This window comes from Phocoena phocoena, chromosome X, assembly GCF_963924675.1.
Source record: "Phocoena phocoena chromosome X, mPhoPho1.1, whole genome shotgun sequence".
Lineage (NCBI taxonomy): Eukaryota > Metazoa > Chordata > Mammalia > Artiodactyla > Phocoenidae > Phocoena > Phocoena phocoena.
In genome coordinates this window covers 100,243,209-100,315,297 of record NC_089240.1, presented here as the reverse complement: position 1 = coordinate 100,315,297, position 72,089 = coordinate 100,243,209, and the positions used below count along the sequence as shown (strand labels likewise).

The 72,089-nt window shown below is 42.7% G+C and overlaps 1 protein-coding gene across 1 annotated transcript; it reads left to right on the top strand.

The window, feature by feature from the left end:
• The first annotated feature begins 14,289 nt into the window (after positions 1 to 14,289).
• On the top strand, positions 14,290 to 47,538 carry KIAA1210 (KIAA1210 ortholog). The gene is made up of 11 exons (XM_065900252.1): positions 14,290 to 14,317; positions 20,162 to 20,330; positions 27,036 to 27,162; positions 27,440 to 27,565; positions 30,869 to 31,024; positions 38,086 to 38,149; positions 38,340 to 38,504; positions 40,390 to 43,011; positions 44,174 to 44,337; positions 45,792 to 45,894; positions 47,342 to 47,538. The coding sequence occupies exons 1-11, from the start codon at positions 14,290 to 14,292 to the stop codon at positions 47,536 to 47,538; spliced, it is 3,921 nt and encodes a 1,306-aa protein (XP_065756324.1).
• The last annotated feature ends 24,551 nt before the right edge of the window (positions 47,539 to 72,089 follow it).

Here is a 72,089-nt window from a genome sequence, read left to right as displayed (position 1 = left end):
GTCTGGGACTTTCTCTCCTCCCCTACCAGCTGCCATCTAGCCTGGCCCAGCTGTGGGCCCTCTTCTAGGGGCTCCCTCTTTCTTCACCCTCTTGGTGCCCTGTCTAGCCCCAGGCCCTGGGACACTCCATTTTCCAGTCCGCTGCTATCTGGTGTCCCTTGTCCTGGAATCTCCTTCCTGTGGCTTGTCAATATTTCTCCAGAAGCTTCTGGCTTCTTTTGCAGGCACTGGACCAAAGAGATATGAGAGTCAGGTGTGAGAGCAGACGTGACCTTGGGCAGAAGGGATGTAGGTGAGCCAGGTATCACCCAAGCCTCAGTGCCCCAAGCACATCATTCCGGGCGAGTCCTCAGGCTCTTCCTGGTCACTCAGGGTTTGTGGCTGTCACCTGCCCTTTCTGCCCTCATCCCCAGCTCACCTATGCTGACACTCAGTGCTTCAGGCCGCAAGCTGTCAAACTTTTCTGCCCAGCAAATGGCCCTTCTGAAAGCGGGCTTCTCCTCCCAGGCCTTTCATTGTGACTCCAGCCAACACGGAGTGGTCCCTTCCAGTCCCTTTCGCTTTAAATGGAGCCACCAACACAAGCGCCCTCCAGAACCTCCTGTGGCTGTGCTGCCTCCCATCCCCCAATCCTCCCATCTGAGGCTCCCCTTCACTCTCACCTTCCCTGTTCCTTGACCTCATTTACAGCTAGATCTCAGTGTTCTAGCCCTGCTTTGCTACACCCTTCCCAGCTCAGCTTGGTGATATGCTTTGGACACACTTCTCCGGCTTAACCTTGGCTCTCTGCCTCATTTCTGCCTCCCGGTCCCCTGTACCACACGCATGCGTGCAACACACACCCTGGCTTCCTGTGCCACGACTCTTGGGCCCTGCAGACCCCTCCTATATGGAGTCAGTACCCAAGAGTTTAGCCTTTGAGTCCTCATCTTAAAATGAATACTTGTCCTAAAATATCATAAGAGAGCACATGACAAGTTTCTCTCACCTCCTCATTTTACAAATGCAGGAACTGGACTTCCCCAGTGGTCCAGTGGTTAAGACTTCGCGCTTCCACTGCAGGGGGTGTGGGTTCGATCCCTGGTCGGGGAACTAAGATCCCACAAGCCACACAGTGTGGCCTAAAAACAACAGCAACAACAACAACAACAGAAGAACACAAATGCAGGAACTGAGGCCCAGCGAGGAGCTGTGTCTGGGGCAAGGCCACAAGGATAATATGTAGGAAGGGCACAATCAGGACCCAGGCCTTCTGATTCCCAATCAAGCACTGCTCTCAATTTTTCGTGTGTATCTTTTTCCTCGTCATCAGGGAGTGGGTTGGTTTAGCATAGCACTTAATGGGCTCTGGAGTCAAACTACCTCAGTTTAAATCCTGCCCTCACCATGTACTTGTGTGTGACCCCGGGCAGTTACTTAGCCTTTCGGTTTCCTCATCTACCAAATGGGGGAGGAGTGAAAATAAATAGTACCTACTGTACAGGATTGTTCTGAGAATTAAATGAGACGGTGTGTGCAAAACACTTCAGTATCTGCACATATTAAATGCCCAGTAAATGTTAACTGTTTTATTTTGTCATTGTCTCCATGGCCCCTAAAACAGGACTCAGTATATAGTAGGTCTGCATGAAGATTTTGGGGTGCAAAGAGAGAGGCCCTGGGAAATAATATTCTGACTTTGCTGTCTGGCTCTAATGGTGGGTTCTAACTCTAATGGTCCTAATTCTAATGGTGGGTATTTTAGGCCATGGAGAAAGGGGGAGATCTGGGGACCAGAGAACCTTTGGAAAACTCTTCCTGTAGCTCCAGATAAACAGCTGCTTCTTTGCCCTGTGGCAGGGCTGTCTGTGGGGTTAAGGGCTAAGGAAATCTGAGGATTTAAAGACCCCTAAACATGACCTTGACTGAGATTGGCCAGGGCTCTCAGATTCTTGGAGGCATGTTTATTTCCGTGGGCCTGGGCCCCTTGGCGACAGCGGCACACCCTTTCTTCTGCCCGTCCCCTCCCTGGGGTGACGCAGTTCACTCTGAGACCTCTCTCTATTTCAGCCTGGAACTGGGAGACCAAAGGCTATTCATCATAACCATGAGGTGACTGCCTCTCCAGCCCCCTCCCTCCCTGTGGGCTAAAGGACCTTAGATAAAACCCCAAAAGTACAAGCTGGCTTCACGAAAGTCACAGATAGTTCAGCTTGGGCTGGGGGCACATCCTTTTTTTTTTTTTTTTTGCATCATAAGGAATTATTATTTATTTATTTTTTACACACACACTGTACTTTATTTTTACAAGAGATAAATAGACTGACACCAAGCATTGTAAATGTATGACCACAACAAAAGCAACAATGATTGCGGTTACCAAACACGAAACACACTCATACTATGTCATAATATTGACATTCAGTCCAGGAATCCTCCACTGTAACAGCTCCTTTACTTTGCAGTGAAAATTGATGTGTATATTTTTTGCATCTGAGTCCCTGTGGGATTTTTTTTTTAATCCAAACAGAAAGGGGGACACATTCTTGTGGCTGAGTTCTCTCCCTCCTTCATCCCCCCTGCGTCTCCCGCCAGAATCTAACCAGCCACGTAGAAGTCACAGCCTGCCCCAGCACCACCAACCTCTTTTCTTCTTCTTTTGCCTTTTTTCCCTCCTTGGAGATTTTTCCCCCACCCCCAACTGATGGCTTGTTGCCTGCTGGGAGCAGTGATAACAGCAACCACAACAGATACAGGATAAAATAAAAAGCCTCAGACATACTCTGCTTGGGATGGACTTGAGAGCTGGTGGAGAGTTTGGGTCTAGAGCTCTCGGCATCCAACACGCACTTAAAGCTGTGACATCTATTCTCAGGGCCCCTCACCTCAATTCTGGCTCTTCCTTGAGTCTCTCAGGATCCCCATGCTTCTCGTGCCCCTTGCTGGTACCCCACTTCAGCCTGGCCACCCAAGGGGCCCATGCTATAGACCTATCCCCTCTTAATATTTTGTGATCTCTCATCACAATATATGTGTCCAGTGAGCCATTTTTAGCAGGACTCTCTATTGTTAAAATGACCAACAAATCTTTGGCAAAGATATTAGGGGCTGATAATGACCTGGCGAGTTATCCTACTTTCAAATCCTGTAATGGGCTAATGCATGAGATTCTTTGGGGTAGGAGTGAGTGGTCATTTAATACTTACCAGATTTTGCCAAGTAAGAAGGGAGCAGAGTGTAGTGGTCAAATCATGGGCTCTGAAATCCTCCAGAACTGGATTTGAGTCCTAGCTCGATTATTTGTATGGCCTTGTCCAGATTACCCAATTTCAGTGAGACTCGGTTTCCTCATCTGGGAAATGGGGCTGAAAATAATAAAAACGAAATAACAAAGCCTACCTCATAGGGCTCTTGCGAGATCCAATGAGATAATGCATAGAAAACCATTTTCACAGTGCCAGGCTGGCACAGAGTTAGGACTCAGCAATTTCATTCATTGTATTAATTGTATAATATGAATTGCCCTGGACTGTGAAAGAGCAGAGCTTTTAATTAGAGGCTATGTGGATTGACAAGACAGAATAGGACTCCCCATCAACAAGGCTCTGAGGCCGCTAAGGAGATGGAAGAAAGAACCTTTGAGGACAAGTTCTCTGCATTACTAACCCCCGCCCCCAGCAGAAGATCTAAGGGGTTAGGGGTGGCATGAGTTGGGCCTTTCTGTGCTTCTCCTGGTTTACTCTAGGGGTGAGGTACAGTGAGGAGGAAGGGAAGGCAGAACTGGAGGCAAAACCAGAGCCCTTTTATTTTTATTTTTTTAACATCTTTATTGGAGTATAATTGCTTTACAATGGTGTGTTAGTTTCTGCTTTATAACAAAGTGAATCAGCTATACATATACATATATCTCCATATCTCCTCCCTCTTGCGTCTCCCTCCCTCCCGCCCTCCCTATCCCACCCCTCTAGGTGGTCACAAAGCACTGAGCTGATCTCCCTGTGCTATGCGGCTGCTTCCCACCAGCTATCTATTTTATATTTGGTAGTGTATATAAGTTGATGCCACTCTGTCACTTTGTCCCAGCTTACCCTTCCCCCTCCCCGTGTCCTCAAGTCCATTCTCTACGTCTGTGTCTTTATTCCTGTCCTGCTCCCTAGGTTCTTCAGAACCATTTCTTTCTTTTTTTTTTTTTTTTACATTCCATATATATATGTTAGCATACAGTATTTTTCTCTTTCTGACTTACTTCACTCTGTATGACAGACTTTAGGTCCATCCGCCTTACTACCAGTAACTCAATTTTGTTTCTTTTTATGGCTGAGTAATATTCCATTGTATATATGGGCCACATCTTCTTTATCCATTCATCTGTCGATGGACACTTAGGTTGCTTCCATGTCCTGGCTATTGTAAATAGTGCTGCAATGAACACTGTGGTACATGACTCTTTTTGAATTATGGTTTTCTCGGGGTATATGCCCAGTAGTGGGATTGCTGGGTCATATGGTAGCTCTATTTTTAGTTTTTTAAGGAGCCTCCATACTGTTCTCCATAGTGGCTGTATTAATTTACATTACCACCAACAGTGCAGGAGGGTTCCCTTTACTCCACACCCTCTCCAGCATTTATTGTTTGTAGACTTTTTGATGATGGCCATTCTGACTGGTGTGAGGTGATACCTCATTGTGGTTTTGATTTGCATTTCTCTAATGATTAGTGATGTTGAGCATCCTTTCATGTATTTGTTGGTGATCTGTATATCTTCTTTGGAGAAATGTCGATTTAGGTCTTCTGCCCATTTTTGGATTGGGTTGTTTGTTTTTTGATAGTGAGCTGCATGAACTGCTTGTAATTTTGGAGATGAATCCTTTGTCAGTTGTTTCATTTGCAAATATTTTCTCCCATTCTGAGGCCAAAATATAGCAGAGGGAAGAACACTTCCAAACTCATTCTATGAGGCCACCATCACCCTGATACCAAAACCAGACAAAGATGTCACAAAGAAAGAAAACTACAGGCCAATATCACTGATGAACACAGATGCAAAAATCATCAACAAAATACTAGCAAACAGAATCCAACAGCACATGAAAAGGATCATACACCATGATCGAGTGGGGTTTATCCCAGGAATGCAAGGATTCTTCAATATACGTAAATCAATCAATGTGATACACCATATTAACACACTGAAGGAGAAAAACCATAGGATCATCTCAATAGATGCAGAGAAAGCTTTTGACAAAATTCAGCACTGATTTATGATAAAAACTCTTCAGAAAGGGGGCATAGAGGGAACTTTCCTCAACATAATAAAGGCCATATATGACAAACCCACAGCAAACATCGTCCTCAATGGTGAAATACTGAAACCACTTTCTCTAAGATCAGGAACAAGACAAGGTTGCCCACTCTCACCACTCTTATTCAACATAGTTTTGGAAGTTTTAGCCACAGCAATCAGAGAAGAAAAAGAAATAAAAGGAATCCAAATTGGAAGAGAAGAAGTAAAGCTGTCGCTGTTTGCAGATGACATGATACTATACATAGAGAATCCTAAAGATGCTACCAGAAAACTACTAGAGCTAATCAATGAATTTGGTAAAGTAACAGGATTCAAAATTAATGCACAGAAATCTCTTGCATTCCTATACACTAATGATGAAAAATCTGAAAGAGAAATTAAGGAAACACTCCCATTTACCACTGCAACAAAAAGAATAAAATATCTAGGAATAAACCTACTTAGGGAGACAAAAGACCTGTATGCAGAAAACTATAAGACACTGATGAAAGAAATTAAAGATGATACCAACAGATGGAGAGATATACCATGTTCTTGGATTGGAAGAATCAACATTGTGAAAATGACTACACTACCCAGATCCCTTTTAAATGGAAGCGTTGGAAGAGAAAAAGACACAGAGAAGGAAACAGAGGAAAGAAGAAGTGGAGGAGGAGGAAGTTGTTGCAGCTGCTTGTCTAAGATAAGGAGTGGATCTTTCTGGTTCCTGTCTTCTCCTAGTGGTGAGATGTTGCTCCGCAGAAATTTTGAGCAGTCTTCCAGCCAAGATGACCTCTTCTTTTGAGGCTGCCAGGACAAAGACGTGCTCCCTGGATAACAATCAGGATGCTGAAGGTACTCCTGAAATGGGCTTCCCTGTGGTGGGGCCGTGGAGGGTGGTGGGCTGTCATTTTCCTCTGGCCTCCAGGAGTGGAAGAAATGCTTGAGGGACAGTTACTCTAGAGCAGGTGTCTGAGGCAGGAATCCCCTAGAGCATGTCTGGGCATCTGCTCGATGGCTCTGGTGGCCAAATGGCCACAGGTGAGGGCGTGGAGCATAGAGGAGCGACCCTGTAGCTCTCGGACGTCTTCCTGTTGACATCCATGGGCATTTGGGGGTTGGCTTTGCAGAGGCTGCTGAAGAGGTCTTTTCAAATAATGCGCCACCAAAGCCATGCAGCAGTTTTTGCTTTGGGCAGAGACCCACCCAGGGCTCTCAGAGCCGAGATAGATGACCATCAAGCTTGTTCTCCTAAGTCCAGTATCCCGTGAGGGCACTCACCTCTGCACCCAGGGGCATGAGCAAACAGACATCCCAGAGCTAACTGGTTGGTCTCGAGCCTGCTGAGAGCTGCTGCCGCTCCTGGCCCCTGCTGTGGAAATGCCAATCATGCCAATGACCTCGGAAAGCCCTGATTTGTACATGGACGTAGTCAAAGCCTGGGTGGAAGTCGGCATCACAGCCCTACCACCCCGAGTGAATGCTGCCAGTCAGTGGGGTGACTGTCTACGTCAGAGCCATTCTGATTACTGGTGGCTTGAGGGGTGGGAGTTCTGGAGCTCATCGTGTGATCTGAGGGGCAGCCGTCTCCATCGTGGAGTCCGAGGACTGCATTTCAAGAACTGGGTGAATCTCTGGTGTCCTCCCGCCAACCCCACACAAGGAAAAGAGGAAGGGGGAGTGATCACGCTCTGCTAGAGGTTAGCTTATTTTACAACTAGTAAGGGGAAAGGGGGCCCTTTCTCATACTTTCATTTCAGGTGGAGCCCAGGTTCTTCAATGAGTTGGCATCCCCGCAAAAGACACTTCCTCTAGAAGTAACTGTGTTCTTCCCCTCCCCCTCCCTGAGTCATGCCTCGGAATGATCAGCTCCAAGGCTCTTCATCCACTGATTGGTGGATACACAGCACACACACCTGGTTGGGGGAACAGAGTATAGCCATATTTGAAAGGAGTTGGAGACATTCTCTTGAAGGTTGGGAAAGCCATGTCACACAAGGTGAGCCTTCAGGGGGTTTGTTTGTTCTAACATTTTGGCAAGGTCTATCCAACCTGTTCAGCCGATAACCCACTTGAGAGAGTGGCAACTTATGTTCTTCATAAAGAAGTGTTTGTGGCGGGATGGGTTGGGGAAGGGTTGCAAACAGTCCCCTCATGGGCCTCTTACCAAGTTCTGCGTTGCAGCTTACATAGCTCCAAACCTGCCCCACTTTTTGCTTTGTTCTCAATTAGAGCTGGGGCCCATAGGGCTTGCATTCATATTCTATTCCTATTCATTGCTGTGTAACAAATGACAAAAATTTGAGTGTCTTACCACACAAATTCACTATCTCTCAGTTTCCATGGGTCAAGGGACTAGGCATGGTTTAGCGGGTTCTCTGCACAGGACCTCACAAGGCTGCAATCAGTGGATGAGCCAGGGCTGAGGGCTCATCTGAGGTTCAGGGTTATCTTCGAAACTGACTGGTTATTAGCAGAATACAGTTTCTTTGAGGCCCCTACTTTCTTTTTTTAAATTTATTTATTTTACTTTTGGCTGCGTTGGGTCTTCGTTGCTGCGCACAGGCTTTCTCTAGTTGCGGCGAGCGGGGGCTACTCTTTGTTGCGGTGCGCCGGCTTCTCATTGCGGTGGCTTCTCTTGCTGCGGAGCATGGGCTCTAGGCGCGCGGGCTTCAGGAGTTGTGGCACGCGGGCTCAGTAGTTGTGGCTCGCGGGCTCTAGAGCGCAGTCTCAGTAGCTGTGGCGCACGGGCTTAGTTGCTCTGCGGCATGTGGGATCTTCCCGGACCAGGGCTCGAACCCGTGTCCCCTGCATTGGCAGGCGGATTCTTAACCACTGCGCCACCAGGGAAGCCCGAGGTCCCTACTTTCTTGATAGCTGTCAACCAAGGGTTGCTCTCAGCCACTGCCATTCTCTGCCACTTGGTCCTCTCCACAACATGGCACTTCGTTCCTTCAAGGCCTACAGGAGCGTGTCTGCTGCAGTTCTCAATCTCTCTGACTTCTGTATCTGACCTCTACACCCTCTTTTCAAAGAGCTCACCTGTTTAGGCCAGGCCCACCCACACTCAAGGGGAGGGGATTTACAGGGCATACAGACCAGGGAGGCAACAACCTTGGGGGCCATCTGCCTACCACAGACTCTATGAAAAACATTTCATCCTATCAGACTGTAAAAACTGAGGCCAGCTGCTTCTCAGCATTCCCCACTCTGGGAAGGCAGAAAATCCGTCAAGCAAAGTCTTCTGAATCCTTGAATCTGAACCAGGCTGTGGTTAAAACATTTCAACAACCTTGGAAGACAGGCCTTTTTCCTTGTTTTTCTCGCTTTCCCGCCCCCCCCCCCCCCCCCAGAGCCCTTGTTCAGTCCTTCAGTCAGTTTGAGAAGGAAAAGGCAGTTCTGGGGCTTAAGCCCCTGAGGTTGGCCTAGAGAGAGCAGACAAGCATTTACATAATGACTGAAAATGCAGCTTTATATCTCGGCTGGGCCAGACTTCCTGATGACCATTATTACAGGACTTTATCCTCTTTGGAAGTGGTTCTGGAGGCCCCTCATCCTTCACTGGATAAAAACGTACATTATTTCCTCTTTCCTTACACAGTTTGCCAGCTTTTTCATGGGACTTCATGCAGAGGGGTCTTTTGCTGCAAGTGTGTCTTAGGTTGTCCCTGTATGTTTAAAAAAGGGGGTCATTTCCCCACTGATGCCTATTTGTCACTGCATCCCTCCCCCAGCTCCTGCATTCATCCGTCCATAAAAACGCACAGTGAGCACCTTCCACGTGCCTGGTGTCGTGCTAGGTGCTGGGGGTCTCCAGATACGTGAAATGGGGTCCCTGTCTTCAAGGGGATATCAGCTATGACAGGGGCATGTACAAGGGGCAAGAGCGTGAGGCAAGGGTGGTAACCTTTGAGCTGGATTTTGAAGAATGTGTAGGATTTCAAGGATGTAGAGCTGAGGGAGGCGAGGTCCCGGGCTAAGTGAACAGCCTGTGCAGAGCACAGAGAATGCAAAAGAATGCGGTGTATTTAGGGAATGACTGGTGATTCTGGGAGACCAAACCATGAGGGTGGGAGTGGGGTTGGACTGCTGGAGAAGGGAGGGGGGCAGGGAGCACCCGATCGCTGAGAACTTTGTGAAGAACTTGGCTTTTGTCCTGCAGGCAGCAGGATGTCGGTGAACTAGTCTAAGTTCATGGTCAGATTGGTATTTTAGAGAGAGCGTTGTGACTTTTTTTTTGAGATACCACTGAGGTGACATTTTGCTAAATATCATAAATAAAAATAGAGACCAGCCTGGAGGCAGTGCCGAGGCCGCTATTGAAGAGCCCTGGTATAATTAAGGAACCAGTTCACTTTAAACTTATATTAGCCATGAGACACATGAAAGAAATAGGGTCTTTTGTCCTCTGTGAGGAGATACTGGGGAAGCAGAGCTCTGGTTAATAAGTCAGCCTGGGGTAAATGGAAAGAAGTTTTGCCAGTGGTGGTGTCTGTTCCTGAAACCTCCTCTAGGAGGATCTGGGCCTCGCCCAGCTGAGTGGGACTCCACACACAGGAGTCTCGTGTCCGGGACACCCGGGAGTAGGCTCTCTGTGACAAGGACAAGAGGCGCCCACCTTGCTGGGAGGGAAGGCAGGGCCTGCTAAGCTGGCAAGGAAGGAGCTTCCCCCCCACACCCCCACGACAAGTCTTCCTTTGCGTCCTGTAGCATGCCTCGACTTCTAAGAAATTTCTGACCACAAAGATGGTTCTTACGTTACTTCTCCTTCTTTCGCTGAATCTACGCATTCATTGAACAAACATTTAGCAAGTGCCTGACAGATGTACCAGGTACCATTCCAGGTGCTGGGGCATCCAGTGATGAACAAAATGGACAAGGCCCCTGCCCTAATGGAATTTACATTCTAGTAGAGGAGACAGGTAAGAGACTAACTAAATTAACATAGAATATAATTTCAGACATCGATGAGTGCTACGAAGATGTTAGTAAAGGATAATGTGATGGAGAGAGACTAGACGCTTTACTAGGATGATCATGGAGGTCCTCTCTGGGAGGGACCCTTTGAGCTGACTTGAATGCTATAAAAGAGGCAGCCATGCAGCTAGCTGGGGAAAGAGCCCTCTGGGCAGGGGGAGCAGCAAATGCAAAGACCCTGAGATTGAAAGGGGCTGGCTGTGTTGGGGATTAGCAAGAAGGCCAGTGAGGCTGGAGCACAGGGAGAAAGTGGGAGGGTAGCAGGATGGGTGGTCAGTCGGGGGGGACGCGGGCATGGGGCCAGAGCACATAAAACCCGGGAGGAGTGAGTGTGAGGGGACCCAGTCGGCCGATATGCACTGTTAGGTGGAGATGTTGGATAGACAGTTGGCTATAGGAATATGGAGTTCAGGGATGAGATCCAGTCTAGACATAGAAATTTTGGAGTTCAGTGTCTAGATAGTATTCATAAGGTGTGAATGAGATCATCTAGAATATGGTAGTCCCTAGCCCCATGTGACTACCGAGCAGTTGAAACGTGGCTAAGTCCGAATAGAAATGTGCTATACGTGAAAAATACAGACCAGATTTCAAAGACTTAGTATGATAAAAAGAACATAGAATATATCATTGATATTATTTTTATAATGATTACATGTTGAAATGATAATATTTTGGTTCTACTGATCTAAGTAAAATATATTATTAAAAGTAACTTCACCTGTTTCTTTTTGCTCTTTTGAACGTGGCTACTAGAAAATTTAAAATTACCTATGTGGCTTGCAATTGTGGTTCACGTTAACATTTCTATTTAATGGCGCTGGTCTAGGAAATGACTGTAGATAAAGAAGAGGGCCAAGGGTAGAGCCCTCGGGTGCTACAACATTTCAGAAACAGGGAAAGGAGAAAGATACAGCAAGGGAGGTTGAGAAGAAACAGCCAGTGAGGTAGGAGGAAAATGAAGGGAGTGTGATGTTCAGAAAGGCAAGTGATAACATTATTCAAAAAAGAGGGAGTGTCACATGCTGCTGGGAGGTCAAGTAACAGATGGGTGGATTGAACGAGAGCAGTTTTAGTGGAGCGGTTTGGAAGCAGTTGGATTTGGACGGCCTGTTGGAGAGAGTGCAAAAGAATAAGAAGTGAAGACATAAAGGTAGTAAGTATAGATAACCTTTCAGAGTTTGGCTTTAAAGAGAGGCAGAGAAATGGGTGGTAACAGGAAGAGGATTTCGAATCAAGGGGAGGTTTATATGTTTTGTTGTGGTTGTTGGTTTGTTTGGAAGAGGAGCTAGCTCAGCTGAGGGTTCTACTGTCCTCAGGACCTGCAGTCGGGGATACAAGGTAAGTATGCCAGAAAGAATTTGAGACAGTTTAAACTCAAAAGTTAGTTAGATCCAATGATTCTATTAGCGCTCCAGGGATGCAGATGCCGCCATGATGCCCTCTTTCTTTGTTCTCCCTTTGTCTTTCATATTTTTCTCTTTGGTTATCATTCCCCTTTCTTCTTCTGCCCCTGACAGTGGTGGGTCAGGGGCAACGTTAGCCTGCTGTGGCCTGGCATTTTGGAAAATGGGCTTCTTTTCCATGGGCTTCTCTAAAGCTCAGAGGTAGTTTATTTCCCCAGTGTCTAAGAAGCGTTTCTTAGTGGCAGGGGCTGGGGTGCTGCCATGTTTATTAAGATGGCCCAGGGACTCGCCAGTGATGTGAGTTGTTCCTGGCTCAAGGAATTCTCCTGTTCTCCCGCGGAATTTCTGAGGGCCTTCTGAATTTCCCTACCCCTTTGCTCTGTCCAGATCTCCAGATGGAACTTGTGTATGTGTGTATATATGTGTGTGTGGTAATTAGTAAGCACTGTGTGGGCCTGGGGTTGTCATCTTCAGGTAGAATTATGATATTGGCTCATAGAGTTTGAGTGACTTGAATAAAGTGTCGATACCTTTCAGCCAAAGCCCACCTGCAACACACCTGCTGTTGAACAAGCTAGGTTTATTCCTCATTGCAGCGAGAATGAACGTACACTGTGGGGAACCATAGGACTTCTCAGTGAGAGGGTCTCAAGCCATCTTGACACCAGGACCCTGTCAGCTCTCCCTGTGGTTTGGAAGCTTTTGCTTTCCAAAGGCCTCAGTCATTCTCAGTGGGTGGCGTCTCAAATTCACCTTAACCTCAGAGCCTGTGGTCACCCCTCTCTAGCTCCAGAGAAGTATCAGGGGCTTAACGGCTAGAGCGCAGCACACGATGGGCCTGGAGCCCATCCATGAAACAGCAATGGCAGCTTGACTGTTTCTGGGAGCAGGACAGATCTAGTGTAGGGAGGGGGGCTCCAGAATCTACTTAATCCAACTTGATGGTACTTGAGTCAGACACATCAAGACCCCAAGGCGAGCTATGATGAGGGCAGTCTCTGCTTGCCTCTCCGCAGCATTCTTGTTCTTTTCTCTGGGTCTGCTGATCAGATCCCCCCTCCCCTCCACCCACAAACTCCCATCAAAAATGTCAGCATTGATTTATAAAGGTTTGATTATCAACTGACATGCTTCCCTGGCTAGAAGGCTAGACTGAAAATGTACAGTAGGCTCTCAATTGATTATCTACACTAATGGAAAGGAGCCCAGGGACAGATAATTCTCCCATGATATAGAACCAGAGTCATGGGAGGATTACCCTTTTGGTCACTTTGGTTGTTTCCCACTTTGGACTGCTTAAAACAATGCTGTGATAAACATTCTTGCGTATATATTTTTGTGTACAAGTGTGAGTATAGCTACAGGGTGAAGTTCTAGCGGTGATGCTACCGGATCAAAAGGTATGTGTATTTTTAACTTTTGATACTGTGAAATTGTTCTTCAGAGAGCAATTTACACTTCATAATGTATGAGCGTGTCCTCTTTTCTCATCCTTGTCAGCATGGAATATCATCAAAATTAAAACTTTTGGACAATCTGATAGGTAAAAATGTTAACTTGATACTTTGATTTACATTTCTGTAATTATGAGTAGGACTGAGCTTTTCTTTACGTACTTCTTTTTCTATAAACTTCCTGTTGTATCCTTTGCCCCATTTTATATCCAGTTGTTTGTCATTTATTGGTTTATATGCACTCTTGACAAATTAAGAAAATTGGCACCTTTATCTATATTTGTTGTAAGTATTGCTTCCTAGTTTGTTATTCTTTTGTAAACTCTTTACTCTTTTTGGCCAAAAGTTAAAAATTTTTATGTAGTCAACTATCTCAGTTTTTTTCTTTATGGCTTATCTATACAATTTTGTCTGCCTGGGCACACCCATGAATAGTAACAGACCTCCAAATGTAATGGGCCCCAACACAAAGCAATAGATCAGGTTTTGTACATTTGCCTTTCATATTTTGGTAACAGCTTTATTGAGCTATAATTCACATATTATACAATTCACCGATTTAAAGTGTACAAGTCAATGCTTTTTAATATATTCAAAGATTTGTGCAACCATCACCACAATTAATTTTAGAACATTGTCATCACCTCAAAAAGAAACCCTGTACTCTATCATTCAAAAAAAACACCCTCGTCCCTCTAGCCCTAAGCAAGACACTTTCTGTGTCTATGTGTCTGCCTATCCTGGACATTTCATATATGTGGAATCATTGTCTTTTTTTTTTTTTTGCGGTACGTGGGCCTCTCACTGTTGTGGCCTCTCCCGTTGCGGAGCACAGGCTCCGGACACGCAGGCTCAGCGGCAATGGCTCACAGGCCCAGCCGCTCTGCGGCGTGTGGGATCTTCCCGGACCGGGGCACGAACCTGCGTCCCCTGCATCGGCAGACGGACTCCCAACCACTGCGCCACCAGGGAAGCCCCATTATCTTTTTTAAGGAAGAATAATTCTCTCTAATGGCAATTCCCTTTGTATACCTTTTCTTGCATGGTTTAAGAATCTAACTGGAGGATAAGGAGTAGGATAAAATGATTGTATTATATCCTAGATAGTAAATGATTTTTTGTTTTTTCCTCTATATTTTATTTTAGTGATTGAACTATAGCTGAATCACTAAGTGAAATTTCTGGCAGTATGGAAGTTCTGGAGGCCAGTGATGAGGGTAAGTAACCCAATAAAATCTTGGTAACTAGAACTAGATTTGTTTAATGTGTTTAACCCCTAGAAAAAGAATCAAGTCACAGAAAACAAGTTCATATCAAATTTCTAATGACACTAGACTCAGTCCATATTTAGTTTTCCATCTTCTAATCTCTTCTCTTTCATCTCAAACTCTGATAGTCAAAAGAGTTTTGTCTAGGCCCTGCAATCTTCTCTGGGGATGGTTAGCAGGTTCCATTTACTAAGACATGAGAAGAATTTCTGCTTAATCAGAAAAAAAAAAATCAGAGCAGGCCAGGATCTGAGAGATTCAACTGAGGTTTTGCTGTAGATAGGAATCCAGACTTAACCAACAGATAAATTTGTGATTTGAGGAGTCAAGGGGGGATGGTAACAAAGAAGCCACCATAGGCTTCTGTTAAATGGGAATCAATTTACAAAAATTTCTTTTGCAAAACCTATCCATTGCATAAATTACGGTGCCACCTGTGAATGATAGGAGACCATGAGTGGGGTAATAGAGAGGCAAAGGTCACTAAACAATGATACGCTTTATTGACACTGGAAAAAGGTGGGGGGAAGGGGAGGAACCATAAGACATAAGATGAGCCGTTGCATTTAAAGGCAGAACTGAATTTAACAGTTCACTGGGTTGTTCTTCAATGTTTGCTGAGTTTTCTTAGTGTGGTGCAGAAGACTTGGTCTGGAAGGACAGAGAGAGGGGAACCTTCTTGTGGCTTCCTGGAGGCTCTTCATCTCTGTGTCACCATTGTTCAGTATTGGGTCTCAGAGAGAGTGATTAGACACTCAAAAGTTTGTAGTGAATGAATGAATAAATAAATGAATGATAGGCCTCCTCACCAAGGCAACCCCAACTGCCAAATGAACTGACCTATCTTTCTGGATATGAGCTAGACAGGTGCCTAGAGAAAAAGGTGTCAATGCGCTGCATCTTGATAAAGGGTGGAGGTAAGGAAATGCCCTTTCTCTGTTCCCAAGATGTTTTTCTTACAGAGACCAAGCATTTGGGTACATGTTTAGTATTAGTCATTGCCAGCCAGAGAATAAGGTGCTGTTGGGAGGTTGAAGGGAAGAAAGGCTGCTTAGAAGAGTCTTCTTTCCAAGCAGCAACACAAGAGAACAAGGTCACCATTATGCGCGATGCATTTTGAAAGCTCAAGTGCAACCCAGAAGGGCTGCCTGTGTGTGTGGTAAATAAGCAAATATACAACCCAAAGCAATGATCTCTTCATTGGATTTAAGTGTGTTCTTGTCTGGGGGAACGGGAGAGGACTGCTTCCATGGGCTGTTTTCTGGTATGTGATGCACTGCAGGCCCTCGGTGGATGAGGATGTTGAAAGCTACTGCCTGTTTGGGGATATGTAGTCCTTGGGCTTGGACAGGGAAGTCAATGGCTTTGTTACAGAAGTCCAAACAGCTGTCAGCTCACTGACCACCACTGCTGTGCCTTGTGGTGGCATAAGATACCCAGTGTATAGGTGACCTCCATAGACATTGCTGGATACAAATGTGGGTTTTGACCCAAACCTGCTGTCTAGGTCTATCTACCCTTTACACTTTCAGCAACTTTGGAAACCAGCCCACACAGGGCTCAGCTGCTGGCAATATATTTTAAAAAATAAATTTATTTATTTATCTATCTATTTATTTTTGGCTGTGTTGGGTCTTCGTTGCTGCACGTGGTCTTTCTCTAGTTGCGGCGAGCGGGGGCTACTCTTCGTTGTGGTGCGCAGGCTTCTCATGGCGGTGGCTTCTCTTGTTGCGGAGCACGGGCTCTAGGCACGCGGGCTTCAGTAGTTGTGGCTCGTGGGCTCTAAAGCGCAGGCTCAGTAGTTGTGGCACACGGGCTTAGTTGCACGTGGGATCTTCCCGGACCAGGGATCAAACCCGTGTCCCCTGCATTGGCAGGCGGACTCTCAACCACTGCACCACCAGGGAAGCCCCAGCTGCTGGCAATTTAAAGGCACCCCTTTGCAAAAGAAAGTATGAAAGGCCAATTTACACCAGTGAATATATGGCAAGTGTCTCGGATTCCATTAGGGTTTCGAAAGTAACACAGCACGTGGACGGTTCCCAGATTTGTATCTCACTCCCAGGGTCTCCATACACGGGGTCTGATGCTGTCGGGGATGGAGCGCTCTCCTAAGCCAGAGCAGGCTGAAGACTTGGACTCTTGCAGCTGAGCTGGATGTCTGGCAATGGGTTGCTTAGTAAGGCTATGTCCAATTTTCAAGTCACGGCCCCAGATCAATGGGCAGCCCACCCCACCTCTTGGTGTCTCCCCAACTCCCTACCATCGAAGCTATACCACCACTATACCCAGAGCTACCCCCGAGGGAGGAAAGGAAACATTCTTTGCCTCCTAGTGGCCAAGGCTGAAAGAAACATGCATTGCTTAAGGTATTTTAAATCCTCGTGGGAAAATAAGTTGTTTCTGCCGAGCAAAAAACGGAAGACTGGGGAAACATTGGAATATACGCATACTTAATTTTTAACACCTTTTACAGTTCTATAGTCACTAGTCATTTGGTTAATTTAGGAACATAAAAATGTGTTAATGCATAATTTGGTTTGCTCATACAATGGCTATGTTTGGTACATTCAGTTTTACAACCTGAAAAGTTTATTAGAAGTGTTTTTATTCAGTTCTTGAGTGTTTGTAGATTGTGTCACCTACTGATTCTGTCCCCTCTGTCTTTGCTGGTTTGTGAGAAGCAGGTTTGCAACTCCAAATCGTCTAGCTTTGCCCTCCTCCCTTCCATTCTGGGATGTTCTCGTTTCAGAAGGCCAGAAGGAGATCCATCTGTCAAGAATCAATAAACGTCATTCCTTCTGTTTGAAAAATGGCAGTGCCTGCAAAGGCTCCTTCCCGTTTGTGAGGGGACACTGCCCAGTTCATCCTCACTGGGCAGGAGTTATTTAGTGGTGTGTTGGAGCTACCTTACACTGGCTTGGGAGACAGTGCACATCTCTCCCTAAATGTCATGTTAGTAGCTTGAAATTGACCGTGATGGGAGGATTTACACCACAGAGGTAGGCAGATACTACAAATAAGGGCATTTTCCCCCAGAGATCCAGTTGGTAAATACATCTCAGCAAAAAAACTGATTATAGTAATTAGCATAGTATAGTAATCAGGACTTTACATAAAAATCTCACTATTTCATGGATTTTAGAAACCCTTTGGGGGTGGGAAGATTAAGAAGGAAGGCTGGAGAGCAAAATATAGATTACTTTAGAGCCAGCCTACTCCATCCTGTACACTTTTCAGCACTTTCACGTTGAATCCTCACAGTGGTTCTATGAGGTCAAATATCATTTTAAATAATTTATTATCATAGAAATTAGTTTAATTTTGTCCTTAAAAAATTGAAGAAGGAAGCTTGGGAAAACATGTTTCCTATTGTACCTTTGGTCTTTATTCTGTCTATCTCAAGGTAGAATTGCCAAGTTTATCCTAACCATGACCCTATCTATATAGGTACATCCTAGTAGATGAGAAATTCCTCAAATCATTCAAAACTGAAGTTACTTAAGCAACGATTACCAAGCACACAGGCCTACCATCTTCTTGTATTGCCCCAAGCCGTGCTGGCTTCTGCTTCTAATCATGTATATTTTAGAGTTCTTCCCCTTATCGCTAGATAGATAGAGTAGATGGATAGAATTGATAGATCAATTCTACAGATAGAATTGAATCTGGTCTTAATAGACAATTATTGATTCCCTAATTTTATCTCACATTTATTAGCATTTACTACATGCCAGATCTTATGCCAAGCTCTTTACCACATTATTTATCATTTATATCAACCCCAATAAGGGCCAGTGTATAAATTATGGGATGCTTAAGGATGGCTCTGCTCAGTGTTTTCAGTTTAAGGGAAATGACAAGCTGTGTTGGTACTCTGCACCCCTCAATGGACTCAGTTGTCTCTCGAGTGTCACAGCGTGCTTTGCACTGTGCTAGTCGCTAAAGAGGATGCTAAAGAGGCCCCGCCTACAGCCTAGATGTGGGGGACAGTAGCTAAGACGTAGAACCGTATCTTATTCCTTTCTCACTGATACCCAAAACATAGTAAGTGCTTGACCTTAATAAACGTTCATTGAATAGATGAATGAATGAATGAATGCTCAGACTAGAGAACATTCAGATGCAAAACTTGTGGTGCCGACAGTCAAGTTTTAGGTGTACAGAGAGGAGCATGAATTGTAGTGATGGTGGGAAACTGGACTTAAGGCAGGCCTTGAAGTTTAGAAACCTTTCGAATAGGCAGGCCTAGGATTAATCAGTACACAAACTGGCCATAGCATTCAGCGCTAGGAGGAGCGCTACTTCAGCATTTCCCAAAGTGTGTTTTGCCAGACATTCTGCATACATGCGTTGGAGAGACAACACCGTTACCCCGTTTCTTGGCGTTTTACCATACACATAGGCATGCTGAAGTTTCAGAAGAGTCTTGTTGCAAAGCACACCCTTAAGCTCTGTTTAATCAGCATTTCCCAGATTGACGAGACTGCAGACCCCCTTTTCATGCAACAGACCTATGAGTATCCCTCTGAACGTACTCTGGGAGATGCTGATCAGCGCGATCCCCTCATTTTCCAGCTGAGCCCCAGAGAGGTTGAGTGACTTACCCGAGGTCACAGAGCTAATCGATAGCAGAGCCAAGCCCGGGATTCCAGAGTTTTCTGACTCTTCGGTGGTGCGTTCCGTCACACCACTAAGTCTTTCTAATGGCAGCCTTGTCGGCAATTCCCTTGGCTAGGCCCTTCACTGCCGCTGCAGCATTGCTGTGCTGACAAGAGCCCTTCCAGAGACCAGGCTGTTGGAAATTGGAATGAGACACCTGAGGTGGTAAATTATTGCATGCGAAGCGGTAAGAGTTGGTTCCTTGCCTCTGAAGAATGCAGTGCAAACTCCCCTGCCTTTTCCCCTCTTCTACTGAGCCCTGATAAAGATATATGTGTTTACTAGGAAGCTCAAGAAAGCCCAAACAAAGCCTGAGGAGCATTTAAAGCTCACATTCCTCACTGCTGCAGAGGGCGTCAGCACTGTAGATAATCTGAACCAATCAGTAATAATCGAAGAACATACACAATGCACATAATACACACACACACACACACACACACATACACACTCACATACATCCTCCCTCGCAAAACTCTTTGGTAGGTGATTTTGTCATGTCCTTTGCACAGGGAGCTTCTTTGCCCAGCAGCCCTTTCTTCCCCATTCCCAGCCCTCTCCCTTGCTCATAAATCCCTTCCTTGAGGACGTCTTCCCTGACTGCACCAACCCCACTGCACTCACTCCTTGGGTCTGCATCCTTTCAGCGCACAGGTTGGGCAGTACCAACTCCCACAGGGATTTCCAAGGGTCCTGAAGAGTTTGTCACATGTGGAAGCTTCGCTCCCCAACTGGATCACCATGACTCCAGCGACCGGGGTACCAAGTGCTTATGTTGGCTCAAGAATTGCTGCATATGAATGAACTTCTTAGGGCCAGGAAAGAGGTGTGTGTTAATAGTTGAAATTGAGTGGCAAGTGAACGCATGGTGAGTTGAGCCAGAATAGAGGCTGCCCAGAGGCCACAAGCTGGGATCTGAGCTTCTGCTTTCACCAGAAACTCAGCTACTTTGTTAGTGAGTTACTAAGAAGAGAACAAACCGGATGAATGGTGCTGTGGGCACTGGGGATGCGGGCTGAGACCTGGAGGGCCTCTGGGATCATACTCCTCATTCCTGCAACGAAGGCCGTTTCCTCTCCTGTCTTCCCTTCCACCATCAAACTCTGCCTCACTTTCAATTCTAACTTCCAGGAAAGGAGAAATCCAAATTTAAAGGCTTCAAGAGACTTTTTGGGAAGAAGAAGAAAAAAGAGCCTGAAGATGTCCAGGGAAAGAGGAGGCTCAAACCAAACTTGTCCAGTGATAGTACTAACATCTCTTCTGTGAAGCCAGTTTGGGAAGGTCGACAAACCAAGCCTAGGTAAGCTCAGGTGGGGCGGGGGGTGGGGGCGGGGCAAGGGGCAGGTAGCTAGATCCAGGTCCCCCTTTGGCAGCCAAGTCTCCAATGGGCCTTTGGTCCCAGGGACTCTTGGCCTCCCTGCCTGTGGGAGCTGGGCCTGGAGGCCTTTCCCTGTACGCGTGTGTGTGTATATATATATGTATATATATACATGTTTGCCGTCTGGGCCGCACAGCTCAGTGGGTTGCATGGAGTATGACAAATGCGTACCCCCTCCCCCAAGAGTGCTGCGTGAGAGGGTGCGGGTAGATCAGGGCAACCTGCGCAGTCACAGCTACAATGAGATGTAGCGGCCTACCATTAGTTAGGAGCCAGAGGACTCTGTTTCATAAGGTAAGGATGGCCTCCGTCGTTTAGGAAGCTTGAGCTGGTTTGCTTGCCCAGCCCTCAGACTCCAGATCTCCTAATGTGTGATTAAAGTCTTAGATAGTGAAGCCATCTAGCTGGGTTGGGGCATAAGGATGAAATCACTGTGTTAATGTAAAAACAAAAAAGCAAGTAAGCAAAGAACCCAAATTCATTTCTCCCTCCATCCCAGGAGACTGGGGTAAATGCTGTAACTGGTCACAGAAGGTATGGGGAAGACTGTTTCTCAGCCAACATTGCCACTCCTATTCAAATTTTCATCTTTGAAGCCTCAACTTCCACATCTTATTGTGGAAAATTTGGACACCCAGTACCTGCAGCTGTTCCTGGGTCAATTGGATTCCTGTCTATGGAGTTCCACTTGGGTCTGTTCCCCTGGCCTTAAATTCCAGACTTATCTGGACTCCCTACAGAGCTCACGTGTACTGCTACCCATTCCCTCAAGACTTTACTTGGAGGTAATGGGATAGTTAGCGAACATGTTATACTGCCCACTCACAGCACGTAGGTCTCCTTAAAAAGGACCTTAATGAGTGCATTGAATGTGAGGTATTTCAGATAGCTTTACTAGCAAGGGAGATGGTTTTGCAAAGGGGCTTGCCTCATACCTCACAAATCATACCATTATAGACCATTGCATTAGAGGTCTAAGGAAAACTGAGACTAGCCCTAAAAAAAACCCAGAGGGTGAGGTGGGAGAGGGAAGTTTGGGTTTATTCTGATTTGTCTCTACAAATTGGCAAGGGTTGTCTCTACTGAAGTTCTACCTTGCCCCTTTTTACTTGTGCCTCTCCCTCCAAAATGGTCCACTTAGTCTGATGTATTCTCCAGACTAAGAAGGTGTGTGCATGTGTGCCTCTGGGGCGGGGAAGGGAGGAAGGGAGAGTGAGAGGGAGTGGGTATAAGTGCACGAACTAGCTCATACGTGAGGAACGGTGTTTTTCTAAGGACCTGAGATTGGTCTTTTTTTTTTTTTTTTTGCAACGAGCGTAAATTAATTAAGAATATACCTTAGGAGGCCTGAAGTTCACCCCTGACCCGAACCTCTTGCTTAATTGCTAGGGGAGAAACCCTGGAGAATATCACTTGGGAGTTAGGGAGATCAGCTTGAAGCGATCCATTGAAGCGATCAATCATAACAAAACTTATGGCCAGCCCTCTCCTGTGCTGTACAATAGGTCCAGTATCTATTTCCAAGAGTGTTTTAAGCTGTATCTGATAGAACGGACAAATCCCATTCCTCTATTTGATTCTTTCGTGGGTGCTGGTGTACTACACTTTATTGCCTTTAATTAAGGCCAAGATTTTATTTAGATTTGGGATGTGTTTTCTTTGCCTCCAGGGAGTGGACAGGAGGTTTGGTTTCCGACAGACCTGACCACAGCTGGTGCTAATGTAATCCTTTGATCAGGGAGGGCTTGACACTAGAGAGCCAGTGCAATGGTTATACTCTGGCTGACGCACGGCATGGAAATGACAGAGTTTCTAAGCCCACTTATGGCCTAAGATTTCCTTGCAGTTTTTCTGCACAAAGCAGGGGAGGTGGAGTAGTCACAGATCCTACACTGGTCTCAAGCCTGATTTGAGCCAGCAGGTCATAGAGAAGCAGTGAACGGAAGTGTGTATGTGTGCATAATGAGCGAACGTGTAGAGATGCTCTCCCAGTGCTGCATCAGAAACAACTCCATTGTGTTCCTCTAGAGTCACGTTAATTTTCTGCTATTTTCATAAAGCAGAGAACCTTGCCTTCACTACCAGGGCCGCCTGGGTAGGAGAGTTTTAGGGAAAATGTGGGTAGGACTTTACTACAAAGTGGCAGACATCTGCCTCCTCTCCTCCCTGCTGGCCCACAAGCCACCTTAGCGTGGGTGCCATTTTAATCCCTAGAACACCGCATTGTCCTCAGAGTGTGTCACAATCAAATATCCCATGTGCTCATCCCTCAGCCAGGCAGGCTAACAATGACAAGGTGGGTGCTAGCCCTACACTGCCTGAGCTGCTACTCTAGTTACCATTTACAGATTCTTTTTAAAAATGCCAACCTACATGTATAATTTGGTAAGAAAGGTAATAAATGGAAAAAAAGTATTTGAAGTATTAAAAATTACTTTAATAACATTTTCATCCCTCCCTAAAAGAACCCCTGTACCCATTAGCAGTCAATCTCCATTCCTGCCTAACCCCAGTCCAATCATAGGTGGCCACTTATCTACTTTCTGCCTCTGTAAATTTGCTTATTCTGGATATTTCATATATATGGAATCATACAATATATGGTCTTTTGTGACTGGCTTGATTCCCTTAGCGTGTCTTCAAGAGTCATCCATGTTGTAACATGTATCAGTACTTTATTCCTTTAAAAATTGAATTGTATTCCACTGCCTGGATATATTACACTTTATGCACTCATCAATTGACATATATTGGGTTATTTCCACCTTTTGGCTATTATGAAGCATGTTGCTGTGGAGATTTGTGTCTAAGTTTTTGGATAGATATATTGTTATTTCTCTTGGGTCTATACCTAGGAGTGAGGTTGCTGGGTCACATGGTAAGTTAATGTTTAATTTTTCAAGGAACCACCAGACTGTTTTCCAAAGTGCCTGAATTCTTTTACATTCCCACCAGCAGTGTATGGGGTTTCCAATTTCTCTACAACCTTGCCAATACTTGTTATCTCAGTTTTGTTTCTAGCCATTCTAGTGGGTATGACGTGGCATTTCATTATAGTTGGAATTTGTATTTCCCTGCTGACTAATGATGTTGAGCATCTTTTCATGGGTTTGTTAGCTATTTGTATGCCTTCTTTGGAAGAATGTTTATTGAGATCCTTTGTCCATTTTTAATTAGGTTATCTGTATTTTTATTTTTTGAATGAAAGATTCTTTAAGTTCTATTGTGCTTTACAATTTTCAAAAGTTTCACACACATGATTTCATATAATCCCATAGTAATCCTTTTCCCCCCTTACCCCTATATTGCCCTTCCACCTTCCCTCTTCCCACTGGTAACCACTAGCTTGTTCTCTATATCTGTGAGTCTCCTTCTTTTTTGTTTTATTCACTAGTTTGTTGTAGTTTCTAGATTCCACATATAAGTGCTATCATACAGTACTTGTCTTTTTCTGTCTGACTTATTTCACTTAGCATAATGTCCTCCAAGTCCATTCATGTTGCTGCAAATGGCAAAATTTCATTCTTTTTTATTTTTATTATTGAATTGTAAGAGTTTCTTGTATATTCTAGATACAAGTCCCTTATCAGGTATACAGTTTTTCTCCCATTATGTGGGTTGTCTTTTGAAGTACAAAAGGTTGTAATTTTGATGAAATCTATTTATCTGTTTTTTTTCCTTTTGTTGCTTAAGTTTTTGGTGTCATGTCTAAGAATCCATTGCCAAATCCAGGTTATGAAGATATACCCCTATGATTTCTTCTAAGAGTTCTGGCTTTTATATTTCAGTCTTTGACCCATTTGGAGTTAATTTTTATATATGGTATGAAATAAGGGTCTAACTTCATTCTCTTGCATGCAGCTATCCAGTTGTCCCAGCACCATTTATTAAAAAAACTATTCTTTCCCAATTGAATGGTCTTGGCAGCCTTCTTGCAAATCAGTTAACCATAGATTAATGGGTTCATTTCTGGAATCTCCCTTCTATTTCATTGATCTGTATGTCTATCATGCCAGTACTACACTGTGTTGATTACTGTTGCTTTGTAGTAAGTTTAGAATTGGCAAGTGTGAGTCCTCCAACTTTATGCACCGTTTTCAAGATTGTTTTGGCTATTTGTGGTCCCTAACACTTCGCTTTGAATTTTAAGATCAGCTTGTCCATTACTGCAAAAAAAAATTTAAGGCAGCTGAAATTTCTAAAGAGATTGCATTAAATCTGTAGATCAATTTGTGGAGTATTGCCCTCTTGACAAGATTGTCTTCCAATTTGTGAACATAGGTTGTCTTTCCATTTATTTAGGTCTTCTTTAATTTCTTTCATCAGTGTTTTATAGTTTTCAGAGTATAAGTTTTACACAGCTTTTGTTAAATTTATTCCCATTTTATTCTTTTTTATAAAAAATTTTAAATTGAAGTATAGTTGACACACAATATTATGTTAGTTTCAGCTGTGCAACATACTGAGTCGATCAAATACATTATGAAAGGATCACCATGAGAAGTTTAGTAGCCATCTGTCACCACACAAAATTATTACAGTATTATTGACTATATTCCTTATGTTGTATAGTACATCCCCGTGACATTTATTTTATACCTGGGAGTTTGTATCTCTTAATCCCCTTCACCTATTTAGCCCAGCCCCCCACCTCCCTTCCTCTCTGGCAACCACTAGTTTGCTCTCTGTTTCTATAAGTCTGTTTCTGTTTTGTCTTGTTTTGTTTTATAGATTCCACGTATAAGTGAGATCATACGGTATTTGTCTTTCTCTGTCTGATTTATTTCACTTAGCATAATAATCTCTAGGTCCATCCATATTTTATTCTTTTTGGTGGTATTGTAAGTGGAAGTGTTTTCTAAATTTCACTTTTGGATTGTTCATTGCAAGTATATAATCAATTTTTGTATATTGGTCTTGTATTCTGCAACCTTGCTGAACTCATTGATTAGTTCTAGTAGTTTTTAATGGGTTCCTTAGGAGTTTTATACACAAGATTATGTCATCCGTGATTAGAGATAATTTCACTTCTCCCTGTCCAGTACGGATGCCTTTTATTTCATTTTCTTACCTAATTTCCCTGGCTAGAACCCAGTACAATGCAGACTAGAAGTGGTGAGAGCAGACATCCTTGTCTTGTTCTTGATCTGAGGGAGAAAGCATCCAGTCTTTCATCATTATGATATTAGCTGTGTGTTTCTCACGGATGTTCTCTGTCAAGGTTGAGTGTATTGTTCATGAAAAAATGTTGGATTCTAGAGATGCTTTTTCTGCATCTATTGAAGTGAACATGTACGTGGTTTCTTCTTTTTATTCTATTGATATTGTATATTACATTAATTGGTCTTCATATATTAAAGTAACCTTGCATTCCTTGCAAGTCCTACTTGGTCATAGTGTATAATTCTTTTTATATGTTGCTGGATTCAGATGGCTAGTATTTTATTGATGAATTTTGCATCTATATTCATAAGATATATTGGTTTGTAGTTTTCTTTTCTTGTGATGTCTTTGGTTGAAAAATTTAAAAGGTGAAATATATTCCCACATCCCCAAAGGAGTGTCTTGTGCCTTTAGCCTTTCATTTGCTTCTAACTTTCCCCTGATTTGTCCTAACGTAATTCTTATCAACCTGGTTCCATTCCCAATCAGAAGGTGTTTCCATCTGGGTTTAGCAAGCTGGAGGTGGGTAGGGTGGGTGCATAAGATGACTTTGAAAATAGGACAAATATATTGCAGAACGCTTGTGTGAAAGAGGAAAAGACCTGGTGAATGAAAGTATCCAGCATCTGGGCACATATGTGACACATATATATATATATATATATATATATATATATATATATATTTTTTTTTTTTTGCGGTACGCCGGCCTCTCACTGTTCAGGCCTCTCCCATTGCAGAGCACAGGCTCTAGATGTGCAGGCTCAGCGGCCATGGCTCACGGGCCCAGCCACTCCACGGCATGTGGGATCTTCCCGGACCGGGGCACGAACCCGTGTCCCCTGCATCGGCAGGCGGACTCTCAACAACTGCGCCACCAGGGAAGCCCACATATGTGATATTTTTCATCAAAACAAAAACACTAGAGACAAATTGGGTGTGAAAGATCTTTTATAACTCTCATCTTAATAATAGCAAGATTCAGGGTCTTCCCTCCCCTTCCTCAATGTTGCCACTACTGAACTGTATACTTTCAATGGTGAATTGTATGGTAGGTAAACTATATCTCAGTAAAAGTAAAGCTATTATATAAAAAAGATACATGTTGATCATTTAAAAAAATCAAAATTATGCAGAAGTACATAGAGTATAAAATGAAAATACCCCTCCTGTTCCTAGTGCCATTCCTCAGAGGGAACCACCACTAACAATATGGTGGATATCCTTCCAGACTTTTCTCTATGAACACAAACTACATATGTATGTAATATATGTATATGTATTAAATAGGACCCTACTATTCTTTATTTTGTTCACTCTATATCTCACGGACAACTTTCTGTGTCAGCACATATGCTTCTGAGGTGTCTATGGTAGGCCATGTTATAGACATATCGATACATGTGTCTTTGGTTCCTTTGGTTCCCTTGGCTGCTTTCATAAGACTTTTTCCTTCCTGTCCAGGGCCAAGAGCAGCATGGGGAACAAAGCCCTGTCCCACGACAGCATCTTCATGTTGAAGTCTGAGTCTGAAAGATCAGGAAGCAGAATATGCCCCTCTCCAGAGATCCAGAGAGGCAGACTGCTTCAGGTAACAGTGAACTCGAGCATCAGTGCCTAATTGGACTACTCATCTTCCATTCCCGACTCCCCTCCTGTCAAAAAACAAGGAGGGAGGAATTTGGACCTGCTTCTCAGCTGATTCTACCCCACTGTTGTAAACATTGATGAGAGAACAAATAAATACATGATGTGCTTACCTAGTGCCCGACACACAGTGTTGGCAGGTATCACCAGTATTATGACAGTGACATTCCACTGTCAATGTGCAGACATCCCAACCCCCATGTTTTTTCTTTCTTCCACAGAGATCTCATATTTTTAGAACTCTGCCTAGAGCTTCGACTGGTAGTGTGCATGGAGCTGTGTTTGGAGCTATGCCGCAATCTGTGCCCAGAAGTGGAGTCGGGGTTGCAGGCACCAGGATCACTGAGGTAATAGAAGAGAATTGTTCAAAGTCAGACAGATAGACCTACACTTGAATCCTTGCTCTGCTACTTATTGGCTCTGAGACTTTGGGCTGATTGCTTAACCTCTCTAAGCCTTCCTTTCCTCATCTACATTGGGTATAATATTAATATCTACCTCAAAGGGTTGCTCGTGAGGATTGAATAATGATTCAGAGAGATTAAGGGAATTGCTCAAGCTGACCCATATAGTTAGTGGTAGACCTGGAACTCTGACCCAGATGTGTTGACCTCCAAACCCATAGTCTTTCCCTTACACCAGTCTCTAAGATGTTGAGCTTCTCTGGCCCTGCCTCCACAGGAAGGAGGGTACATCTTTCGTCTCTGTAAAATGCAACACAAACGTAGAACAGTCTCTTACCTTCAGTTACCCCTACCCATTGCTCAGTCAGACTCTTCTCCACTAGAGAGCTGATTATTTTGCATTTGGCAAGAGGTAACTGGGGCTTATTTCTGACATGTCTGCTTAAGACCCCCTATCTCTCGTTCTGGTTTTCATACTGTGTGTGGAAGTTCTGCTGGGTACATTAGCCATGAAGGGTGGAGAAGCAAACACTGAGATGGTCACCAGTAGCGCTGATCTTATGGTTGTAAAGCAGCCCCTAGGTCAGCAGACTGTTGGCCTCTCGCACTACAGCAGGAAAAGTCACTTCCATGAACTTTCCAGTCTTCAGTTTTAAACATCAACACCAGCTTTCACTTGTCTCCACAGCTATACTCCCTTGGCATCCAGTGGCAAAAATCGGCAAAAATCCAGGTACACACGAGCAAATGTCACGGGGTTATTTCTTACATTCAGAAAGGGGAACATTGTTTCCTGGACTCCTCCCTCTCTCCCTCCTCTCAGTCCCAGAAACAAAGAGACTCTTATAGAAGAGATAGTCCATTAAAATAAAAAAAGATAAGAAAAAGATTCTAGGGGCATTTCTTCCCACAATGAAGGGGGCAGGGAAAACCACAGTAGGCCAAAAACAAGTTTTCTTAAATGTCTGGTTTGGGCCCACACCTCATTCTTTTGGTTTGCTCCCTTAGTCCCTCCCCTGGGAAACAGAGCTGAAGGTGGAGTAGGGTGTTAACAGAAGCTGAGTCATCAACAACCAGATTGATGCTTGCGTGGGAAACTTCCCTTAAGTGCCAAGGTGACATTCCTAAATGACGGGGTGGTTGATAGCATTAAGTCAAGGGTCCTGACATGCAGTGTTGCATAGAAGCTGGGGTAAATACGGACTTGGCCAACGGTTGGGTCCCTTGAAGGAGCAGGATTCTTAATGGATTAAGTGACATTCAGAGCAAGTGGGAGATTGCGGGAGAGGAAATCCAGGCATACGGTTTTGTTAGAAATACCAAGACCGAGCCAATTTTTTGTTTTGATCTGATAAATGCATGCATCCCCCACCCCCCGAGAGGGGGTGTCAGCGCCCATTGACATGTATTAGCTCTAGAATTACCACAGTTATCTAAGTAGGAGGGGAGTGAACGGCCAAAGGAACCATAAGTGATTTCGTGAGCCATTCGGAGTTTCACCGCCCCAGCTGTGTGTACTTAGACATACATGGGTTCATCTCTGACGAGCATATGCTACTGGCAGATTTTCACCTGATGTCCTATCTGAAGTGTTAGGAATGTGGGTGCCTAGATTACTCTTCAAGATGTTTCATGTTCTTTTTATTTGAGGACAAATTGACAAGAAGAGGTAATAGCAGATTATTAGCATCTTCTTATTGTTGAATCAAACTGAATTCAGTCATTTAAGAAACTGAGAGCACAAAGCAGCTTTTCTTATTGCTCGCAGACCCGACTCTCCCTCTGCAGCCCTTCTTAAGGAAGCAGGCACACCGCCTCTTCTGGCTGTTGCCTTTAAACTTCCTGAACTTGAGTATGGGACATCCCCTTCCTGGCCCTCGTAGTTAGGAGACAGGAGTGCGGATTGGTTAAGAACGTAGGCTTAAAGACAAGCAGACCTTTTCAGACGCTTGCTCTGCCACTGTGAGAGTTAGGGGCGGTCATGTAATTTCTCAGACCTGGTTTCCCCCATCGGTAATATGGAGACCACAAGAGCAAACGCTTTCAAAGAACCGTAAGGTTTGAATGAAATACATCTATGGAGAGCACTCCCTGCCTAGCAGGGAGAAAAATCTCAAATCAATAACCTAACTCTCCAGATTAAGGAACTAGAAAGGGTAAAGCAAGCTAAACCCAAATCTAGCAAGGGGAAGGAAATAATAAAGATTAAAGCAGAGTAAAGCCTTCAGTAAAAGTCAGCTGCCATTAGTATAGTGATTATTATCGCAGTTGGGCTTGGGGATGGTTAATCCCCAAGGTCTCTCCTCAAGAGCCCCCAGTGGGACCTGGTAGTAATAAGAGGGCACCTTAGACATTGGCTGGGAGTACCCCACAGGCAGAAACTCATTGTGGCCCCTTTTCTTTGGCTTTGAGGGTTTGACTGCCGTCTGTCCTGAGCAGGAGCAGAGCCCATGTTCAAGCACGTCAGCTCCATGACAACAAGGGTTTTGTTTTGTTTATTGCTGTAGACTCACTGCCTAGAATGGGTATGGTACACTGCACATGCTTAGCCAGTACTTGTTAAAGATAAAATCAGGTGTTCTGATCCACATCAAGAGGACCGTGGCAGGGACCGGTGCCTCAAATTCAAGTGTACCATGAACTTCAAGCTGGAATCAACTAAATCAGTCTGCTGAAGCTCAAGGTAAACCCAAACGATCAACTTTATCCACTTCAGAAAACTAGTAAAAACCAGTTCTAACCAGGACTCGTTCTGTAGCTTTTCTAAAAATCCCAGAAAATCAATCTTGACAGGCTTAAGACAAGCAACCAACACGGTCAAGATTTGATCCAGACAATTCCTGGACTGATAGAATGATAGAAAGCCCAGATCATAACTCAAAGACTCACCTTCACAAGATCTGGACTTCCAAAGACAGGGCCAAGGTCAAAACAAAGATCAGACTCAAACAAGATTTATAGTTGGCATCAGTAGGAGGTAACACCAGGATTCTGGTTTGGATCAAACAAGCAATTTGAAGTTTCTGTCTTTGGGGATTGGCAAAAGGGTGCAGCAACCCAGAGAGTGAACCAAGGCTATTCGTCTTTGGTTTGAGTACGTACTGGAAGGGAAGACAAGGAGGTAGGAGATTCTTTCCTTTGCTTGTTTTCACTTTGGGTTCTTAGCCCTTCAATCATTAAGCAACAAGTAATTTGGAGGAAGGCACACAAGTTTTAACTTCTTCCTTCTATCCTCCTCCTTGACAGATCCCACCATGGCGCCCACACCAACCCAGCATCAGCTCACCTCTTATTCAATCTGACACAGTCTCTAAGGATTTTGAAGAAATCTCTGTTGATGATGAGTCACTGAAGAGCCCACGGAAGAAGGGTTCATCACACACGATCTTGACATTGAAGAAGGCAAGTGTTAGCTCCATCCTAAGTCGCATGTTGTGGGGGACGCTTTTATTCCTGCTGTAGCTCAATACTAGGGGGATGTCTGGGGAAGGAGCTGCCATTCTTGCTTTCGGTTTGCCTGGTGGTTTACATTTTCCGTCCAATTCTACAAACCAAATAATCAGCACTGTAACTTATAAGCAATGGAAGACAGTATTTCTGAAAAAAAAGTTTGTGGATGTTTTCAGTTATTTCACGAAGAAAACAATAGAGATTTTTATGGAAGTAAAGCCTCTACAGATTCCAATGCCCAAATCTCAAAGGTTAGGGCGTGTAGTATTGTTTGACAGACACATATTCGTATGAAAAGCCATTTGACACGAGAGGGCAGGTATGTGTATTTCATATGTCTAGCTTTGCCAACCAAAAAATACCCATCAACAATTGGAAAATCAGCAGATTTTGCTCATATCAACACTTCCTTTCTCATACTACTGTGTGGTTAATTTGATTCGTTGTTTTTGAGCTTGAGAGGGCTTTTAGAGTGAAGTAGAGTTTAGAACAATTAACCTTGGGGACTAAAAAGTATACAGAAAGGTAATTTATGATGAAGATAATTGTCCAGTCAGCGCAAAACTCCTCTGTTTTGATGTTAAAAGATTCTATGGAGAGAAGCAGCCTTCAGTTAGACGTGGCAACAAAAAAACAATTTGGTTAGGACCAAAGTTAAAGCACAGGCTTTAACATTCCTTGTTGTCATGGAGCTGACATGCTTGCTTCTGTCATAGGCTCTGCTCAGGACAGATGGCCGTCAAACTCTCAAAGCCAAATTAGGGTGCTCACTGATTTATGAATTTAGGCTACGACAATAGCACTAAGTCAGACAAATTGGAACAGTCTGAACTGGTGGAAGGATTGAATTAGATAACATTTTTTTATCATGGTAAAATACACATAAGATTCATCATGTTGAAGTGTACAACTCAGTGGCATTAAGTACATTCACAGTGTCGTGCAACCATCACCGCTCTCCAGTTCCAGAATAGCTTTGGTTCCTGCATAAGGAAGCCCCAGGCCCACTAATCACTCATCACTCCTCCTCCCTCTCAGCCCCTGGTAACTACCAATCTGCTTTCTGTCTCTGGATCTGCCCACTCTGGAGACTTCATGTAAATGTAATCACACAATATATGGCCTTCTGTGTCTGGCTTCTTTCACTTAGCATAATGTTTTTGAGGTCCACGTCGTAGCACAGATCAGTACTTCAGTCGTTTTTATGGCTGAATAATACTCCATTGTATGGATGTCCCATGTTTAGTTCAGCTGTTCATCCATTGATGAACATTTGGGTCCTATCCACCACTGGCTATTGCTGCCGTGAACATTCATACACAAGTCTTTGTTTGAACACCTGTTTTTAATTCATTTAGGTATATACCTAGAAGTGGAACTGCTGGGTCATATGGTAATTCTATACTTAACTTTTTGAGGACCCACCAAATTGTTTCCCCCAGCAGCCACACCACTTTACATTCCCACCAACTATATATGAGGGTTCCAATATCTCTACATCCTGGCTAACACTTGTTATTTTCCTTTTTTTACATACAATGTTCCTAGTGGGTGTGAAGTATCTCACTGCGGTTTTGATTTGCATTTCCCTAGTGACTAATGACGTGAAGCATCATTTCATATGCTTATTGGCCATTTGTATTATCTTCTTAGGAGAAATGTCTATTCAAGTTCTTTGCCCATTTTTAAATTGGGTTTTTTTGTTGTTGTTGTTGAGCTGTAAAAGGTTTTCTATATATTCTGGATACTACACCTTTATCAGATATACGATTTGCAAAAAAATTCTCCCATTCTGTGAGTTGTTTTTTAACTTTATCAAGAGAACAAAATTGGATAAAATTTTTAAATTTTTGTTGAAGTCCAATTTATTGATTTTTTTCTTTTGGTACTTGTGCTTTTGGTGTCATATTTAAGAAACCATTGCCAAATCTAAGATCATGAAGATTTACCCCTATGTTTTCTTCTAAGAGTTTTAGCTCTTATATTTAGACCTTTGATCCAGTTTGAGTTTATTTTTACATATTGTGTGAGATAAGGGTCTGACTTCATTCTTTTGCATGTGGCTATCCAGTTGTCGCAGCACCATTTGTTGAAAAGACTATTCTTTTCTCCATTGAATGGTCTTGTCACCCTTCTGCAAATCACTTAACTGTAGATGAATGGGCTTATTTCTGGACTCTCAATTCTATTCCATTGATCTATATGTCTACGCTTATGCCAGTACTACACTGTCCTGATTACTGTAGCTTTGTAGTAAGGTTTGAAATCAAGAAGTGTGAGTCCTCCAATTCTATTCTTCCTTTTCAAGATCGTTTAGGCTATTCAAGATCCCTTGAAATTCTGTATGAATTTTGCAATCAGTTTTTCCATATCTTCAAAAAGACACATTGGGATTTTGATAAGGATGGCACTGAATTTGTAGATCACTTTCGGGAGTATCACCATCTTAACATTAGGTTTTCCAATCCATGAACATGAGATGTCTTTTCAATTTTTTAGTTCTTTAATTTCTTTCAGCAATATTTTGTAGTTTACAGTGTGCAAGTCTTGAACCCCTTGGTTAAATTTATTTCCAATTAGTTCATTCTTTTTGATGCTATTGTAAATGGAAGTGTTTTCTTAATTACCTTTTTTGGGTTGTTCATTCTGAGTGTATAGAGATACAACTAGATTTTGTGTGTTGATTTTGTATCTTTCAACTATGATTGATTCATTTATTAGCTCTAACAGATTTAAGGGGATTTTTCAGAATTTTCTTTTTTTTAATTTGTTAATCTTTAAATTTCTTTTCTTTGTAGTATGTCATTTATATTGACTTCTCTATACAAATTTATTTGGTATTTTCTTCTGCTTTTGTGAGTATGCAAAATCTATCTGGGAATTTTTTCCCCAGACATTGTAATTTTCATATGTTCTGGGAATTTCTATTTGGCTCCTTTAAAAAATAGTTTCCATTTCTCTTTGAAATTCCACATCTGATCATTCATTATAAGTGTAATGACTGTATCTATATACAGAATTTTCTGTACATAAGGTTATGTCATTTGTAAAGAGGGATAGTTTTACTTCCTTTCCAATTTGTAGGCATTTTCTTTCTTTTCCTTGCCTAATTGCTCTGGTTAGAACTTCCAGTAGACTGCTGAATAAAAGTGGCAAAAGCAGACATCTTTGTCTTGTTCCTCATCTTAGGGGAAAAGCTTTCACCATTAAGCCTTTCACCATTAAGTATGGTGTTAGCTATGGGTTTTTCATATATGCTTTTTATCCCTAGTTTGTTAGGTGCTTTTAGCATAAAGGGTATTGGATTTTGTAAAATGCTTTTTTTACATCAATTGTGATGATATTTTTTTTCTTTCTTTCTATTAATATGGTATATTACATTTGATTTTCATAATATATTACATAATTATTTTCATATGTTGAACCTCCTTGCAATTCTGGGATAAATCCCAGTTGCTCATAAAGTATACTTGCCCTTAATATGCTGTTGGATTTGGTTTGCTAGTATTTTGCACATGTATTCATGAGGGATGTAGGTTTATAGCATTCTTTTCTTGTGATGCCTTTATCTGGCTTTGGAATCATGGTAATGTTTGCCTCATAGAATCAGGAAGTGTTCCCTCATATTTTTTTTGAAATATTTGTGAAGGATTGGCATTATCCTTTAAAAGTTTGGTAGAATTCACCAGTAAAGCCATCTGGTCCTGGGTTTCTCTTTGTTGGGAGGTTTTGACTACTGATTCAATCTCTTCACTTGTTATAGGCATATTCAGATTTTCTATTTCTTTTTGATTCAATTCTGGTAATTTGGATGTGTCTAGGAATTTATCCATTTCATCTAGGCTATCTATACAGTTATTCACAGTACTGTCTTATAATCTTTTTTATTTCTATAAGGTCAGTAGTAATTGTTCCCTTTCATTCTTATTTTAGTAATTTGTATCTTGTCTCTTTTTTTCTTAATCAATCTAGCTAAAGATTTGTCAGTTTTGTTTTACTTTTCAAGGAACCAACTTTTGGTTTCATTGATTTTCCGTATTGTTTTTCTGTTCCCTATTTCATTACCTCTGCTTTAATCTTTGTTATTTCCTTCCTTTTGCTAGCTTTGGGTTTAGTTTTATCTTTCTAGTTCCTTAAGGTGGAGAGTTAGGTTATTGATTTGAGAACTTTCTTCTTTTTTAACAAGCATATACAGCTATAAATTTCTAAGGACTGCTTTTGCTGTATCACATAAGTTTTGTTATGTTGTGTTTTAGTATTAATTCATGTCAAAGTATTTTCTAACTTTCCTTTTGATTTCTTCCTTGACCCATTTGTTGCTTAAGGGTGTGTTGTTTAATTTCCACCTATTTGTGAATTTTCCAGTCTTCCTTCTGTTATTGATTTCTAGTTTTGTTCTGTTGTGGTCAGAGAAGAGACTTTGCATGATTTCAATCTTTTAACACTCATTAAGATTTATTTTGTGGCCTAGCATATGGTCTATACAGGAGAATGTTCCATGTGTATTTCAGAAGAATATGTATTATGCTCTCATTGAATGGAATGTTCTGTATATATCTGTTAGGCTTACTTGGTTTATAGTATTGTTTCAAGTCCTCTATTTCCTTATTGCTCTTCTGTCTAACTATTTATTCATTATTGAAAGTGGGATGCTGAAGTCTCTATTACTGTATAGCTGTCCATTTCTCCCTTCAATTCTGTCAATTTCTGCTTCATGTATTTAGGAGTGGGTCAGTTGTTTGGTGTGTATACATTTATGATTGTTCTATCTTCCTGATGGATTGACCCTTTTATCAACGTATAATGTCCATCTTTGTCTCCTATAACAATTTTGACCTGAAGTCTGTTTTGTTTGATGTTAGTGTAGCCACCTGACCTCTCTCTTGGCTACCATTTGCTTGGAAGCCCTTTAATCATCCTTTCACTTTCAACTTATTTGTGTCTTTGGATCTAAAGCGAGTCTCTTGTAGATAGCATATAAATGGATCGTGTTTTTAAAATTCATCTTGCCAATTTCTGCCTTTTAATTGGAGAGTTTAATTCATTTACATTCATAGCAATTACTGATAAGGAAGGACTTCTTCTGTTTTGCTCTTTTTTCCCTATATATCTTACATCTTTTTTGTACCTCAGTTCTTCCATTACTACCTTATTTTGGATTTAATTAATTTTTTTCAGTGTACTGTTTTCATTCCCTTCTCTATATATTTTTAAATTACTTTCTTAGTGGTTACCTTGGGGATTACAATTAAGAAAATTAACATTTTAAGACATGTAGTTTTCTCTTTCTATTAATTTGAGTAAGCTAACTATGTATTTTATAGGTTAATGAATAGAGTTAAATTATTTATAGTCAATATTTCCTAACATCAATCTAAACATTTGTCCTGCTTTAATGTCATAAACTCTCTATTAGTAAATTGAAGAATTGAGTCAGGTTGTTACAGGTTAAATCTTGGGCTTGCAGGCAGAAAGTCTAATCTTTGGTGGTGCAGTTAAACCCTTACCATCCCTAGGCATGAGAGTTTCTCAGCTATTTCTGCCATCCTCCCTCGTTTATTAATTCACTAGGGTGACTACAAGGGGGGCAGGTGGCAGCAACAGTAGCAGGGCCACACTGTATCCAGTGTAATAGGTCATGTTCATTATTCATCCAAATCATCAAGAAAAGTTGGACTATATTCCCTGATCCCTATTTAGGAAGATAGGGAAGTAATGCCTTTGGAAAAGACGTTTACTAAAAGCTAAGAATTAAAAGATGTTGGTATTTTAAAGGATGTGTCAGTTAGCTGGAAGATTCACTTTGGTGAATCTTTAGTCTCAGTAACTCTGGACTATAAGTAAAGGGCTGTAAATCAGAGCTGGAAAAGATGAAAAGATTTCATAGTTAAAAGCATTGTACAGGTAAGGACAGTAAAGCACAAATAGATGCCCAGGGTCAAACACTCTGGTAGTGGCAGAGCTAAGACTAGAACCCAGTCTTTTGACTTCCAGCCCAGTACCCTTTTCACCCCATCATGTTGCCCCTAGCTTAAACATTACAGTTTAGCTTTAAAAGGAAGACAAAGTATAAGTTGAAAGAACAGTTGGTAGGGTGGCCAGCCTAGGAGGGCGTTCTGGTGGCCCTGAGAGAATCTCCTTGGTTTGGTGTCTTCCCTGGAAGACAGGGAATGTTGGCTAAGGGAAACTTAGTGTGACTCTTCTTTCTGACTTTCTTCCTTCTGCCTAATCGAGGAAAGGCCTGGGTAGCGCTCTCTAACAAGGCCCGGACATCTACTTCTTCCTCGTGACTCTCTCCCTGACACATGGATGAATACAAAAGAGTCCAGGAACATTTATGACACAGAGGCTGCTGCCACTGGCTCCCTGCTTTGGAATCTCTTAGGTCTGCAAGTCCCACGGGAGTTTTCCCCTTATCCTTAATTTATAGATGCGGACAGAGATTTAGAAAATAATTTGCCCAAGTTCACACAGAGAGTAAATGATGGAGCAAAGATCTGAATCCAGGTCTATCTGACCTCATTCACTCAAAAGTAAATAATTTTGAGCTGTGTCTGTTTACACAGGCACTTCGAGTAGGAGCATAAAGAGTTGTATGTTTGCCTTTAGATGTATATCACAGAGGCTTACACAAAGCTAATTACAGACACTGTTCAGTGCAGTGCAACTCTGACATTTCCAAAGCTACGCTGTCATTATCTGAAAACCTTGATTATACTAAACCAATTTCAGCCCCTTCAGTGTGAGGGCCGAGCCCTTCATCTTTTTCTCTCTTCCTTCCTAACCAAACCCCAATCCTTTTTCTTCTTTTGAGCTAGAAAGATATAATTCATGCTTTCACTAAATCCCCTGAAAAGAAGCCAAACAGGACTTGAATGTGGCTCCCAGGTCTGGTGAAGCAAATTTAAGAATTCCAGTGTTGCCAAGAGTATGATTGTTGTCAGGTCCAGCAACCCCATTTTAAGATTTATGGCCTTGCAGTGTGGGCCAGTGGTTTCTGGGGTGTTTTCTAGAGTTCCCTGCAGCATATCACTCAGAGATCAGAAACCTCAAATCTAGGTGAACCACTTCTAATAGGTAAAATGATCACCAGGTTATGGACGCCATTGGAAATAATTTCCATTGTGAATTGTATTATTATGCTTCCCACAGAGCCATTTGGATAGTAAGGACTTTTTTCCTGATGCTTTTTTCTTCAGCAACCATTCAGGGTGGGTTCAGAGCACTTAAGTTTGATTCAAGCTCTTTCTTTCCCTCTTTTAGGCAAAACCAAAGCAGGCGAAGCCACGCCTTCCACTGGCTTCTGAAGAAGAGAAAAGCACAACCGAATGGAAGGAAGCTGACCAAAAGAAGCCGAAAAAAGACAGTACAGGTTGGCACATCTTCACCCTCACCCAGAAACATGTCCTCAAGCTTAATGGCATGGTGCTATGTGACAGGAACCCAGGCCTGCTGTTGTGGTCCTCAGAGAGCTTTCAGTTTAAGATGCATACGAATGTGGTCCAAGTTCATCCATCTAAACTGCCCAATTAATACAGTTGCCACTTGTGTGAGATTTAGGTAAAGGGCCATACCTGGATTCCTATTGTACCTAAATGAATTTCCAACCAGAGAGGTGTTTTATGTTTGTTTGTAAGTGTGTTTAATTCTATGTCTAATGTACGTGCTGAGTTCCTCAGTGAGCCCAGATATCTGAGGGCAGCCAGTGATTTCCCCTTCAGCATTCCCCCTCAGCAACAGAACCAGACAATAATAACATAACTGGTGAAAAAGACCCTGTTTTTTTAAAGTTGCTTTTCTCTTCCAGTAGAGAGAAAAGGTCTTGTGTTACCAGTGAGACCAGTTCCCATATCCATGGGCAAAGAGGGCTTGGGAAGCTGCAGACAGATGTCCTTGGCAGCCAACACCCATCAAATCCCCAAACAACGAATACCACTGGAGTGAAAATCTGTGTGTGTGTGTGTGTGTGTGTGTGTGTGTGTGTGTGTATGTTAGCTCCAGCTGATGGCAATCTAATTTCAAGCAATACTTGATAAACCAAAATTCCTGTTCCACAAATTAAGTCAAACAGCTCTTTCATATTTTTTCCACAAAGGATTTCACATGTGGGTTCAAAGGCAGGATATCCCTAAATACGTTTTCCCATGAAAAGTAACAAAACCACAAAACTCTTCTGCATAACAGCAACAAAACAAGAAATTAAATGAGTAATTTACTTTCTTTTTATCCTCTTTTCATATTTACTTTATTTATTTATTTATTTTTGCAGTATGCTGGCCTCTCACTGTTGTGGCCTCTCCCGTTGCAGAGCACAGGCTCCGGACGCCCAGGTTCAGCGGCCATGGCTCACGGGCCCAGCAGCTCCGCGGCACGTTCTATCTTCCCGGACTGGGGCACAAACCCGCGTCCCCTGCATCGGCAAGCGGACTCTCAACAACTGCGCCACCAGGGAAGTCCTCATATTTCTTTTTAATAGCTGTCACTTTTACACACAGAGGATAATACTTATTCAGTGTCCATGAGGGCAGATACTTTGGTTTTCCATGTCATGGGAGTGGTTTGGAGTACAGCACCCCATGCTCTACACTGTATGCTGGATGTGAAACCACTAGATGGAGCTAGGGACCAGTGGATGATGAGGGAGGGGAGGCCCCCGAGGGCCCTCCCACCTGGGGATTAAAATAAGTTCCTTAGTAAAAGTACTAGAGAGGAGAGGAGCAGTCTGTAGAACTGCTGCCTTGTGCTCGACCTGAAGCCTGTGGACCGATGCAGTTGTTAAGGCTTTCCAAGAATGGCTTTGCATGTATATTACATCAGATTATTTTAATAAAGAGAGTTGAAAGAAGAAATGGGGGGCCATAATCCTACCTTCCAGATAACCCCTGTTGACACCTTTCTAAAAAATAAAGCAATACCTGCACATTATATAAAAATTAAGTAGAAAATAGAAATACTAAGTAGGAAGTAGAATTTCCCTTCACCCTGCCCCAGTCAGTTTCCTAAAAGGTAATCGTTGTTACAAGTTCAAAAATTGCCTTTTGCTGTGTCTCACATCTAATGGTGGAACAGAGTATTGATAGAATGGTGATGTGCCAACCTTGGAATCAGTTCATAAAACCGGATTCCACTTTGATTAAAAAATTTCCCACCACAGAAGGCTAATAGTGACCAAGTTGTTCTCTGTGTTCTGAATAGCTACTTCTCCATGCTAGGGAATTCAATAGCAAATAGGTACCCATTGGGCCAGGGAAGAGTATTCTTATCTTACAGAATCAAAAGTACACATCTTTCCTTTTCCTTACTTCTATTTGGTACAGGTGCCTCAGGCTGGAAACAGAGAAACAAAACTGGGATTTATGAACAGAAGACAAGAGATCAGGCTGCAAACAGAGATGCCGCTGAGAGCCAGGGCTACCCATTTCCAGCGGCATACAGAAGACAGTGTGGAAGGAGAGGCTCAAGTACTTCGGAAACAAGTGAGCATGAATCCAAAGGAAGAAGCTTTAAAGCGTCCAGTCGAGCACTTGGCCTAGGTAATGGAGCTTGGTTCCCACCTGCCAGTAAGACTGCCAGGGATTTCCGTTCCTGGAACCTGCTCTTGGAGAAGCAAGTCATGGGGCAGCCCCCGACGGCACGAACAGAAAGCGTTACTCCTCAGGAGCTGCTTTCAGATAAAGATGACATGAGAAGGAGAAATGCCGGTATAGATTTTGAACGCAGAAAAGCACCAGCATCACAGCCCATACCTGAAGACATGGAAGAGTCCATGGTTAGTGGTCTGTCACCATCCCGTGAAGATGGGGCTTCTGGAGCCGAGAAGACAGAAGCCGGAGCCACTCTTTTACCCGTGGTGGGAAGCCCTTCTACAACCCGAGATATTTTCTCATTGGCACTGGGGGGTCAGGTGTTTATGGATCCTTCTGATAGCCAGTCAGAAGAGGAAGAAGCGTCTAGCTTTGATTTGAAAAGTGTCCAATTTAAAATGAAGTCAGCTCAAGATACCTACAAAGAAAAGTCTCCTGGAAACGTTCTCCAGGCCTTTACCGCAAGCACTTCAGATAGCTTGCTGAGAGCTTTGGTAGAGGGAGGTATTTCTGCAGAGAGGCTGCCTCCCAGAAGCCTTTCCCCGTCCTCGGGGGAGCTGAAAGCTGAAGCCATTGCCTCAGAGGGTACTTCAGAGTCTGACAGTGGTTCTGAGCAGCAGCTGGCTCTTGGATATCTTTTCCAGCCCTCCAAGAAGCACAAAGATGAACAAGAAGTCTGCCCAGAATCAGAAAGTTCAGCTGCGGAAGTGAGCGGTCCTGAGCAGCAGCAGACTCCTAGGCGGTGGGCTCCTAGATATTCTTCCCGTGCCTCGGGGAAGCCAGAAGCGGAAGGCGTCTTTCCGTGTTACGAGAGTGCTTCCAAAGAGGGGAGTGGCTTTGGGCAGCAGCGGGCTCCCAGGCACTCTCTCCAGCCTTTGAGGAAGTCCAAAGATGGCCAAGAAGTCTTTGCAGAATCCGGTTTTGCTGTGCAAATGACCGGTTCCGAGGAGCAGCTGGCTCCCAGATGCGCTTCCCAGACTTCGGGGAGGCCCAAAGACCAAAAAGAAGTCTCCTGGGCTTCAAAGAACGTACCTGGAGTGTGGGGTGCTTCTGTGCAGCAGATGCCTCCCAGGCACCCTTTCCAGTCCTGGGTGGGCCCTACATCCGAGCAACAAGCCTCTGCAGGTCCAGAGAGCGCTGCTGCGGAGTGGGGCGTTTCCATGGAGCCGCGGCCTCCCAGAGTGACTTCTCAGGCCCGGAGGACACCAGTAGTGAAACAACCAATCTCTGCAGGTCCAGAGAGTGTCGACATCGAAGGGGATGCTTCTACCAAGCTGCTGCCTTCCAAACATTCCCGGGCCACTGTGAGACCTAAACTCCAGCAAATGTCGAGTTATGAGGGTGCTGCTGTTGAGGTGGGCGTTCCTGGGAGGTCACTGCCTCCCGAATATCCTGCCCAGTGGGCTAACAAGTTTAAAGTTGAGGAAATGTCCTCACGTCTAGAGAGCATGGCAGTTGAAGAAGGCATATCTAAGGAATCGGTGCTTCCCAATCGTCTTTTCCAGTTGTTCATGAAGTTTATGGTACAGCATATCTTTTCAGAGATCCCTTCTACCGAGGAGGGAATCCATGTGGATCCTCTGTCTTCAAATCAACCTTCCAAATCCTTGTCGAGGCCTGAAGTCGAGCACCAAGTTTTCTCAGGTTACGAGGGGACCGATATTGAGGGAGGCATGTTTTTGAAGCAGCTGCCTGCGAAAAGCCCTTTACCGTGCTTGGGGAGGCCTGAAGGCCTGCAGGAAGTCTTCTCATGTTCAGAGAGCACTCCTGTAAAGTGCAGTAGTTCTAAAGAGCAGCCGCCTTGCAGACACCCTGTCCAAGCCGAAGATGAGGCCGAATTTCAGCCACAGACTTTCTCAACAGGCCCGGTGAGTGCAGCTGTGGAGTGGAGAGGCTCGGAGGAGCACCTGCCTCCCAGACACCCTTTTCAGGCTCCTGCAGCCCCTGAACACCAGCAACAGGTTTTTTCAAGTCCCATGAGAGCTGCTGCCGAGGGAAGCATGTTGGAGAGCGATCCTAGCTGCTGGTCCCTACCGAGAGACCCAGCTTCTGCAAACAAAACCAAGAAACACAGCCAAGGCTCTGAAGACCTCATTAAGAACGTCCCGATTCCTGCTACCAAAACTGTGAAGTTCACCGATGCTCCTGTCTGGCAAACATCCACTTCTTGGGGCACCTACTCTAAGGAGGAAGTTCTTGAGAGTGGTGATCAAGGTAACAGACGTTCAAATTTATCCACCAATCGGGCTGTTGTTGAAAACATTTTTGGAGTCCAACCGAGAAAAACCTCTTCCTCACAGAAGTATAAGTGTGAGAAAAGAGATTTTACCAAGCTTCCTTCTGTTTCCCAGAGGGGTCCCCTCTGGACATTTGTCCACATTCTGTAGTGGACACATAACCATCTCCCCATCCCCCTTTCCCCGTGCACCTTACATGTAGATGGGAGTTTATGCTTTTCTCAAAATACCGTTACGTGGATGGTCTCCTCAGCACCATGTAGATTTTAAAAGCCGGCTTGTTAATAGAGCACTATGTTCAGACCCTCAGCTTGAAATCTTAATTTATTGTAAATGTTTGTGCTTCCACAGCTTCTTAACTCACCTGAAATGTCTAAGAATCCAGAGCTAGGTGATTTTTTGAGCATTTATGGCTCTCAAAGCCTTTGTACCTTCAGAATCATCATCACACAGTCTTGTACGTGCCTATAACCGTATCCATTTAACCACACACTTGCATTAGAGACCATGAAGTAACAAATGCAATAAGATTTTCCTTGGAGTTAGAGAAATGACATCAGTGACCTAAGCGTCTGGCCTCCTAGGAATTTTCCCAGCCCACCTGGCAACCATTGTCCTACCCTGAAATGGGGATAGGAAGAGGGATGGACAAGGGAGGCAAAGGGACCAGTAAGAGGATGGTTTGCAAACTTTGAAGTACAGCTTCTTATCTACTCAAGGAACTCCTGCCTTGCCAAGTTGTGGGGAGGGCACAAAAGAAGGGGGCCCTTCTCTATATGTTATCTTTTTATTTTCATTTGGCAGTTAACAAGGATCCCCATTTGGGACATTATTGTGGGTAGGTCCCAGCCAGTCTCAAGACCCTGCCTGCCTCACTTTATTTATTTATTTTAAAAATAAATTTATTTATTTAATTTATTTATTTTTGGCTGCGTTGGGGGGTCCTCGTTGCGATGCGCGGGCTTATCACTGCGGTGGCTTCTCTTGTTGCGGAGCACAGGCTCTAGGCGCATGGGCTTCAGTAGCTGTGGTTCGCGGGCTCTAGAGCACAGACTTCAGTAGTTGTGGCACGTGGGCTTCAGTAGTTGTGGCTCGCGAGCTCTGGAGCACAGGCTCAGCAGTTGTGGCGCATGGGCTTAGTTGCTCCGCGGCATGTGGGATCCTCCCAGACCAGGGCTCAAACCCGTGTCCCCTGCATTGGCAGGCGGATTCTCAACCACTGCGCCACCAGGGAAGCCCCTGCCTCACTTCAGTTCTAACTTCTTTCATTCCTTTCTCAGGAAAAGCTCCTGGTCGACAGTCAGATCATGCCACCTCAGAGCCAGCTTGGATAACCATGATAGACCAGAGGCAGGGGAGTCTCCAGGCCAACATTCCTGTGAAAGAGCCAGAAACCAAGAATAGAGCTGGAGCCAAGGCTGAGACTAAGGAACCTAGATATGGGGTAGGACCTGGAACAGCCCACAAAACACTCCAAAAGGGTGCTGGAGCCAACTGATTAAGCTTACATTGGGAACTTTCCCAGACGTGCAGCTCCCCAGCTCTTTGGATGTATTAGGCAAGGGAAGGGAACTCTTTGGGGGAAAAGACTTGCTTTGTACTCATAGAAATGTGCTCCATTTTATGTTCTTAAAGCATTTGTGAAAAGTAATGAATACGAGAAGATTCTGTAAATCAAATCCTGTCCTAAATATTCTAGAGCAGGATTCCATGAAATTGGTTGAGAAATAAGTAGTTATTAAAAATCCCCAAAGGTCACCACTGGGGTGAGAGTTGAGTAACTATTCTTACAGGTATTTTAGGCCTATAAATATGTATATGTATTTAAGAAAATATAAATGGAATTAAACTATACATATTATTTTTCACTTATTTTATTTCTGGGCACCTTTCCATATCAGTACATAATGATTTAACTTCATGTAAATAAAGGTAGTGTTTGGTGTTTGGGTTTCCATATATTGATTTGGTTTGGTCTGGCATCTCCCTATAGGTTAAAAGAGGAGTTATGTGATGAACTAGGCTAATGGCACCACATGTGGATCAGGCATGCTGGGATGATGTCTTGCTTCCAATGTCCCATTTTCAATGTCTTTGGAAGTTTTAGAATGAGAACCCCTCTTGTCAAAACTACATAAAACTGACTCAAGAAAACTCAATGAAATTTACATATCGAGATGTCTAAGTTCCTATACTTTTTTAGGTGCTTACTGAATTTGTTGTGGGATCATGTGAAAATCTGTTTAACTCTTTGCTTTAAAGATCTTTTCATTTCATTATTAGTAATTTTAAGGGAGCAGGGTCATACAGGGGGCAAAGTCCACCTTGGTTAAAGCTTTGTCAGAGGGAAACACACTAGGGTATATGAACTAATTAATTTAGACCAGTTGTGGAGAGGTTAATTTGAAAAGCTTAAACTGTACAATTTTGAAAAGACCTATTGTTATATCACTTTGTAATGCAAAGAGCGCACATCAGATGTAAATAGGTTTTGTTCCATAGAAATCTACGGAACTCAAGTCAGTTAACTGATAAGATTTGTTTGTGACCACCGCATTTCTGTTAGCTTTCTGTTAAGTGCTGGTAAAGTCCTAGAGAAAACGTTGTCGTCGAGTTACATAATTCTCTTGTTAACCTGTTTACACTGTTTGTATGATTAGACAGCCTTTTCTCCCGGCTCAGAAAGGTGATAAAGTTGAGCCAGCTTAGATTTTGTGAACCTAAATTCTGAACCAAGGTGCTCTCTGTGCTGTTTCTTTCCTTATCTCTCTCTTTCCTTTTGATTAATGTTGAACTTATAATACCCAGGACAGGACTTGCACCTTGTGATCTGAATAAGTAATTTGCTGTTTTCATGTCAGGACTTACAAGCTTTCTGTTTTCATTTTTGTATTAAAGAGAACTGGCCTTGCAGATGAAAACCAACCGAGGAGGGTTTTCACTTCTGATGTCAACAGACAGGAGAAGATGGCACCGAAGCCACCGAAGTCTACCAAAGCAGGTAAAAAACACACCCCAGCCCCCCACTCCCAAAATAGCCCTGGCAGAAGTTGTGAAACTTTTGCAATTTCAGACAATACATGTCTCTTCCCCCAAGTCAGCTTATGATTCTCTCATGGTTCTTCCATTAGATACAGATATTAGCTTGTTTTAGGAAAATCCAATTATTATGACTACTATAAGTCAGTCCAATGTATAATTTTCAGAGGGTCTTCCAGTCTTTTACCCCATGGAGGAAGCTGTATCGGAACAAAATTGTGATCACTCACTAGAACTTTCCTGTGGCTGGTATTCAAGAGGAAAGAACCAAGCCACTTTCTAGTCCATAGCAAAACGGTATTTTCTCACCTTCTACATTCCCAGGGAAACTGTGGAAAGTAATCCACTATAAATGCCCAATGGTATTGAATTGTTCTTTAACTATTTAAAAGGCTTGTTTCAGCCCCTCTGTATTCTGAGCAGAGGTATGAGAGGTGGGGAAATGTTGAAAGCTGAAACAAACACTGTGCTGTGATAGAATAGAGTGGGGTCTCATCAGTAGAGTCATGTGCCAGGGGGATTTTTTTTTCAGAAGGAGCAGGGGGAGGGGAGGACAGATTTATATTGAGTCATCTTTGTTCTCTGCCTCAGTCCGCCTCATGAAGAAATTAAACTAGGAGTTAGGAACCCACCATCTGGCCATGATACAGCAGCACTTGACCTGCTTATAGCTGTGAATAGTCTCATGGGTACAGTAATCCAACTCTCACTGTGCATTAGGATCACCTGATGTACTTTTTAAAAATTACAGATGGCCCTGGATCCATTGCTAGAGATTCTAATTCAATTAGTTCAGGAAATAGCATGTGCATTTGTATTTTTAAAAAGAGCCCTAGGGAGTTCTAATGTGTGGCCAGGGTTGAGAACCACTGGTCGAGTCTAAGCCACTAAGTCAATCAACCGTAAAGCAGGATGAGGGAAGGAGTAGAACTGGGGAATAGTGAAGTAGGCTGCTAGGTAGGAGTAGTTGATATAATGTTATTTAGCATATAGACTTTTACTGGGTGTATCTACTGAGTCATCGACAATCATTTCATACAGCATAGTGGATTGGCAAAACAAAAACAATACCACCTAATATGAAATTTTAAAAACTGAACAGATACCATACAACATGTTTCCTCTCTGATCTCAATTCAAAGGTGTAAGACAATCCAATAATAACCACCCAGAGATTGGCATTTATAGCTGTAGGCATTTTCTCTCAGGCCTTCCCATGTCAGGCCCCTGTGGCTCTAGCCATATTGATGTTACCCTTTTCACATACCACCCTATGGCATTGCCCATGCACTGACTTTTAGAAGCCAGAGGAAACCTGAAAGAAGGAAAATTTTTACTGCATCCCATAAACATACTTCAGTATCTCTGGGGCTTCTTAACTGCTTGTGTGTTATTTGCTATGGTTCCAGTAGGATTCGAAGATGAGAAGATATTTCAAGTACCTTCTACGGAAAAAGAAACCAGAAGGTCTTCAACTCTCCCAGCCATGCTACAACAGCCGGCTGAGCCGGCTGAGCCGGCTGAGCCAGATGAGCCAGTCTGGTTCTCCCTGGCCAAGAAGAAAGCCAAAGCATGGAGCCGTGTAGAAAAACCATGCAATAAATAGCTCCTGGGTGGAGTATCAGCATTTTAAATGATAATTGCCAATAGCTGTATTAATGTCACGTAGTGAATTATTTACTGTAACCATTTTTATTACGCATAAGAGCCTTAAAAGGGGAATTAAAGCTAATAATTATTTGAATGAAACAGATGCCATGAATGCCTAACCTTCAGTCACTGCCAGCATCTGAAAACCCAGCTTTTCCTCTATAAAAACTATGTAAAACAGAAAGATAGATCAATGGAACAGGATAGAGAGCCCAGAGATAAACCCACGCACATATGGTCACCTTATCTTTGATAAAGGAGGCAGGAATGTACAGTGGAGAAAGGACAGCCTCTTCAATAAGTGGTGCTGGGAAAACTGGACAGGCACATGTTAAAGTATGAGATTAGATCACTCCCTAACACCATACACAAAAATAAGCTCAAAATGGATTAAAGACCTAAATGTAAGGCCAGAAACTATCAAACTCTTAGAGGAAAACGTAGGCAGAACACTCTATGACATAAATCACAGCAAGATCCTTTTCGACCCACCTCCTAGAGAAATGGAAATAAAAACAAAAAGAAACAAATGGGACCTAATGAAACTTCAAAGCTTTTGCACAGCGAAGGAAACCATAAACAAGACCAAAAGACAACCCTCAGAATGGGAGAAAATATTTGCAAATGAAGCAACTGACGAAGGATTAATCTCCAAAATTTATAAGCAGCTCATGCAGCTCAATAACAAAAAAAAACAACCCCATCCAAAAATGGGCAGAAGACCTAAATAGACATTTCTCCAAAGAAGATATACAGACTGCCAACAAACACGTGAAAGAATGCTCAACATCATTAATCATTAGAGAAATGCAAATCAAAACTACAATGAGATATCATCTCACACCAGTCAGAATGGCCATCATCAAAAAATCTAGAAACAATAAATGCTGGAGAGGGTGTGGAGAAAAGGGAACCCTCTTGCACTGTTGGTGGGAATGTAAATTGATACCGCCACTATGGAGAACAGTATGGAGGTTCCTTAAAAAAGTAAAAATAGAACTGCCATATGACCCAGCAATCCCACTACTGGGCATATACCCTGAGAAAGCCATAATTCCAAAAGAGTCATGTACCAAAATGTTCATTGCAGCTCTATTTACAATAGCCCGGAGATGGAAACAACCTAAGTGTCCATCATCGGATGAATGGATAAAGAAGATGTGGCACGTATATACAATGGAATATTACTGAACCATAAAAAGAAACAAAATTGAGCTATTTGTAATGAGGTGGATAGACCTAGAGTCTGTCATACAGAGTGAAGTAAGTCAGAAAGAGAAAGACATATACCGTATACTAACACATATGTATGGAAGTTAAGAAAAAAAAATGTCATGAAGAACCTAGGGGTAAGACAGGAATAAAGACACAGACCTACTAGAGAATGGACTTGAGGATATGGGGAGGGGGAAGGGTAAGCTGTGACAAAGCGAGAGAGGCATGGACATATATACACTGCCAAACGTAAGGTAGATAGCTCGTGGGAAGCAGCCGCATAGCACAGGGAGATCAGCTCGGTGCTTTGTGACCACCTAGCGGGGTGGGATAGGGAGGGTGGGAGGGAGGGAGACGCAAGAGGGAAGAGATATGGGAACATATGTATATGTATAACTGATTCACTTTGCTATAAAGCAGAAACTAACACATCATTGTAAAGCAATTATACTCCAATAAAGATGTAAAAAAAAAACTATGTTTGCACTGCTGTCAAACTGAGAAAACTTTAACTTTGAACAATGTGCTTTAGAAGGGAGAAAGCTAAAACATTTTGTTGTAGCAACTAAGAGGTGGTCATTTCCTTTGATCAAATAAATTCATTCTAATGGAAATATCCAGATGATTTGGTGCAACGACTGGCTTTTAGGCTTTATGAGCCTAGTTAAATGCTTCAGTTCTTTGGTTACTGCTCCAAACTTTGCAAAGCCCCCTAAGAAGAGGTGGTAGAAGTGAAAATTCTGGGTCTCCAAGAAAAATGTTGCACAGCCACTCCCCCAATCAGCCCACTGCCCTTTGAAACACCTTCTTTGTATCCCTGAGGGCTCCCAACACCTGCAACTTATACAGAGCTCTCTTTCCACGTGCCCCATGTCAACGTGTCACAAGTCGGGCAGCAGTGAGCACCTTCTTATGGGGCATAACATTCCTTGGGGGTTATCATACTTCTCTGGATCGTTAGCCCATCAGTGTTTGACCTTCTGCCCCAGTGCCACTGTGACCCTCTCTAGTTGCTCAGAAGTGTACTGCACTTCATACGTATCCTATTTTTAAAGCACTTAAGATCCTGTTGAAATTCAAAATTCTGCAGATTCCAAAAGCTGTGCTTTCAATGGGGCAGATGGGAAGCCTTCCACAAGGAAGTCTGAGGCCACTAGAGAGCTGTCTTATGCCCTGGCTCCAGCCTTAAGGTGGAAACCTCCGAGTAGCCCAGTTTCTTGTCCGTTTCCCTCAGCAGTCTCTGTTTCAGAAGATTTTAACCTAAGACAGGACTGCACCCTCAAAGCCACAGAACAACTGACTTTCTGCTAACGGGAAGCCTGAAGTGATTGAAGCAGCCTTTCCCTGCCCTCATTCCTAGAGGCACACACACCTCAACAGTCACTAGGCTGGACAGCCCCCACCTCCCCAGTGAACCACTCCCCCCCAAGTCCTTCCCCTCTATTCCAACCCCAAACACACTAAACACTAATGGAGAGCTTCCTTTGGATGCCTGGACAGTACCTAGCTCATTTTCTCAGGAAACCCAGAAGTGTCTTAGTATACCTTTCACCGTGTCTGCCTCTGTCACCTTGGGGCTACTTTGCTTAAACAGAAATGCAGACCTAGACATAACTGTGCCTTTAAATCCCAAGTAGGTTGCTGCCTCATGCAAAAAACAAATTCAGAGAGGCTGTGAGGTGCCAGAGCTAATTTAAACCCTTGGTGCTTGGTTTTCCTGATGATGGTGTAATGTGATATTGTACAATCATGCTGGTTTTGCGTTTTCTCTGTAAAACATCTATTTTTCCTCATACTATATCTTTGCCTTTTTGATAATGCTAGGTTTTTTGGGTTTTTTTTTTTTTGCGGTACACGGGCCTCTCACTGTTGTGGCCTCTCCCGTTGTGGAGCACAGGCTCCGGACGCGCAGGCTCAGCGGCCATGGCTCACGGGCCCAGCCGCTCCGTGGCATGTGGGATCCTCCCGGACCGGGGCACGAACCCGTGTCCCCTGCATCGGCAGGCGGACTCTCAACCACTGCGCCACCAGGGAAGCCCCACACGTACTTTTTAACACCGTCTGTTGTAACACATCTTAGCAGATTCCACGTCAGGTTATACTAAGTGTTTCTTCAACTTCTTCAAAAACATTTGACCCAGAGTAGTTCCATGCAGACTGTTCATAGCTACTAATTCGTCAGTCATTTTAAACTCAGCAGTCACCCGCCTCAGTCCTAGTCTGCTCAATACTGTTACTGCCAAATTCCTAGGATGACAGGTATGAAAATTTTGACACGTTTTGTTAGACAGCGCAAGTACTACCAGGAAAATCTCAGGCAGGTCTTGGAACTCAAATCTCTCCCAAAGTAAATAAAAATGCTAGTTGACTATCTGACTATACCTCTCGTATCTGTTCAAGAAGTCCCATAGCTCCGCCACTTGGCACCCCAAAGACGAGCTCATTAGGAAGCTGCCAATGAAAAACAGCTATGAAATGACCACCTAATCATTTCAGAGCTGAGTCCTAATTCACACATAAAGAACAGTAGTACCGGTATAGGATATGATGCTAAAACAGTGCTTCTGTCCATACGATGAAAGGTGATCTTTCATCTGGAGTTCAAGCTACCTTCAAGCCCCTTATTGCTCACCCCAATTTAACAAAAAGTTGCTACATAGCTTAACACCATCAGAGTCAAGTCTCTGTGACACTCAATATGAAGTAGACACGGCAGCTAAATCAAAAACGTTCAAGGAATTCAGACAAACCATTGTCAAAATACTTGGTAATAACTGTCCACTGGTAGAAAAGCATGAGGGGCATGTGGGCCTTTGTATAGTGGTTTCTACAATTTCTCTTTGTGATATTTTACTATCGATAAGTCTAGCTGGCAAAGATAAATATTTCATTCATGAATGAGCACACTGCTTCACCACTTCCAGTTCATCAGAAAGTTTCTCTACCTCTTATGATCAGAGACAAGAAGGCCGGCAATAGTTCTATGGACTTGTTAGGAAAAATCCAGTCTAATGCGGTCTGCCCTTCATAAAACTCATATATGAAGACAGTCCCAGAAAAACAATGTAAAAACAACAACTCAGCATTGACTCCTTAAATAAGCAGCGACAGCCTAGCAATATTAATACCGTCTGTTGACCCATGAAGTTGTAGGACATACACTACAGATCCTAGCCATTCAATCATTCACCAGGCAAGTACTGAGTACCCACCTATATACCCAGGGTTGTGTTAGAGAGGCCTCACTCACAGATGTCTAAGTCTCATGACTTGCTCTAGTTCATGGTCTAGAGGCAGACAGTTGGACAATGATGACACAGGTGTCAAGTGCTAAAACAGGGATGAACACAAAGTGCTATGGGAGTATGGGAGAGAGAACGATTAACCGGGACAGGGGAAGGAAGGAAGTGGGTCGGTGCCTGGGAAGGTACTCAAGGGGAGGCATTTCACCTGGACCTTGAAGGATCACTGGGAGTTTATCTAGCAATGAAGGATGGCAGGGAAAGGGTAAGGAGGTCTCTGCATGGAGAGAAAACAGCCTGCATAGTAGAAGAGATGTGTGTGTATGTGTACCTGTCCAGGGAATGAAATGGCTCCAGCATGGGCAGCGTGGCAGATGGGCCTGGAAAGCAAATTGAGGCCATAATTATTACTACGAATAATTATTACTACTAACATTATTACTAAGAAAGTCTTCTACCTCCTATATAAGCACATATTCCTGTTTGTGCCACCAATCCCTTCCTCTCTTGCCTAGCTCAGTGCCCTCCCACCCTTTTCGCCTCCTACCCAAACCTATCAGTTTTATTCATTAAATCATGCATTTACACATCTACCAAATTTATTGGGTAACTTTCAATGTACCAATGCCACTCGCCATTGGAACTGTCGTTTGTATCTATTCTTGTTTGACACGTGAAACTCAAAGATGGCAGAACTGTCCACGGTCCCCATCTTACTGTCTCCCCCACCATCATTCCTGGGCCCTTCTTGGAGGGGTTGGCTGAGACCTCTGGAAGCTGGGCCCTCCCAGCTGCACACAGTGTTGGTGTTTCGATATATTTGCCAAGATTCTATTGATATTTATACTCAATCATATCCTCTCCAGTTGTCTCTTCTACTTCTCAGCAGGGCCGAAACATAACATGATGACTGCTGTCAATCATGAAGTCTCTGGTAACAAAGTGTGCACCTAGAGCCTCTTCTTTGTGAAGGGAGGTGGGACTGGGCACTGGGCTTGCCATGGAGGAAGGTATTGTCATGGAGCAAGGTGTTGACAATGAAAAACTATAGCTATGAAATGACAGGAGTGAAGAGGACCCTGGAGGAGATGGTGCTTTTGCCGCGGCAGCAAGCTATCTCCCTAGGAGGTTGGAGTTGGGTCCAAGTCCCTGGGAGTGAGAACTAATTGGCACCAGCAAACAAAGAAGACAAGAAAATGCTGAGCGAGTGTGCCTTCGGGAAACACCTAAAGCAAAACGGAGGGAGAGTCTCCTCCCAGCTCTCATATTGGGACTCTCTTCATGGCAAGTACGTAGCCCAGAAGTCCATGGGTCAGTCTCCAGGGCCTCAGTCATCTGCCTGAGTCTGCCCAGGTGTGCAAACCCACCCAGGACGTCCCACTCCCTATCACTGGTGTTCAGTTGCTGCCTGCCGTCCGTCTCCAGCCATCCACCCATAACTTCTGATCTTCTCCAAATCAGGAAGTTGGCACAATCCAGGATTTCAAATTTCCTTAAGGAAAGGTGCTCTCTTTCCCCACCCTACCCCTTGTTAGTCAACAGAAGTGACCACGTCTTTTCCCTTTGCAGATCCATCATCAGGGTCAGGGGGGACAGGGGAGGGACCCAAGGCCACAACAGCTGGAAGAGGTTTTCACTTCCTGCCGGGCATGGCAGGGCACACTCCCTGAAGACCAGTCCAGAGCTCTCCTTTACAGCCCGGCCCCCAGCTCACCGCCTCCGGGAAGCCTTCTCTTCTGCATCTGCTGCCCCTGCTCCCCCCACAGGCTCTCCTGGTTGCACTGAGATGTGTGGACATTGTTTGGCTCCCCTAGAGAAGCACAGGCCCTTCAGGGGGACGGTCCAGATCTTCTTCAAGTTTGTGACCCCCATGGTGTCTGCACAGGTAGGTGTTTGTTGACTGAATCACGAGGGCTTTGGAATCCCTCTTCTCACCATCAGTGGCGCTTCTCTTCTACCTGCCCAGGGCCTGTCTACAGAGGGCCTTCCCATCCTCTTCCTGTCTCTTTGGCTCCTCTGCAGGGCCTCCCGGGAGGTTTCCGCTCCCACGGCCGCCTGTGATGCTTGTGGTGCTGTGATGGCGGATACAAGGAGGGACTGCGCGGCCCCACCCCCGCCCCGGTGAGGCCTCGCCCCTCCCCCCCACACACAGGGAGTGACTCGTCTTGTCCCTGGCCTCCTAGACCGCCGTGTCACAGCCAGACCGGGCTTTGGGTGCTCACCAAAGAGAAGCACCCACACAGGGGTGCCATCTGCCTACAGGAGCCAAAGCCCTGGGGTGAAGAGCACAGGGTCCTCAGGCCCAGCACCTCCTGCTGTTCGTGGAAGCCACGGGAGGGGTTAGGGGACCGGCAGGAGTGCCGAGGTCTCAGGACTTGACCTTGCTTGCACATCCCAAGGGGGTCACTGCACAGGCCTGTGACCCGGAGCCCCTGGGTGTGGTGTGGAGTATCAGGGCTCCATCCCTCCTGTTGAGGAGGAGCTGCAGCCCTGCCGGATCCTGGCCCCGGCTGAGCTGGCACCGACAAAGGCCCCTTTTCACTCACAGGCTCCCCTAGCTTGTGGGGTTTATATTTTTTCCTCAAGGCTCAGCTGTCCTCCCCAATCTGAAGCCCATTCATCATTCTTGGTGACTTTAACATCCACTTGGATCACCCATCCCACACCCTAGACTTTCACTTCCATTACTTCTTTTTTATGAGTGTGTGGTGAAGGCAAGTACAGCATTTATTGCAAGGTACCAAGAAAAGAAGAGTAAGAGTTGGCTAATGCTCAAAAGACCTGAACTCCCTGATGGCTTTCAGGGAAGGGGTTTTAAATGCAAGGTGAGGGAGAGGGTCACTGGGAATGTGATCAGCTCGTGCACAGTTCTCTGATTGGTGGGTGGTGAGGTAACAAGGTGAGGCTACAGGGGTTAACATACCAGTCTTCAGGCCCCAGCCCATCTGGGGACTGTGTGCTCACTGCTCAGCACCCTCCGTCTGGGTGGGGTCTGGTTTCTGCAAAACAACTCCGAAATGCATCAGCTGCTTCTTGGTCTCTGAGGTGCGTTCTTTAATTTGTAATTCTACAACTCTGCTGATCTTTGAGAGTGTCCTGGAGAGGCAGGAAACAACTGCAGTTCACCTTGGGAACACAGACACTGGTGACAGCCATTCCCGGGAGCTCCCTCCACTGTGTGGACACCAGTGCCAGCAAGCACCATCGTGGAATCCGCCCTCTAGCTCCTCAGCGCCAAGATCCCATGACTGCTTTTTGTTTTTATTATTGGAGTATAGTTACTTTACAATGTTGTGTTAGTTTCTACTGAACGGCGAAGTGAATCAGCCATACGTATACATATATCCCCTCTTTATTGGATTTCCTTCCCGTTTAGGTCACCACAGAGCACTGAGTAGAGTTCCCTGTGCTATACAGTAGGTTCTCATTAGTTACCTATTTTATACATAATAGTGTATGTATCTCAATCCCAATCTCCCAGTTCATCCCACCCCCGTATGGTGTCCATACGTTTGTTCTCTGCATATGTGTCTCTATTTCTGCTTTGCAAATAAGATCATCTGTACCATTTTTCTAGATTCCACACATATGCATTAATATATGACACTTGCTTTTCTCTTTCTGACTTACTTTACACTGTATGACAGTCTCTAGGTCCATCCATGTCTCTGCAAAGGACACAGTTTCATTCCTTTTTATGGCTGAGTAATATTCCACTGTATATATGTGCCACATCTTCTTTATCCATTCCTCTGTTGATGGACACTTAGGTTGCTTCCATGTCCTAGCTATTGTAAACAGTGCTGTAATGAATATTACATTGGGATACATGTGTCTTTTTGAATTACGGTTTTCTCTGGGTATATGCCCAGTAGTGGGATTGCTGGGTCATATGGTAGCCATGACTGCTTTAGCTGGTCTTTTCTACAACTTTACATCAGATACTCACCTCTGTGATATGATCCTACACGAGCCTTTTTCATCACCAGAAACTGCTCCATTTTGAAAATTTCTACTCTAGTGCTACAGTTCTTCAATCCCTTCAGATTACTTCTCCAATTCATTGATTCCACCACTTTTTTACTCTTCATCTGCCCATCGTTTTCTCCATTTGCTTCCTTACCTGGTGTAGAGTCCGTCCATTAACATTGTTATAATCACTCTGTAGTAGGGAGAATGATGATCCACCCCTCCGCCAAGGATGTCCACAACCTAATCCCTGAAATCCTGTGAATATGTTAGGTTATATGGCAAAGGGAAAATAAGGTTAAAATGGAATTAGCATTGCTAATCAGCTGACCTTAGGATAAGGAGATTATCCTGGTTTATGCCGACAAGCCCAGAGCAATCACAAGGTTCCCTAAAAGTGGAAGAGGGCATTAGAAGACAAAACTGGAGAGATGGCAGCATGAGAAAGACTCAGCCCAACGTTGCTTGCTTTTAAGATGGAGGACGGGGCTATAAGCAAACGAATGCAGGGAGCCTCTAGAAGCTAGAAAAGGTTCTCCCCCAGAGTCTCCTGAAGGAATGCAGATCTGCTGACACCTTGATTTTAGCCCTGTAAAACACATTTTGGACTTCTGACCTTCAAAAGTGTAGGATAATAAACCTGTATTGTTTTAAGCCACTAAGTTTGTGATAATTTATTACAGCAGCAATAGGAAACCAATACACACTCCCTTGTTAAAGTCAGTCCACTTCCTTTCTCCTCTTAGCTGCCTATCATATCCACTAGGCAAGACCCCAAGCCTACGTGAACCACATGGTTCTTTGTCTATATTGAAGCAGCTGAAAATATTAAAAATTGCCTGACTGGTTTGGCCACAAATTTGTGATCACAAGCACACTCAAGACTGCCTGGCAACCTCACTACGCTTCCTCTCCATCTCAAATCCTTGACAACTTCACCATTCAACACCCAAGCCTCTCTGTTCTTAGCTTCCTCATTTCCAATGATTTGTCATCTCCCAGTGCCACGCCCAGGGTCCCAGACCTTTCTTAATGAAAATCGACATTACTTCCAAAAATCTCAACTTCAAGCATCCACACTCTTATTTTTCCAGTCTGGTCCTCTTGTTCTTATTATGATCCTCAATGACCACCATACGGTCAAAGTCATGGATCACTTTTCTAATTCTTATCTTTCTTGATCCTTCAGCCACAGCTGTCCACACAATCTTGAAATAGTCGCCTTTTGGCACTTCTGTGGCACAAGTCTCCTGGGTTTTTTTTTTTTCCCACTTTGGTCACTGTCTACCTGATTCCCTCAAACTGGAGTTTCTCTGGGTTCTGTTCTGAGACTTACCTCTCTGCATTTTCTTTCCCTAAGGGATTTGATCCTTTTTCATGGCCTGAAAAATAGCCCAAATGATGTTAATTTCCAAATTGATATATCTGACCCAAATTTCTCCTCTGAGCTACAGTGTCATAACAAACTCTACTTGACATCTCCACTTGACTATCTTACACATATATCTTTAACCTGAAATGGCTAAAATGGAATTCTTTTTTAAAAATTGAGGTATAATTGACACATGACATTATATTAGTTTCAGGTGTACAACATAATGATTTGTATATATTGTGAAATGATCACCACAATAAGTCTAGTTAACATTAATCACCATACATAGTTACAGATTTTTTTTCTTGTGATGAGAACTTTTAAGATTACCTCTTAGCAACTGTCACATATGCAATACAGTATTATTAACTATAGTCGCCGTACTGTACATTACATCCCCGTGACTTATTTATTTTATAACTGGAAGTTTGCACCTTTTAACCTGTTTCACTCATTTCACCCACCTACCATTCCCCTGCCTCTGGCAACCACCAATCTCTTCTCTGTATCTATGAGCTTGTTTTATTTTAAATTTGGATTCCACATATCAGTGAGATCGTATGGTATTTGTCTTTCTCAGTCTCACTTATTTCACTTAGCATAGTGCCCTCAGGGTCCATTAATGTTGTTGCAAATGGCAAGGTTTCATTTTTTATGGTTGAGTAATATTCCATTACATGTATATACCACTCTTCTTCTTTTTTTTTTTTTTTTAATTTGGCTGCACCAGGTCTTAGTTGCGCCAGGCAGGCTCCTTAGTTGTGGCATGAGAACTCTTAGTTGTAGCATGCATGTGGGATCTAGTTCTCTGACCAGGGATTGAACCCAGGCCCTCTGCATTGGGAGCATGGAGTCTTATCCACTGCTCCACCAGGGAAGTCCCAATACCACATCTTCTTTATCTGTTCATCCATCAATGGACATTTAGGTTGTTTCCGTATCTTGGCTATTGTAACAAAATGGAATTCTTGGTTTGCTCCTTCTCCCAATTTGTTCTTCCTCCTGTCTTCTCCATCCTAGGAAACAGCACTTCTTCCCACCCAGTGGCTCTAGTCAAAATTCTGCTATCCTTCATTAAGTCCTTTACACAACTTACATCCAAAATATCTCTTAAATCTGTCCATTTCTCACCTCTTCAACTGCTACTGTCCTAATCCAAACCATCACCATCTCTGATCTGACTACTCAATAACCTCCTAATCCCTGGAACTCTATGAATATGTTAGGTTGCATGGCAAAGGGGAATTAAGGTGGCAGGTGGAATTTGGGGTGCTAATACTGGAGGGGTCTTGCCATTTTGAGTTTATTTCTGTATGTGGTGTGAAGAAATGTTCTAATTTCATTTTTTTACATGTAGCTGTCCAGTTTTCCCAGAATCACTTGTTGAAGAGACTGTTTTTTCTCCACTGTGTATTCTTGTCCCCTTTGTTGTAGATTATTGACCATAAGTGTGTGGGTTTATTTCTGGGCTCTCTATCCTGTTCCATTGATCTATGTGTCTGTTTTTGTGCCAGTACCATGCTGTTTTGATTACTGTAACTTTGTAGTATAGTCTGAAGTCAGGGAGCATGATACCTCTAGCTTTGTTCTTTTTTCTCAAGATTGCTTTGGCTATTCAGGGTATAACTGACTTCTTATTCTCCAAGTCTCAGTTCAATGTCACCTCCTCGAAAAAGTCTTCTCTCACCTCAGTCATTTTCCATCTCAACACCATGTCCATTCCCTTCATAGAACTTATCACCATCTGTAAGTACAGATTTGCTTGTCTTCCTCACTGTAAGCTCCATGAGACAGAGGCCTTGTTTGTCTTGTGCAGTGCCATATTCCCAGCGCCTAATACACAATCCCTTACTGAGAAATGGCAACTGATGAGAAAGAGTGAAACTCCTGGGGAGAGAATGTAAAAAACAAAGCGACGACCTAGGTTAGCACCTTGCCCAGGTTAGCACCTTGCTCAGGTGCTGCCTGCCATCCTGATTGGCACCAGAAAAAGTCTCTGTGTCAGGGGAAAATGCACATTTGGCCAGCCATTCTCAAATACAGCAGCACGTTAGAATCCCTTGAGGGTTAAAAGATAATAACATGGCTACTCCTCCCTGCCATGTCGAGGTACTGATGCAGTCTGGGTAGCTCTGGCAGACATTCTCAGTGCACTACCTCAAGACTGCCACCGGGTGGAGCGGTGGGACTGGGTTTTGGAGTAGAGGTTGGGCTTTGCTATAGGTAGAGAGAAGACAAATTAAAAGTTTTTGTGGGTTTTTGTTTTGGGTGTTTGTTTGTTGGCAACTCTTACCTCAGACCTTATTCCAGGAGGCTTGGCTAGGCAGTGCCTCCAGGAAAATTCTAGTCCTGGATTCTTTTCCTTGTCCTTCCAGGTTCACAATAAAAAAAAAAAAAAAAAACTACCTAAACCTTCCCTCACCTCTCCTAACCCACCTCCACAAAGCTTCACCACTATTCTCTCACTATGGCCCTCCACTTTCCTTTTTTTCCCCCAGATTTATTGAGATACAATTGACACATAACATTGCATAAATTTAAGGTGTTCAACATGATGATTTGACACATGTATATGCTGTGAAATGATTACTACAATAAAGTTAGTTAACACCTTCATCATATCACATAACTACCACTTTCTCTCAGAACATTTAAGATCTATTCTCTTAGCAACCTTCAAGTATATAATACAATATTGTTAACAATAGTCACCATGGCTTACCTTAGATAGCCAGAATTTACTCGTCTTATAATGGAAAGTTTGTAGGCTTTGACTAACATCTCCCCATTTCCCCCAGTCCCCAGTCCCTGGCAACCACCATTCTACTCTCTGTTTCTATGAGTTTGGCTGTTTTAGATTCTACATATAAGTGAGATCATACAGTATTTGTCTTTCACTATCTGACTTATTTCACTTAGCATAATGCCCTCAAGGTCCATTCATATTGTCATAAATGGAAGGATTTCCTTCTTTTTATGGCTAAATAATATTCGTGTGTGCATGTGTGTGTGTGTCACATTTTCTTTGTCCATTCATCTGTCAAGTGGCGGTTTTCATGTCTTGGTTATTTTGAATAATGCTGCAATGAACATGGGGGCGCAGAAATCTCTTCCAGATAGTGATTTCACTTTCTTCAAATATATATCCAGAGGTAGGATTGCTGAATCATATAGCAGTTATATTTTTAATTTTTTGAGGAATCTCCATACTGTCTTCCATAGTAGCTGTATCAATTTACAACCCCACCAACAGTGCAAGAGGGTTCCTTACTCCACATCCTCAAATAACACTTGTTATTTGTTGTCTTTTTGGTGATCCCATTCTAACATGTGTGAAGTGATATCTCATTGTGTTTTGGACTTGCATTTCCCTGATTATGAGTGATGTTGAGCATCTTTTCATGTACCTGTTAGCAATTTGGATGAGTTCCCTAGAAAAAAATGTCTACTCAGGTCCATTGCCCATTTTTTAATTGGATTATTTGTGTTTTTGCTATTGAGTTGTATGAGGTCCTTATATATTTTGGATATTAGCTCCTTATCAGATATATGGTTTTCAAATATTTTCTCCCATTATGTAGCCTGAAATGCCTTTTCATTTATTGTTTCTTTTGCTGCTTAGAAGCACTAAAAAGTTTGACATCGTCCTACTTGTTGATTTTGGCATTTGTTGCTTGTGCTTTTGGTGTTTTATCCAAAAAATCATTGCGAAGACCAATGTGAAGGAGATTTTGCCTTATGTTTTCTTCTTGGAGTTTTACAGTTTCAGGTCTTACATTTAAGCCTTTAATCCATTTTGAGTTAATTTTTGTGAGTTGTGTAAGATAGGGGTCTACTTTTATTCTTTTGCATGTGGATATCCAGTTTTCCCAACACCTTTTATTGAAGAAAACATCCTTTCCCCATTGAGTATTGTTGGCTCCCTTGTCAAATATTAGTTGACCGTATATGGGTTGGTTTATTTCTAGGCTCTATTTCTATTCCATTGACCTATATGTCTGTTTTATGCCAGTGCCATGTTATTTTGATTACTATAGCTTTGTAATATAGTTTGAGATCAGGATATGTGATGCCTCCTACTTGGTTCTTCTTTCTCAGGGTTGCTTTGGTTATCTGAGGTCTTCTGTGGTTCCATATGATTGAATTGTTTGTTCTATTTCTGTGAAAAATGCCACTGGAATTTTAATAGGGATTGCATTGAATCTGTAGCTCTACTTTTCTTTCTTTTCTTTTTTACCTTTGTATCTTGTCTTCCTCTTTTCTTTTTAGGAACCACTCTGTGCTGTGGTTTCCTTACCTGTAAAATGAGGATAAGGGTAGCATTGTTGTGAAAGTCTAAGGAGATACCACATGCCAAATTACATTGATCTATCTTCATAAACCCTTACAATGCTATCCTAATCCACGTAGTAGTGGTAGCTCTTCTGTTTAAGCCAACAGTTTTATTAATGTCGATTTTCAAGAACATGTATTGATATTATGTAGAGTGAGTTATACCTGAGAAGTATTTGGGGAGAAAATCTCCACACACCACTACCCTGCCTTTTGTTATCCATCATTAACCAGCCTATTAGTGAACTGGATGGAGAAGGGGCAGGGGAGGTAGCAGAAGAGCTAATAAGAGATGTTTTGTTTTCACCTGAAAAATGGAGATAATAATAGTGCTTTATAGATTTGTTGTATTAAATAAGTTAGCACATGTAAAAACTTAGAACAGAGCCTGGGACATAAAAAACATGAATTCTCTTGGGCTTCCCTGGTGGCGCAGTGGTTGGGAGTCCGCCTGCCGATGCAGGGGACGCAGGTTCGTGCCCCGGTCCGGGAGGATCCCACATGCCGCGGAGCGGCTGGGCCCGTGAACCATGGCCGCTGGGCCTGCGCGTCCGGAGCCTGTGCTCCACGGCAGGAGAGGTCGCAGTGGTGGGAGGCCCGCATACCGCAAAAACAATAACAACATAAAAAAACAAAAACCAAACATGAATTCTCAGCATATGATCCCTGCCCTCAAGTAGCTTAGGGTTCTTTTGGATTGATAGGACTCATGCAGTAGAAGGCAATTAACAGTGCATGTTACCTCTTATCACTACATACATAGATTGCATGTAGTGTTAGGCCCTAAAAGTGCCAATAAAATAGAGAAAACTATAAAAGCACCAAGATCAGAGCAGCAAGAAAGTCCTTTGGAGTGGAGTGATCAGAAATGGCTTCATGGAAGATGTAGGACTTGGGGTAGGCCCCAGAAATATGCCAGGGGATGAGTAGGTGGAGCTAGAGCAATGCAGTGGGGGCAAAAGAATGTGGGCTTAGACACAGAAATGCCTGTGGGGTGGAGGGGGAGGTCAGGCCTCTTTGAAATGCATTTAAGGAAGCCCCCTTGTACGTGGCCTACTGGTAAAGCACCAAACTAAAAAGGAAAAAGCATTTCCTAACATCCAGGAGCTAGCCTGGTACTATCGGCTAGCCTTGGTGTTGCTAGGTGCTGGCCTGGCACTAGTAACAAACCCAAACAATTTCACAGGACATCAATATCGGACAAGGAAGCTCTGCGACTATGATGGATAGTCACAGACAAAATATGAACATTGTCCAAACCACAGAAATGACCGAATATTTCTCCTTCCTGCCTAATATGAGTGACCACTGCTTCTTTACCAATTACAGTGTCAGCCTCACTCTAGTCTGCCCCCAACTCCAGATAAAATTTATTGAGATACTCATCACAGAACTGCTCTGCTTTCTGACAGCACCCGACCTACAGTGAACCACAGCTTCCTTTGACCCTCCCCCAAGTCACCCAACCAAAGCTCAAATCCTATGTTTCTTTAGCACCCTTTTCTTGAGATGCCTCACAGTTCTCCATGGTGTACATTCTCTCTCACTGCAGCAAGTGACAAACCCAGCTTGATCACTACATGTGTGTTCCTGGGAGTCTTTGGCTAGAGGACATTGATATTATCACTAAAATGACTGAGGGCTATGATTGCAGACCTGCCACTCAGTTTCATTTCAAGAATCCCCACACACAATCCAAGAAATGTCTGAAACATTCACAGTACAACACAGCACGATAAATGAAATGACAGAGGCAATCTTAGGCACTGTGGAGACAGAGGAAGACTTCTTTTAGTAACAAATCACAATCCCACAATCCAGAGTGCATCATACTTCCTTTTGTCCTGATCACGCTCCAGTTAGGGAGATGACTCAGCTCCTCTCTGCTATTGTTCCAACACCTGGACAGTGTCTTTTCACTTCCCAACAAGACTTGCAGCCATGGCTGGTTTTTCCCTGTAATCTATGTATAAAAGTCCGCGCACCACAATGAAGAGCAGCCCCCCCTCGCCGCAACTAGAGAAAGCCCGCCCGCAGCAACAAAGACCCATCGCAGCCAAAAATAAACAAATTAATTAATTAATTTAAAAAAAGATAAGTATTTGAACTACAGTTCAAAGCAAGTTAACTCTGATTACAGCTATTGAACATATCTTCTTTTAAAAAATGTTCTCTTAACATTTTGATGCATCATCTTTTTAATTAATAATATGCTGACAACATCTTTCTAAAACTGAGTATAGTATTTCCTTAGTTATGAATAAACCACAGACCTAAAATAACAAATTCAAATTAAAATTCATACTTCTGTACCAATTATCTCTGAAACTTTAAATTTAGATCCCTACTTGCACAGGAGCCACCCACTCACTGCAACAACGTGGAGAAGGTCTGTGTGCCATGATTTTGGAAACTTTTGACATATGTGAAGTATCCTTACTAAAATGTTCAATCCTATTATCTTTATCTCATTGTTGAGTCGTTAACAGAAATCCAGTTCTGAAGGACCCCAGTCTCTCGTTATTCAACCTTTTCAGTTGCCTCACATCATTTCCCATGTTTTTCCCCCATAGACTTGTCTCTTGATGAGTTTCTCTGGGTGACACAATATAGGTAGGAAAGGTGTCACCTGGCGATGTGCATCTATTCCTATTGCATTAAATCCAAACTTTCTTTCCAAACTGAAGCGTGGAGCAATAGAGATCTGATTGCCCTAGAAGTACTTGAAAGCCTGTTAAGATTACTAACACTGAAACACTCAGCAAGTGTTTCTGAATTTGCCTGGCTAAGTTCGAAATGGTAACATATACAGCATTGTATTGAAGCTAAAACTGGAAGCAACCAAGGTGTCTTTCAATAGATAAATGGATAAACAAATTGTGCTATATCCATACAATGGAATTCAATGATACAAGTAAAAAACTACTAATTCAGGCAACAATATGGATGGATGGATTTTAGATGCATTTTGCTAAGTGAAAGAAGTCAGATCAAAAATGCTACATAATGTATAATTCCATTCGTATTACATTCTGGGAAAGGCAAACTAGAGAGATGGAAAATGGGTTAATGGTTGCTAGCGGTTTGGAGAGGAGGAGAGTTTGACCAGTGGAAGCACAGGAGATGTTTTTAGCGTGATAGAAGTAATCAATATGCTACTCTAGTGGTAGACACATGACACTATGCATTTGTCAAAACTCTTAGAACTCTACAGCACAAAAAATAAACCTTAATATATGAAAAAATAATAATTTCTAACCAACCAGGAGGTTGGAGGACCCCAGTATGAGATGCAGACTAATGAATCTAGCTGTATTACAAACATATGACATAACCTCACTGAAGGGAGTGTGGAAAATGATGCTTACCTGAGTAACTTTGCAAATGGTATTTTGACTGGCTAATGTAAAGCTAAAGATAAGAGAGTACATAAACATTCTACTTGGTAAAGGTGTTTCTCATGGAGGTACAGGTGCAATTCTAAAATTGAGGTACATGTATACATTGGCCAGTTAAGTAAATGGATGGCAGATGGTGGGAACCAGATTCCGACCTGTAGTGGGAGGCTACAGATAAGCAAGGGGACGAAGCCAGAATGACACATGTGATAACCAATTAGAGATATCAGTTTGAACTCAGGTCCATCTTAGCACAGATGCAGATGAAGACATAGAGAAATAATTCTTGATATGCAAGTATACATGGGTTAGTATGTATGCATATACCTCCTAGCTCTGTCACAGAGGGGCCTAGAAGCAACAACACTCCAGTAGCAATGAGCACACCCAGTCCCCTGATATTGGTTTCTAATGCTATTCTCCGATAAAGAGAACCAGGTCTCCTTGGAGAAAACGCTGATTCCAGGACTGGAGCAGGGAATACATAAGATGAGTCTGGAGCATCTTGTAGTGACAGAGAATAAGAACGTGCTAAAAACAAAATCCCCAAATGATGAGGGTATATCAAACAGACACAGGAACCGATATGAAAGAGTTTCCAGTGAACAAAGCTGAAATAAGCTGAGTCAAAAAATACATAATGAGAATATTGGATTATAACCCAAAGTAAAAAATAAATATCCATGTGTCCATACTGATATTAAATAAATAATTAGTAAATAAATAAATGGGGGAGAAGAGACAAAGCTCCTGTGCTGAAAAATTCCAAATAATTTATGTAGATACTCTGCCTTCAAGGAGGTGGAGTGTGACCCCGTACTCTAAGTGTGGGCTGGGCATAGTGACCTCCTTCTGAAGAGTGCAGTATGTAAAGGGGGTGGGCTAGGAAGAGTAACATTACAGTGGAGAAAGCTGACAGACAGTACCTCCAGCCAGGTGACTAAACTCAACATCAATAATGACAAGTTGGGCTTCCCTACTGGCGCAGTGGTTGAGAGTCTGCCTGCCGATGCAGGGGACACGGGTTTGTGCCCTGGTCTGGGAGGATCACACATGCCGCGGAGCGGCTGGGCCCATGGGCCATGGCCGCTGAGCCTGCGCATCCGGAGCCTGTGCTATGCGGTGGGAGAGGCCACAGCAGTGAGAGTCCTGCGCACCACAAAAATAAAAAATAATAATAATGACAAGTTACATTGCTAGCATGTACCCTTGATATGATGTGATGAGAAAGGCACTTGACCTCTGTGGTTTTCCTCCCTCAAAACCCATAACCTTGTGTTAAAAGCATCAGGAGACCCCTAACACGGTAAGTCAAGCAAAATGAAAAGACAAAGAAACACACAGCAGATGAAGGACCAAGGTAAAAACCCACCAGACCTAACAAATGAAGAGGAAGTAGGCAGTCTACCTGAAAAAGAATTCAGAAAAATGATAGTAAAGATGATCCAAAATCTTGGAAATAGAATAGAGAAAATACAAGAAACAATTAACAAGGAACTAGAAGAACTAAAGAGAAAAGAAAAAATCATGAACAACACAATAAATGAGCTTAAAAATTCTCTAGAAGGGATCAATAGCAGAATAACTGAGGCAGAAGAACGGATAAGTGACCTTGAAAATAAAATAGTGGAAATAACTACTGCAGAGCAGAATAAAGAAAAAAGAATGAAAAGAATTGAGGACGGTCTCAGAGACCTCTGGGACAATATTAAACACACCAACATTCAAAGTATAGGGGTCCCAGAAGAAGAAGAGAAAAAGAAAGGCACTGAGAAAATATTTGAAGAGATTATAGTTGAAAACTTCCATAATATGGGTAAGGAAATAGTTAATCAAATGCAGGAAGCACAGAGAGTCCCATACAGGATAAATACAAGAAGAAACCTGCCAAGACACATATTAATCAAACTATCAAAAAATAAGTGCAAAGAAAAAATATTAAAAGCAGCAAGGGAAAAACAACAAATAACACACAAGGGAATCCCCATATGGTTCACAGCTGATCTTTCAGCAGAAACTCTGCAAGCCAGAAGGGAGTGGCAGGACATATTTAAAGTGATGAAAGGGAAAAAACTACAACGAAGATTACTCTATCCAGCAAGGATCTCATTCAGATTTTACAGAGAAATTAAAACCTTTACAGATAAGCAAAAGCTAAGAGAATTCAGCACCAACAAACCAGCTCTACAACAAATGCTAAAGGAACTTCTCTAGGCAGGAAACACAAGACAAGAAAAGGACTTACAATAACAAACCCAGAACAATTAAGAAAATGGTCATAGGAACATACATATTGATAATTACCTTAACTGTGAATGGATTAAATGCTCCAACGAAAAGACATAGACTGGCTGAATGGATACAAAAACAAGACCCATATATATGCTGTCTACAAGAGACCCACTTCAGACCTAGGGACACATACAGACTGAAAGTGAGGGGATGGAAAAAGATATTCCATGCAAATGGAAACCAAAAGAAAGCTGGAGTAGCAATTCTCGTATCACACAAAATAGACTTTAAAACAAAGACTATTACAAGAGACAAAGAAGGACACTACATAATGATAAAGGGATCAATCCAAGAAGAAGATATAACAATTGTAAATATTTAAGCACCCAACATAGGAGCACCTTAATACATAAGGCAAATACTAACAGCCAAAAATTGACAGTAACACAATCACAGTATGGGACTTTCACAGCCCACTTTCACCAATGGACCGATCATCCAAAATGAAAATAAATAAGGAAACACAAGCTTTAAATGATACATTAAACAAGATGTACTTAATTGATATTTATAGGACATTCCATCTAAAAACAGTAGAATAAACTTTCTTCTCAAGTGCTCATGGAACATTCTCCAGGATAGATCATATCTTGGGTCACAAGTCAAGCCTTGGTAAATTTAAGAAAATTGAAATCATATCAAGTATCTTTTCTGACCACAATGCTATGAAACTAGCTATCAATTACAGGAAAAATTCTGTTAAAAAAATACAAACCCATGGAGGCTGAACAATACACTACTTAATAACCAAAAGATTACTGAAGAAATCAAAGAGGAAATAAAAAAATATCTGGAAACAAATGACAATGAAAACACGATGACCCAAAACCTATGTGATGCAGCAAAAGCAGTTCTAAGAGGGAAGTTTAGAGCAATACAATCCTACCTTAAGAAACAAGAAACATCTCAAATAAACAACCTAACTTTACACCTAAAGCAATTAGAGAAAGAAGAACAAAAAAACCCCAAAGTTAGCAGAAGGAAAGAAATCATAAAGATCAGATCAGAAATAAATGAAAAAGAAATGAAGGAAATGATAGCAAAGATGAATAAAACTAAAAGCTGGTTCTTTGAGAAGATAAACAAAATTGATAAACCATTAGCCAGACTCTTCAAGAAAATAAGGGAGAAGACTCAAATCAATAGAATTAGAAATGAAAAAGGGGAAGTAACAACTGACACTGCAGAAATACAAAGGATCATGTGAGATTACTATAAGCAACTCTATGCCAATAAAATGGACAACCTGGAAAAAATGGAAAAATTCTTAGAAATGCACAGCCTTCCGAGACTGAAACAGGAAGAAATAGAAAATATGAACAGACCAATCACAATCACTGAAATTGAAACTGTGATTAAAAACCTTCCAACAAACAAAAGACAAGGACCAGATGGCTTCACAGACGAATTCTATCAAACATTTACAGAAGAGCTAACACCTATTCTTCTCAAACTCTTCCAAAATATAGCAGGGGGAGGAACACTCCCAAACTCATTCTACAAGGCAACCATCATCCTGATACCAAAACCAGACAAGGATGTCACAAAAAAAAAGAAAATTAGAGACCAGTATCACTGATGAACAAGGTGCAAAAATCCTCAACAAAATACTAGCAAACAGAATCCAACAGCACATTAAAAGGATCATAAACCATGATCAAGTGGGGTTTATTCCAGGAATGCAAGGATTCTTCAATATACGCAAATCAATCAATGTGATACACCATATTAACAAATTGAAGGAGAAAATCCATATGATCATCTCAATAGATGCAGAGAAAGCTTTTGACAAAATTCAACACCCATTTATGAAAAATCCCTCCAGAAAGCAGGCATAGAGGGAACTTTCCTCAACATAATAAAGGCCATATATGACAAACCCACAGCCAACATCATCCTCAATGGTGAAAAACTGAAACCATTTCCACTAAGATCAGGAACAAGACAAGGTTGCCCACTCTCACCAGTATTATTCAACATAGTTTTGGAAGTTTTAGCCACAGCAATCAGAGAAAAAAATAAAGAAATAAAAGGAATCCAAATCGGAAAGAAGAAGTAAAGCTTTCACTGTTTGCAGATGACATGATACTATACATAGAGAATCCTAAAGATGTTACTTTAGGATTACTAGAAAACTACTAGAGCTAATCAGTGAATTTGGTAAAGTAGCAGGATACAAAATTAATGCACAGAAATCTCTGGCATTCTTATACACTAATGATGAAAAATCTGAAAGTGAAATTAAGAAAACACTCCCATTTACTATTGCAACCAAAAGAATAAAATACCTAGGAATAAACCTACCTAAGGAGAGAAAAGACCTGTATGTAGAAAACTATAAGACACTGATGAAAGAAATTAAAGATGATACAAATAGATGGAGAGATATACCATGTTCTTGGATTGGAAGAATCAACATAGTGAAAATGACTCTACTACCCAAAGTAATCTACAGATTCAGTGCAATCCCTATCAAACTACCACTGGCATTTTTCACAGAACTAGAACAAAGAATTTCACAATTTGTATGAAAACACAAAAGACCCTGAATAACCAAGGCAATCTTGAGAAAGAAAAACGGAGCTGGAGGAATCAGTCTCCCAGACTTCAGACGATACTACAAAGCTACAGTAATCCAAACAGTATGGTACTGGCACAAAAACAGACATATAGATCAATGGAACAGGATAGAAAGCCCTGAGGTAAACCCACACACATATGGTCACCTTATCTTTGATAAAGGAGGCAAGAATATATAATGGAGAAAAGACAGCCTCTTCAATAACTGGTGCTGGGAAAACTGGACAGCTACATGTAAAAGTAGGAAATTAGAACACTCCCTAACACCATACACAAAAATAAACTCAAAATGGATTAAAGACCTAAATGTAAGGCCAGACACTATCAAACTCTTAGAGGCAAACATTGGCAGGACACTCTATGACACAAATCACAGCAAGATCCTTTTTGACCCGCCTCCTAGAGAAATGGAAATAAAAACAAAACAAAAAAAAACAAATGGTACCTAATGAACTAAAAGCTTTTGCACAGCAAAGGAAGCCATAAACAAGACAAAAAGACAACCCTCAGAATGGGAGAAAATATTTGCAAATGAAGCAACTGACAAAGGATTAATCTCCAAAATTTAAAAGCAGCTCATGCAGCTCAATATCAAAAAAAAAAACAAGCAACCCAATCCAAAAATGGGCAGAAGACCTAAATAGACATTTCTCCAAAGAAGATATACAGATTGCCAGCAAACACATGAAAAAATGCTCAACATCACTAATCATTAGAGAAATGCAAATCAAAACTACAATGTGATATCATCTCACAGTGTCAGAAAGGCCCTCATCAAAAAATCTACAAACAATAAATGCTGGAGAGGGTGTGGAGAAAAGAGAACCCTCTTGCACTGTTGGTGGTAATGTAAATTGATACAGCCACTATGGAGAACAGTATGGAGGTTACTTGAAAAACTAATAATAGAATTACCATATGACCCAGCAATCCCACTACTGGGCATTTACCCTGAGGAGACCATAATTAAAAAAGAGTCATGTACCCCAATGTTCATTGCAGCTCTATTTACAATAGCCAGGACATGGAAGCAACCTAAGTGTCCATCAACAGATGAATGGATAAAGAAGATGTGGCCCATATATACAATGGAATATTACTCAGCCATAAAAAGAAACGAAATTGAGTTATTTGTAGTGAGGTGGATGGACCTAGAGTCTGTCATACAGAGTGAAGTAAGTCAGAAAGAGAAAAACAAATACCATATGCTAACACATATATATGGAATCTAAAAAACAAACAAAAAATGGTGATGAAGAACCTAGGGGCACGAAAGGAATAAAGACGCAGACCTACTAGAGAATGGACTTGAGGACATGGGGTGGGAGGGGTAAGCTGGGACAAAGTGAGAGAGTGGTAGTGTATATATGGACATATATACACTACCAAATGTAAAATAGATAGCTAGTGGAAGCAGTCGCATAGTACAGGGAGATCAGCTCGGTGCTTTGTGTCCACCTAGAGGGGTGGGATAGGGAGGGTGGGAGGGAGACACAAGAGGGAAGAGATATGGGGATATATGTATATGTATAACTGATTCACTTTGTTATAAAGCAGAAACTAACACACCATTGTAAAGCAGTTATACTCCAATAAAAACGTTAAAAAACAAAAAGCATCAGATATATCCCAGTGAGGGACAGTTTATGAAATACCTGACTAGTAGGCCTCAGAACTATCAAGGTCATCAAAAACAAGGAAACTCTGAGAAACTGTCACAGGCAAAAGGAGTCTAAGGAGACATGACAACGAAATGTAATGCAGTGTCCTTGATGGGATCCTAGAACAGAAAAAGGACAGTAGGTAAAAACTATGGACATCTGAATAAAGTATGGACTGCAGGTAATATTAATGTATTCAATACCAATATTGAATCTCTAATTGTAACAAATACATCATACTAGTGTAAGATGTTAGCAATAGGAGAAACTGTGTGTGAAGTATACAGGAACTCTGTATTCTCTTTACGACTACTTCCTTAAAGGATTCTAAAATAAAAAGTTTATTTAAATAGTAATTGCATGTTTAGTACATGTTTTGTTTTTAGTGTGGTTTAGGCACTGGGAGGAACATAGTAATGAATAAAATGACAAAAAAATCCCTG

Coding starts and splice junctions, on each gene's coding strand:
- KIAA1210 (XM_065900252.1), top strand. CDS start 14,290: ATGGAAGTTCTGGAGGCCAGTGATGAGG. Junction 27,566..30,868: donor CAGGCACCAGGATCACTGAG/GTAATAGAAGAG, acceptor CCTCCTTGACAG/ATCCCACCATGGCGCCCACA. Junction 38,150..38,339: donor AGGTGAACCACTTCTAATAG/GTAAAATGATCA, acceptor TCTTTTAGGCAA/AACCAAAGCAGGCGAAGCCA.